This window comes from Crinia signifera, chromosome 9 (genome assembly GCF_055691185.1).
Source record: "Crinia signifera chromosome 9, ASM5569118v1, whole genome shotgun sequence".
NCBI classification, from domain to species: Eukaryota; Metazoa; Chordata; class Amphibia; order Anura; family Myobatrachidae; genus Crinia; species Crinia signifera.
The window spans coordinates 167,417,153-167,489,241 of record NC_139225.1 but is presented as its reverse complement, the minus strand read 5'-3'; the positions used below and the strand labels follow the sequence as shown (position 1 = coordinate 167,489,241).

At 47.4% G+C, this 72,089-nt stretch overlaps 2 protein-coding genes across 2 annotated transcripts; one reads left to right on the top strand and one right to left on the bottom strand.

Moving 5' to 3' along the window:
• The first annotated feature begins 19,336 nt into the window (after positions 1-19,336).
• POLR1G (RNA polymerase I subunit G) lies at positions 19,337-22,498 on the top strand. The gene is made up of 3 exons (XM_083160420.1): positions 19,337-19,553; positions 20,315-20,441; positions 22,041-22,498. The coding sequence occupies exons 1-3, from the start codon at positions 19,541-19,543 to the stop codon at positions 22,447-22,449; spliced, it is 549 nt and encodes a 182-aa protein (XP_083016546.1). The 5' UTR covers positions 19,337-19,540; the 3' UTR covers positions 22,450-22,498.
• On the bottom strand, positions 20,512-46,621 carry LOC146036421 (uncharacterized). Its single transcript, XM_083160419.1, has 4 exons — positions 46,515-46,621; positions 33,168-33,310; positions 23,840-23,979; positions 20,512-23,665 (listed from the first exon to the last, which is right to left on the bottom strand). The coding sequence occupies exons 2-4, from the start codon at positions 33,292-33,294 to the stop codon at positions 23,078-23,080; spliced, it is 855 nt and encodes a 284-aa protein (XP_083016545.1). The 5' UTR covers positions 33,295-33,310; positions 46,515-46,621; the 3' UTR covers positions 20,512-23,077.
• Between the last annotated feature and the right edge of the window lie 25,468 nt (positions 46,622-72,089).

Genomic DNA, 72,089 nt, shown 5'->3' with positions numbered 1-72,089 from the left:
GGACCGTAGGTGAAATCTCCTGGATGTTTATTTCTGGGTAGGATCTTTACAACGACCTTGTCTCCAACCCTAAATGGGTGAGTGGGTATCTGTGGATGAGAAGGATTCTTAAAGATAACATTTTGTTCAACTTCATTAAGTTTCTGTATTAGGGATCTGACATACTCTTCTCTTATTATTTCTAAGTCTCCTTCTGTGGTAACTAAAGGGTTCTTTGCCCAGGGAGTGGGGAAAGGTCTGCCCATCAGTACTTCAAAGGGGGAGTAACCTAGAGTCTTTTGTGGAGTCATTCTCTGTGGGTGATATGGAATGTGAAACTTCCATTCTATTTGCAGTGCTTTGACTAGTTCTGCTGTGACTTTGGCTGTGAAGGCTGAACCTTTATCGCTATTGATTTGGAGCGGGCATCCTCAGCGCGGAATGATCTCTCGCGTGAGTATGCGGGCTACTGTTTTTGCATCTTCTGATTTAGTGGGATAAGCTTCCTGCATTATTGATATGTGTAAAATCTATTTGAAGATGTGTGAATGGTGTGGTTGGGTATTCTAGATGTTGGTGTCTTGCTTTATTTGGGTTGTTTGGGTTGTTTCTAAGACACGCTATACATCTACTGATGTACTGTTTTACAAGTTCTTTGGCATTAGTAATGTAGAAATCATTGGAGAGGAGTAAAGTAGTTGTTACTATACTATGGTGTCCTACTCCGTGGTAATGTACTATGAACAATGATGCACTGGTTTGGGGTATACATGGTTTCCCCTCTTTGCAGATTAATCCAGTCCGTGGATTCTTCTGCAGTATTGGATATGTTCAATCTGATAGATCTGAATTAGAGGCAGCAGCCTGTAATTCTGTCAGTAGGTATGTATCATCTAGCGAAGGAGGCGAGATGACAGCAAGAGTGAGGTTATATGTTGCTGTAGTGGCAGCACGTTTAGCAGCGGTATCAGCGAGAGCGTTGCCTTTGCTGATGTCATCCTTTCCTCCAGTGTGTGCTTTACAATGAAGGATGGCAATTTGAGATGGTAATGTAATTGCGTGTAAGAGATCTGTGATGAGTTGCGCATGTGATATGCCTTTCCCATCAGCGCCAGTGAAGCCTCGGCGTTGCCTGAACAACTCCATAAGCGTATTTGGAGTCTGTGTAAATTGTGACAGGTTTGTTTTTTGTAAATGTGACAAGCTCGAGTGAGTGCAATGAGTTCTGCAGCTTGTGCTGACTGTAAGGGGACTGTCTTTGCTTCAAGGGTGGTGTTTGGAAGTTTAACCACTGCATATCCTGCCTGGTACGTGTTGTCATTGGGACGGCTGCAGGAGCCGTCAACAAATATTATGTCGGCATCGGGGATAGGCACAGTCGACATGTCTTGTCTGGGTGAAGTTTCTGAGTCAATTGTCAGAGTACAGTCATGTTGAGGCGGCGCCTCGTCGTCAGGTCCTTTAAGACCTAAAAGTGCGTTTAGTACAGGGACAGGTCCTTCTGAGTTTGTTGCGTATTTTACAGTGAGAGAAGGATTCCCTAGTAGGAGTACTTCATAGCCGCTGAGTCTTTGGGCAGACATGTGTTGTGTGTGTAGACCTTTGAGGATGGAGAGGACATTATGTGTGGTATGTAACACAGTAGGATGTCCTAATGTAAGTGATGTGGACATCTCAACAACCATTGCACAGGCAGCCAGTGCTCGAAGACAAGCTGGCATTCCTTGCACAGTGACAGGCATTACTTTTGAAAAAAAAATGCGACAGGGCGCATTTTGCCTCCGTGAAGTTGGGTCAGTACACCCGCCATAGTTGTACATGTGTCCCTTGCAAACAAGTGAAATGATAACATATAGTCCGGGAGACCAAGCGCGGGACTCTGTACTAACATTTCTTTCAATTTTTTTAAATGCAGAATACATTTCATCTGACCATTGTATAACCTTGGGTTTGTCTTTGAGTGTGCATTGTCTCAAGATATTATCATAGTAGGAACAATCAGAAATCCACTGTCTGCAGTAACTTACCATACCCAAGAAAGACAACATATCCTTCTGGGTAGTTGGGGTGACCAGGCCCAATACAGACTGTATGCGTTGTGGACTGATTTTCCTTTCTCCCTCAGAGAGTACAAAACCCAGGTAATTGACATGCGTTTTATACCATTGCAATTTTGCTCTTGACACTTTGTGTCCACATTAACAATGAAATTCCATTTAACCGGCTGGCCTCCTCGGTGACACTACAGAGAAGCAGATCATCTGCATACTGTAGCAGGACAGAACTATGGGGGGGGTGCCATGGAGCCAATGTGGCTTGGAGGACTATGCTATAGACCACGGGAGAGTCAATATAGCCTTGGGGTAAACGACACCACATTAATTGTTTACCTTTAAATGAAAAAGCAAAGAGTAATTGGGTCTCTGTGTCAATAGGAATACTTGAAAAACGCATTTTTTTAAGTCTATGACACTAAAGAAAGCTGCGTTTGCAGGGATGGCTGAGATAAGTGAATTGATGTCAGGTACTATGGGTGCAATAGGAACAGTCTTTTGCAGTTCACCATCATAGTTAAGGGAACATAGAACACTGGTAGTGGCCCCACTGTCCACCAGGAAGGACAGTCCCTCATCATCTACATATAATGTGATGAGGGGAGAATCTTCCCAGTGAGTAGTGAACTGTACAAAAGATGGGATACCCTCCTCCGGGCCCCGTCAATGGGTAGGGTCGGTCCAGTCAACTCTGAAAAGTACGCTTTCTTGAGGTGGTGTAGGACCCTGTCGGGAAAGCCCTAGTTGGGGTCTTGGCGTGCAAGGTTGTTGTGGTTTCCGAGAAGGGAAAGGGCAATCTCTAGCCCAGTGTGTGTTCTGGCCACAGTTGAAACAAGTAGTCTGTTTATGAACTGCGCCAGTGTTGTTGTAATCCCTGGTGTATGGTGGTGCACGAAAGGTTTGGTTCTGTGGAGGCCTTAAAGGTCTCCTGTTACTTTGTGGGGGTCCCCTATTTTGTCTATTGGGCGGACCCTTATTACTGTTCTGGAAGTTGTGAGTAGAGGAAACTGCAGTTTTCCTCATGTCAAAACAACCAGCTGATTCTTTCTCATACAAATGATCACTGAATTGTGGGCATGTCTCGTTAGGTAGGGGAGGTGGATATGTTACAGTCTTTTTACTTTGTTTTGAATCCATGTTTATGTACAGTTCTATTATGATTCCGTGTGAATGTTTTCCACTTTTTGATTTGTTGTTGATGACTATAATCTTCACTAAGATCTATGAAGTTTAGAATCTGGCTACTTTCTGGTAATTGTTTTATTTGTTCAATAGATTTTGGGCAAATAATGGGATAGGTGAAAAGATTGATTGGTAGATCTGTCACGAAGAAAGGATAGAGTTGATCAATATATTTACTGGTGATTTCTGTGCGTAAGTGACAACCTACTATGAGGACTGCCTCACACACAGTGCCATTAGAGAATGTTTTAATTGTGGATTTAAATCTTATCCTTTGTTTGTTGACAGATACCAATATTGGATAATATTCTGGATTCTTATACCACAATATTAAACTACTTTGGCAACTATTGCAATTTCCTATCGGTGGACATTCATAATCTGACATGTAATATGAGAGCGTGAAAAGATTCAAAGTGTATTAGATCAGGGGCACCGTCACAGAGAGGCAGGTAAAACCTGTTGCAGCAGACTGTGAGGGTTAGTCTTTATCCAAACACTTATAGAATCATGTATTCACTTTAGACATCTCATAAATTGTTATTTATATATGGTTTGTTAGTGGAACCACAGACTGTCTACGTGACAGTGGATAGAGTCCAGTGGTTATAATGTGAAAACTGTATATGAAGCCTCACGTTGCGTTACTCCGTAGGGGAGAACATAAGTCCGCAAGTCTGTTGGCATACAGTAATCAATGAGACAATAGAGTTATTGTGCGTGAACTTACCAACCGCACGGTTTACAAAGAAATACAGATATCACAAGTGTGTATACTTACCAATCACACAAGGATATTGAAATAAGAAAAACTTATACTTCAAACTAAACATAGTAAAGAAATTTGGCCAATGAAATAGTGGGTGTTCAAAATGAGGTTCTATTTGGATAAAGACCCGTGGTCTCTTCGTACACCAAGTACGGTATCTGATCCTAGATCAGTGTGTACACAAAACAAAGATAGAAGATTTTAACTTCTATGAACTGACATCCGATATCCCCCAGGGATAGAGTCATAGGTTCAGGATCGAGTTTGTCCGTAACCTCACAGCGGTCTCAGATTAGACTTTTGGAGTCTGCTGACAACCGTGTAGGAATGAACTTCGGATCCCGGACGAGCCCCCAGCTCTGTTGGGAAATCGATCATGCGCCGATGTATCGATTTCCTTATCTATTAATTACCTTATTTGACCTCAGTGTGAAGACCCCTTAGAGCTCCGTGAGAGTGTAACCTTATATGATATGACCAGTAACGATGACCACAGATACAAGGTTTAGCTCTGATTTAATGATGACAAAACGACATATTTATACACAACATACGGTGCTGGTTCAATTACATGATTGGTTAATATTTGGTGCAGAGGTAGGGGAATAACAGCATAGAGGTGGGGTGGCTTATACGTCGCCTTACAGGGGAGTGTAGCATTCGTAAGTTATGAGAAATCACAGAATGTACTATTCCTGACGAAAGTTACAAAGTACGGGCTAGCAAGCGAGAACTGGAAACAAGCCAGAACATAACTTTCTTGAGATAAGCAGGAACAGAGACTATAACACAGAGAAACAAGATGGCTGATTAACCCTTCAAAGAGAAACAAGATGGCTGATTAACCCTTCAATTCCTGTGTACTGTTACACCTGTGCATATAGCTGGTGTCTCTGTATTACATCCTGTGTAGTGTTACACCTGTGCATATAGCTGATGTCTCTGTATTACATCCTGTGTAGTGTTACACCTGTGCATATAGCTAGTGTCTCTGTATTCTATCCTGTGTAGTGTTACACCGGTGCATATAGCTGGTGTCTCTGTATTACATCCTGTGTAGTGTTACACCTGTGCATATAACTGATGTCTCTGTATTACATCCTGTGTAGTGTTACACCTGTGCATATAGCTAGTGTCTCTGTATTCCATCCTGTGTAGTGTTATACCTGTGCATATAGCTGGTGTCTCTGTATTACATCCTGTGCATATAGCTAGTGTCTCTGTATTCCATCCTGTGTAGTGTTACACCGGTGCATATAGCTGGTGTCTCTGTATTACATCCTGTGTAGTGTTACACCTGTGCATATAGCTGGTGTCTCTGTATTACATCCTGTGTAGTGTTACACCTGTGCATATAGCTGGTGTCTCTGTATTACATCCTGTATAATGTTACACCTGTACATATAGCTGGTGTCTCTGTATTCCATCCTGTGTAGTGTTACACCTGTGCATATAGCTGGTGTCTCTGTATTACATCCTGTGTAGTGTTACACCTGTGCATATAGCTGGTGTCTCTGTATTACATCCTGTGTAGTGTTACACCTGTGCATATAGCTGGTGTCTCTGTATTACATCCTGTGTAGTGTTACACCTGTGCATATAGCTGGTGTCTCTGTATTCCATCCTGTGTAGTGTTAAGCTGGGTATACACGGATAGATTTGAAGCCCGATGTGGGCGTTCCCGATCGATGGGAACGACCAATCGTTCAAATCGTTCCGTGCATCGTTAACGATGCGCGTACCCGTGAATCGTTAACGATGGTCTATGATCTTTCCTGCATGCAGGAAGATCATAGACAAATCTTTTGTCAAGTGTATCCAATCGTTCCGTGTGTACCCACCTTTACACCTGTGCATATAGCTAGTGTCTCTGTATTACACCTGTGCATATAGCTGGTGTCTCTGTATTACACCTGTGCATATAGCTGGTGTCTCTGTATTACATCCAGTGCATATCATTACATGGTGTCCGCTCCATTCCGTGCAGTATTGCAGCAGTTGGTACACTATCTGATAATCCTGGATTATTACGGCTATCAGTGTGGGAGTTGGTAGAGTTCTGGTTACCCAGCAGGAGCTATATTTTCACAAAGGAGAGGGGGGGAAAGGGGAAGGGAAAGAAAATTCTCGCACAGACTACAATTATTACTGCAATAAATTAGAACCAATGTATAGATTCATTATCATACATAAATGTATAGTTCATAGATTGGTGGTGCTCCCAAGAGTCATGGTATATGGTACAGAAAAACAAAAGGGAAAAGATGACTCTCTTTTTGGGGCACTCTTAGTTATTTTGATATCATTTATTAATAGATGTATTTAGAACATAGTATGTTGACAGCTTAATTACAAATGGGTACAATAATATTACCCATTCAGCACTTGACCACGTGAAAAAATATGTGAATGTATCAGCAGGGATATTTGATGTTACTCAGATTGCGGGTTAACACAACCCTATGAGGCATTCATCATCCCCAGCTGAATTTAATGTGCAAGTGATGCAAATTAAATAATAGTAAAAAATGAAAAGTTTTTTTATATATTTTTCTAATGCAATTAAAAACTTGACGAAATCTTAATCATGCTTATGCTTTTACTGACAGGATACCTCCATTCATAATCCTCTCAAATTGAGGCATTCATATGGTCATTTATAGGGATACCCTTAAGATCGAGATGAGGTAAGGATAGAGATAAATATAGCTCACCGATAGATTTCCCTTGGTGGGCCTTTTAGGCTCAGCCGTGTGTCCCAAGGACAGTAAACGGAACTGAGAGGTTTACCTCCAAATGGTGGGGTCTCTATCGAATGAGTGAAGGAAGGTATGGGGATCTGCTGTTGCTGACAGAACTCAGTGGCACCCCTGTTGGAAAACCCAGTGTAGGGGTACTTAATCTGGGACCGGCAGCAATGAGAGTCCCCTAATTTGACAAGAGAAAAAAGGACAGTAATACTGTGCTAAATTTAATGCAAGTTTTTCATGAATTCATAAAGCTTTATCTCTTTAAAACTCATTTACCGATTATCCTCTACAAAGGCTAATTGTCCAAATGATCTCTAGTTGAGATATACAGATTTTATCATTGTCATGTTTGTGATAAATAGATTGCTTTCAGACAGTATCGGCGGTAAGTCCCTAATATTTCCAAAGTGAGCTGACAAGATTTCTCTTCCAACCATACAATCACTCAGTGTGTATGCTAGATGTTTAGCAAATAAATTATGCACACATTCACAATCAGTATCTGGTGGAAATACACCCCACAATACACAGGTGACTGATCCTTTTCGGAAATAGAATTGCTAATACAATGCCACTCAAAAAATATATCAATTAGAGCAGCCTTCTTGCATATGGATTAGATGTCAGCAGCTACCCTTAGAATCGAGATGAAGTAAGGATAGAGATACATACAGCTCACCGATAGATTTCCCTTGGTAGGCCTTTTTAAGCTCAGCCGTGTGTCCCAAGGACAGTGGACGGAGCTGAGAAGTTTGCCTCCAAATAGTGCGGTCTCTATCGGATGAGTGAAGGAAGGTATGGGGATCTGCTGTTGCTGACAGAACTCAGTGGCACCCCTATTGGTAAAACCAGTGCAGGGGTACTTAATCTGGGACCGGCAGCAATGAGAGTCCCCTAATTTGACAAGAGAAAAGAGGACAGTAATACTGTGCTATATTTCATACACGTTTTTCATAAATTCATAAACCTTAATCTCTATAAAGCTACAAAGGCTAATTATCCAAATAATCTCTAATTGAGATATGCAGATTTTAGCATTATCATAATTGTGATAAATGGATTGCTTTCAGACAATATCAGCAGCATATCCCTAATGTTTCCAAAGTGAGCTTGACAAAATATTTTCTCTTCCAACCATTCAGTCTCCTCAAAAAATCGCTCAGTGTGTATGCTAGATGTTTGAAAAATAAATTATGCACACATAAGGTTCACAATCAGTATCTGGTGGGAGTCCACCCCACAATACACAAATAACTGATCCTTTAGGAAATAAGGTTGCTAATACAATGCCACTCAGAAATATATCAATTAGAGCAGCCTTCTTACATATAGGCTAGATATCAGCAGCTCAAAGTTTGTCTGGAACAGCCAGACACAGATACACTGTGACTGAAAACAAAGTTTGTAAGTTAAATAGAAACATTTAACACAATCTGCACATAAGAAGATACACTTAGCCTTTTTATGACTCGATCTATGTATGAGGTCCCGTCAGAGTTTAAGCATATGCGTGATGGACGCGCGTTTCGCCTTGAATACCGAGGCTTGTTCACCCACGTGGTATTGTTGCCGCTGGGCTCTGTATTTATAGCGCTACATTGGCGCTTCCTACATAATGCGGGAGATCGCGTTACTCCTGATTGGGTAGTGTTCCTCTGAATACCCCACGTGGGGCCGCTCACTAATTCCCTACTCCCTGACCGTGTATGTATAGTTGAGACACGTTGTAACGTTCTCTAATTCTAAACTTCCCTTGCGTCCCCGCGTGTCTAAGCGTCCTACACTGAAGACGTTGCTTAGTAACCTCCCAGTCACAGGTGATTTGTGATTCTTATACCTCTACCTGTTTAAAGAGATAGTGTATTCTCATGTGCAGGCTGACATTTATTTTCATTAAAGGAACTGTAACAATGTGTTTACTGTGATATACTTTGACTTTTTTTACATATAATAAGGTTATGTGGCCATACAGTTATACAATAATTATATCTCTCAAAGCTATATGCGTTATTCCTCAAAAATCAATGATTCTATTCAAGGTGTTTTTATTAGAATATATGTAGATAGTGCAATTGAAGTATAAAAACTATGTGCGTTATTCCTCAAAAATCAATGATTCTATTCAGAGAAGTTTTTATTAGGATTATAAGTAGTACAATTGAAATATAAGAATAGATAGTATTTAGAATAGCGATAATGGAAAAAATGAGAAAAATGAGAAAAATTTAAAGGTGTATAAAATAAAAATTATAAATTAAAAGATATATAAATATGTGTTTATATAATGACAAGAGTATACTAACACCTGTATATTGAATGAATATGGAAATTCTGGTATGATAAGGAAATAGTGTATTAATTTTGTGTGAATTTGGTCGCTGAAATATCAATATGTAAGTGATATGAGTGAATAGAGGAAAGCTGTGAATTTCACCGTTAATTGTAAAATAAAAGAAATATGTATCAAAAGTGACATACTTGTAAGTGACTTGCTTTTAGCAAGGGTGAATATTTGTGGATTAATTCATCTACGTGGGGTTGTTATACCCCTGTTGTGTAATGCTATGAATGTTGAATAAATTGAAATGAAAAAGTTTGTGTATAAGATTGTGATAAAAGTTAAGAAAACAAAAAAACGTGAAAAATAAGTGAATTAGATAAAATAGATTAAAAAGGGGGGGGGGGGGGGGAGTGGATATATGATATTTATATTTATATGTATCTGTATATGTAGAATTTTAAACAGGAGGAAATGTTCTCCTATGACCATTATTACTTCTTAATTCCAATAGTTTTGTACATTATGGTAACCTATAACCCTATCTATTATAGCCTCCGTATATTCCTTACATGTAAATGGCACATAAATGGGGAAGGTATTGGTATATTGGCTACAACCATTATCCTGGGTTGCTTTGCATAATTCTTCACCTTGATTGTAATTTACTGGGATAGATATCGATTGTACCCATTGGGAGACATAAAGGGGTGGGCGGCCAAATAGGGAAATAGGGAGAGAGGGAAATGATGACAGGGAATACCTGAGATATAGAAAAAAAGAAAAAAAGAAGAGACAAATCTGAGATTTGTAAGGAGGATCTTGGAATTTGTGTGTTTGTTGAGATACTTGGTAGTCTAATATTCTTATAATCCAGACTTTTCGGATAATAGTGGAACCAGCAACAACGAAGGAAACTATAGAAGAGACCCATATAAAGACCAAGCCTCAACACCATCCTCTTCAAATCCTCCTTTTTTAGAAGGGGCCTATGGCGACAGGGCACGATATCGACAACCAGGAAGACGAGGAGGAGCCGGAAAAAACCGCGAAAAAATGGATTGGAATTATCAGCGAACATCGAAGTACCCCTCCAGGGACAAGAAACATTAAAGACCTTTAAAATTATAAACCTCACAGATAGGGAACTAACACAACATCAAATAAATGTCCTGGAGAAGGGTTTATCTTTTTCACCATCCAATTCCTTCAGTCGATTCCAGTGGGAGAAAGATCTCAAATTATTCGGGAGAAAAGTCCTCCTGAAAAAGTTCTTTATGAACAAAGATGACTTACCAACACTGAATACCTCCATATCACAAGAAAATACTAATATAGGACCTAGTCCTTTTGATGCTCAGGACCTAGAAGCCATTAACATTTTGGAGGAACTTGACCAGGAATCAGAGAATAATACAAGTGTAATGACTGGTACTATAGGAAGACCTCTCTGTCATAAGAAATCCAACTTCTTCCCCCCGGACCACAACTGCCCCCAAGTCAGAATATTTCAAGAACTAGTCTCCAGAGACTTGGATCTATTACAAGTAGCAACTAAGAAGAAGAAGATGTATGGATGCCACAACCTTCTGAAGGAAGAACAAAATGCTCTTAGAGAGATCAGAGAGTGGGACGGAACACAAATAAAACCATCAGATAAGGGTGGGAATGTTGTTCTATGGCCGACAACAATGTATTTGAAGGAAGCCAATAGACAGTTAGAAGATGTCAGGTGTTATAAACGACTGTTATTTAATCCAACAGAGAATTACAATATAACTCTGAACAGAATTCTTGAAAAAGCTCTAAGAACAGGAGTTATTATTAAACAAGAATATGAATATCTAAAAATTGAACATCCTAAAACGCCGACCTTTTACCTTCTGCCGAAGGTCCACAAGAACCTGTTGGAACCACCCGGACGACCAATTGTCTCCGGGATAGGTGGAATATCAGAACATCCGAGTATTTTTGTGGACCTACACTTACGGCATCATGTCTTGGGACTTCCCTCTTACATACAGGACACCTCTGACGTGCTCCGCAAGCTCAACGATATCAAGCTAGAGGAACACCACATACTAGCTACGCTAGATGTGGAGTCCTTATATACTAGCATAGAGCACAAACTCGGTCTAAGAGCTGTAGAATACTTCCTACAAATGGAAGGACATACAGAATTCCATTCCTTCATAATTGAACTCCTGGATTTCATTTTGTCCCGAAACTATTTTACATTCGGGGACAAATATTATTTGCAGACAAGGGGTACTGCAATGGGGGCGGCATGTGCCCCCACGTATGCCAACATTTTCTTAGGGTGGTGGGAGAAGGAGTCAGTCTTTAATGATGAAAACAGTCTATATACAGACCATGTTATAGCATGGTGGAGGTATATAGACGATGTCCTGCTAATTTGGGAAGGGGACCAAGAACAACTATTACTTTTTATTGACAAACTTAATCGCAATGATTTGAACATCAAGCTTACCCACCACATTAGCAAGGAATCGGTACCCTTTCTGGATTTGAAGATATATAAACATCAAGATGGTGATCTTCATACACAACTGTACAGAAAGGAGACCGCAACTAACTCCATTCTCCATCAAACAAGTGCCCACTTTCCGCCTACCGTACAAAACCTCCCTAAGGGAGAGTTCCTTAGGTTGAGGAGAAATTGTTCGGATAAGAAAATATTTGAGACACAGGCACAGGAGTTAACAGTAAGATTGATGGAAAGAGGCTACAGCAAAAGATCGATTAAACGAGCCCGAAAAGAAGTAACTGGTATTAGGAGAGAAACACTGATCTTCAGTAAGAAGAAGAAGGAAAACGCAATCGAGAAAATTCGATTTGTGGGCAAATATTGTAACGAGTGGAGACAAATACAATCAATAATTCAAAAACATTGGCCGGTCCTTCTTCTTGATGAAGACTTGAATAAACTTCTAGATCCCAAAGTCGCAATGAGCTGGCGACGATCACCAAATTTAAGGGATCAATTAGTACACAGTCATTTCCTTGCAAAACCACTCAAAACTGAGAAAATGGTAGGATCCTTTGCCTGTGGAAACTGTAAGGCCTGTCAATTTATGTGTAAAAAAGACCAAATACAAGACAGGTATGGCAATAACATAAAAATCCGGAATTTTATCAACTGTAACTCAACAGGAGTCGTATACTGCATTGAATGCCAATGCAATAAGAGATATGTTGGGATGACCACCAGGGCCCTTAAACAGAGAGTTCTCGAACATGTGGGTACAGTAAGAAATGCAACATCAGACCTCGCCAAATTTAAAAAGTTAACATCAGTGGCTCGCCACTTCCATCGTGTACATAACAACTCATTCACAGGCACAAAGGTGTTTGGCCTGGAAAAGGTGAAGTTGGGCGTCAGAGGCGGTGACCTACAGAGAACCCTGTTACAGAGAGAAAGCGAATGGACATTCAGACTGAACGCATTGACCCCACATGGCCTAAATGAATACATAAATTATCAGGTGTTCATTTGAGGCCAGTATTACAAAGTTGAGGTATCATTTTCTGGATTATAAGAATATTAGACTACCAAGTATCTCAACAAACACACAAATTCCAAGATCCTCCTTACAAATCTCAGATTTGTCTCTTCTTTTTTTCTTTTTTTCTATATCTCAGGTATTCCCTGTCATCATTTCCCTCTCTCCCTATTTCCCTATTTGGCCGCCCACCCCTTTATGTCTCCCAATGGGTACAATCGATATCTATCCCAGTAAATTACAATCAAGGTGAAGAATTATGCAAAGCAACCCAGGATAATGGTTGTAGCCAATATACCAATACCTTCCCCATTTATGTGCCATTTACATGTAAGGAATATACGGAGGCTATAATAGATAGGGTTATAGGTTACCATAATGTACAAAACTATTGGAATTAAGAAGTAATAATGGTCATAGGAGAACATTTCCTCCTGTTTAAAATTCTACATATAAATATAAATATCATATATCCACTCCCCCCCCCCCCCTTTTTAATCTATTTTATCTAATTCACTTATTTTTCACGTTTTTTTGTTTTCTTAACTTTTATCACAATCTTATACACAAACTTTTTCATTTCAATTTATTCAACATTCATAGCATTACACAACAGGGGTATAACAACCCCACGTAGATGAATTAATCCACAAATATTCACCCTTGCTAAAAGCAAGTCACTTACAAGTATGTCACTTTTGATACATATTTCTTTTATTTTACAATTAACGGTGAAATTCACAGCTTTCCTCTATTCACTCATATCACTTACATATTGATATTTCAGCGACCAAATTCACACAAAATTAATACACTATTTCCTTATCATTCCAGAATTTCCATATTCATTCAATATACATATACAGGTGTTAGTATACTCTTGTCATTATATAAACACATATTTATATATCTTTTAATTTATAATTTTTATTTTATACACCTTTCAATTTTTCTCATTTTTCTCATTTTTTCCATTATCGCTATTCTAAATACTATCTATTCTTATATTTCAATTGTACTACTTATAATCCTAATAAAAACTTCTCTGAATAGAATCATTGATTTTTGAGGAATAACGCACATAGTTTTTATACTTCAATTGCACTATCTACATATATTCTAATAAAAACACCTTGAATAGAATCATTGATTTTTGAGGAATAACGCATATAGCTTTGAGAGATATAATTATTGTATAACTGTATGGCCACATAACCTTATTATATGTAAAAAAAGTCAAAGTATATCACAGTAAACACATTGTTACAGTTCCTTTAATGAAAATAAATGTCAGCCTGCACATGAGAATACACTATCTCTTTAAACAGGTAGAGGTATAAGAATCACAAATCACCTGTGACTGGGAGGTTACTAAGCAACGTCTTCAGTGTAGGACGCTTAGACACGCGGGGACGCAAGGGAAGTTTAGAATTAGAGAACGTTACAACGTGTCTCAACTATACATACACGGTCAGGGAGTAGGGAATTAGTGAGCGGCCCCACGTGGGGTATTCAGAGGAACACTACCCAATCAGGAGTAACGCGATCTCCCGCATTATGTAGGAAGCGCCAATGTAGCGCTATAAATACAGAGCCCAGCGGCAACAATACCACGTGGGTGAACAAGCCTCGGTATTCAAGGCGAAACGCGCGTCCATCACGCATATGCTTAAACTCTGACGGGACCTCATACATAGATCGAGTCATAAAAAGGCTAAGTGTATCTTCTTATGTGCAGATTGTGTTAAATGTTTCTATTTAACTTACAAACTTTGTTTTCAGTCACAGTGTATCTGTGTCTGGCTGTTCCAGACAAACTTTGAGCTGCTGATATCTAGCCTATATGTAAGAAGGCTGCTCTAATTGATATATTTCTGAGTGGCATTGTATTAGCAACCTTATTTCCTAAAGGATCAGTTATTTGTGTATTGTGGGGTGGACTCCCACCAGATACTGATTGTGAACCTTATGTGTGCATAATTTATTTTTCAAACATCTAGCATACACACTGAGCGATTTTTTGAGGAGACTGAATGGTTGGAAGAGAAAATATTTTGTCAAGCTCACTTTGGAAACATTAGGGATATGCTGCTGATATTGTCTGAAAGCAATCCATTTATCACAATTATGATAATGCTAAAATCTGCATATCTCAATTAGAGATTATTTGGATAATTAGCCTTTGTAGCTTTAAAGAGATTAAGGTTTATGAATTTATGAAAAACGTGTATGAAATATAGCACAGTATTACTGTCCTCTTTTCTCTTGTCAAATTAGGGGACTCTCATTGCTGCCGGTCCCAGATTAAGTACCCCTGCACTGGTTTTACCAATAGGGGTGCCACTGAGTTCTGTCAGCAACAGCAGATCCCCATACCTTCCTTCACTCATCCGATAGAGACCGCACTATTTGGAGGCAAACTTCTCAGCTCCGTCCACTGTCCTTGGGACACACGGCTGAGCTTAAAAAGGCCTACCAAGGGAAATCTATCGGTGAGCTGTATGTATCTCTATCCTTACTTCATCTCGATTCTAAGGGTAGCTGCTGACATCTAATCCATATGCAAGAAGGCTGCTCTAATTGATATATTTTTTGAGTGGCATTGTATTAGCAATTCTATTTCCGAAAAGGATCAGTCACCTGTGTATTGTGGGGTGTATTTCCACCAGATACTGATTGTGAATGTGTGCATAATTTATTTGCTAAACATCTAGCATACACACTGAGTGATTGTATGGTTGGAAGAGAAATCTTGTCAGCTCACTTTGGAAATATTAGGGACTTACCGCCGATACTGTCTGAAAGCAATCTATTTATCACAAACATGACAATGATAAAATCTGTATATCTCAACTAGAGATCATTTGGACAATTAGCCTTTGTAGAGGATAATCGGTAAATGAGTTTTAAAGAGATAAAGCTTTATGAATTCATGAAAAACTTGCATTAAATTTAGCACAGTATTACTGTCCTTTTTTCTCTTGTCAAATTAGGGGACTCTCATTGCTGCTGGTCCCAGATTAAGTACCCCTACACTGGGTTTTCCAACAGGGGTGCCACTGAGTTCTGTCAGCAACAGCAGATCCCCATACCTTCCTTCACTCATTCGATAGAGACCCCACCATTTGGAGGTAAACCTCTCAGTTCCGTTTACTGTCCTTGGGACACACAGCTGAGCCTAAAAGGCCCACCAAGGGAAATCTATCGGTGAGCTATATTTATCTCTATCCTTACCTCATCTCGATCTTAAGGGTATCCCTATAAATGACCATATGAATGCCTCAATTTGAGAGGATTATGAATGGAGGTATCCTGTCAGTAAAAGCATAAGCATGATTAAGATTTCGTCAAGTTTTTAATTGCATTAGAAAAATATATAAAAAAACTTTTCATTTTTTACTATTATTTAATTTGCATCACTTGCACATTAAATTCAGCTGGGGATGATGAATGCCTCTATAGGGTTGTGTTAACCCGCAATCTGAGTAACATCAAATATCCCTGCTGATACATTCACATATTTTTTCACGTGGTCAAGTGCTGAACGGGTAATATTATTGTACCCATTTGTAATTAAGCTGTCAACATACTATGTTCTAAATACATCTATTAATAAATGATATCAAAATAACTAAGAGTGCCCCAAAAAGAGAGTCATCTTTTCCCTTTTGTTTTTCTCTACCCAGCAGGAGCGCCATCTTTCTGTCCTGTACATTCCCTTGCCCAGTCTCCAGTAACCACTTTGTCCCCTAGTGAGTCCTGGCGGCACCCCAGTGCATAGTGGACCTGGTCACCCAGGGAAAAGTGGCTGTTATAGATGAAGGCTTAGAAAGTAGGAGGTTAGAGGACTGCTGAGCAAGCATAATTATAACATTCAACAGCGCCACCTATTACCCAGGGTTGCCGACTTAAACATTCTCCTCTCTGGGAGAAGCCCGGAGAGGAGAGTTTCAGCAGCCGCTCAGGGGGCGGGGCTTATGAGTGACATCACTAAGCCCCGCCCCATATTGGTAAAAGCAGCTAATTCAGGGATCTCCATGGAGGGGGCGGGGCTAAAATGACGCGATTGTGCTGTTTTAGCTCCGCCCCCTCCTCTGAGACTCGAGGATTGCGGCATTTTAATGCCGCGATCCGGGGGTCAGCGGGGGTCCCCCCTGAATCCGGGAGGGTTGCCCACCCTTCCGGGGGCCGGGAGGGGGTACCCGATTTTCGGGAGACTCCCGGAAATTCCGGGAGGGTCGGCAACCCTGCTATTACCACCTGAGGGTGTTCCTAATAATAACATTCTCAAAGGTATTTACTAAATTTCCATCATTTATTGTGTCCCACCTAAAGTCCTGTAAAGACAATGTCCCCAATGGGAGACCAATGTGCCTCAGTCTCATTGTCCCCCTGCTGCTCACAGGCTAAGGAGAGTTTAACAGTCTCAGGACCTGGTATCCTGAGATGGCAGGTCTAATGTATGATTGCCAACACCTGTGGGGAGCTAGGTAACTGATAAGAAAGGTGTCACCACAGGTGCTGCCAATCCTACATTACCAGGGAAGCCCAGGAGCAGAGCATTGTGTCCTCCTGGAGAGGGGCATGCTGGGAGGTATGGATAATGTATGATTGCAAGCACCTGTGGGGAGCTAGGTAACTGATAAGGAAGGTGTCACCACAGGTGATGGCAATCCTACATTACCAGGGAAGTCCAGGGACAGAGCATTGTGTCCTCCTGGGGAGGGGCATGCTGGGAGGTATGGATAATGTAGGATTGCCAGCACCTGTGGGGAGCTAGGTAACTGATAAGAAAGGTGTCACCACAGGTGCTAGCAATCATACATTACCAGGGAAGCCCAGGAGCAGAGCATTGTGTCCTCCTGGAAAGGGGCATGCTGGGAGGTATGGATACTGTAGGATTGCCAGCACCTGTGGGGAGCTAGGTAACTGATAAGAAAGGTGTCACCACAGGTGCTGGCAATCATACATTACCAGGGAAGCCCAGGAGCAGAGCATTGTGTCCTCCTGGAGAGGGGCATGCTGGGAGGTATGGATACTGTAGGATTGCCAGCACCTGTGGGGAGCTAGGTAACTGATAAGAAAGGTGTCCCCACAGGTGCCGGCAATCATACATTACCAGGGAAGCCCAGGAGCAGAGCATTGTGTCCTCCTGGAGAGGGGCATGCTGGGAGGTATGGATACTGTAGGATTGCCAGCACCTGTGGGGAGCTAGGTAACTGATAAGAAGGGTGTCACCACATGTGCTAGCAATCATACATTACCAGGGAAGCCCAGGAGCAGAGCATTGTGTCCTCCCGGAGAGGGGCATGCTGGGAGGTATGAATATTGTATGATTGCCAGCACCTGTGGGGAGCTAGGTAACTGATAAGAAAGGTGTCACCACAGGTGCTGGCAATCATACATTACCAGGGAAGCCCAGGAGCAGAGCATTGTGTCCTCCCGGAGAGGGGCATGCTGGGAGGTATGAATATTGTATGATTGCCAGCACCTGTGGGGAGCTAGGTAACTGATAAGAAAGGTGTCACCACAGGTGCTGGCAATCATACATTACCAGGGAAGTCCAGCCCGGAACAGAGCCATACCTCCCAACAGTCCCGATTTTAGCGGGACAGTCCCGATTTATTAGGACCTGTCCCACCCATGGGCGGCAGTGTCTGAAGGGTTAATCAGCCATCTTGTTTCTCTGTCTTATAGTTTCTGTTCCTGCTTATCTCAAGAAGTTATGTTCTGGCTTGTTTCCAGTACTCGCTTGCTATCATGTACTTTGTAACTTTCCTCAGAAACTGTACATCCTGTGATTTCTCATAACTAACGAATACTACACACTCCCCTATAAGGCGACGTATAAGCCACCCCACCTAGATGCTGTTATTTCCCTACCTCTGCACCAAATATTAACCAATCATATAATTGAACCAGCGCCGTATGTTATGTATAAATATGTTGCTTTTGTCATTATTAAATTAGAGTTAAACCTTGTATCTGTGGTCCTCGTTACTGGTCATATCATATAAGGTTACACTCTCACGGAGCTCTAAGGGGTCTTCACACTGAGGTCAAATAAGGTAATGAATATATAAGGAAATCGATACATCGGCACATGATCGATTTGCCTTCAGTGTCCCATACCTCCCAACTTTTGTATCTCCGGAGGCGGGACGATGGGGGGCGTGGCCTATACCCGCGACTCTTCCGCGAGGCCACGCCCCCATTTTGCCGCTATGGGGGCATGACCCAGAGGCTCTGTGAGCCTCTAGCCATGCCCCCAGCCCCCTGGCTGCGGGAATAGACGCTGTGCGCGTGCGCACAGCGTTTATTCCCCGCTGCTTAGCAGCTGACAGGGGGGACTCCCAACAGCCCCCCCACACCGCGGGACACTGCCGCCCGCGGGTGGGACATCGGGACAGCCCCTGACAATCGGGACTGTCCCGATAAAATCGGGACTGTTGGGAGGTATGGTGTCCCGCGGTGTGGGGGGGGCTGTTGGGAGACCCCCCCTGTCAGCTGCTAAGCAGCGGGGAATAAACGCTGCATACCTCCCAACTGTCACGATGACAGCGGGACAGTCCCGATTTTCGGGTCTTGTCCTGCTGTCCCACCCGCGGCAGGCATTGTCCCGCTGCGGGGGGTGGCAGTTGGGAGACCCCCCCCATCTAGTAGAATAGACGCTGTGCGCATGCGCACAGCGTCTATTCTCGTATGAAAATGAGGTCGCGGCTAATTAGCATAAGCCGCAACCTCATTTCCATACGCCCCGCCCCCTATTTCTACAGGTCAGAAGTTGGGAGGCCACGCCCCCCGAAAATTTCGGCGCGCCTGCGGAACTGGTGAAGTTGGGAGGTAGCAGAGCATTTTCTCCCAGAGGGAGAGGAAACGGGAACTTAGGCTGTGTCTGGCTTTCACAAAATGGCCGCCACCTGCGCTGAGGACACTTGTTACTGACAAAGCTTTTCCATCGCTCCTCTAGTTACGCACGCACCGGAAGTGACGCAGAGACCGAGATGGCACGTGCGGGTAAGATGGCGGCGCCCGGGCTTCATGTGTGGAATTTGCGATTACAGTCACATTGTGTGTTTGTATTGTCCTGTTGTGTTATAATGTCCTATGTATGTATAATATATAGTGTGCTAGCCCTCCCTCTTCTATGTATGTGATCTATGTTGCATGGCTCTGTTAGCGTGTATTGTGTATGTGTGATGTATACACAGTGTGGCCCTCTGGGGCCCGTCTGCTCCCCTGTGGGTTACAACAGAATGATCCTCTTCATATCCCAGAGTGGTAGACGTTAGATCTGGTGCCACATGGTAACTAACAGTGGTTCATAGATCACAGTACGGCTCAGTGATGCCATTGCACCCAGTCAGAGAGTCGCCACACTCCTAATCCCCCCTGATGGGAGTAACGCACGATTCCGATTGGTGGGGGATCTCCACAGATTCACTGCACTTTACAAGTGGCGTCAGTCATTATATGACAGCGGATGGGCACCAGCAGACTCCATAACACAAGTCTCACCAACAGCGCTAAAGCAATACTTCTCACACTGTGGTCACTGGGTATACCTGCTCCCTGTAGTTTCCACGTGACGATATGAACTGCCCCTGTGTGGGGAAGGCGAGGGACATGTATCACCCCCTTTTTGTGTGTGTGGGCAGGTTTTTCCTCTCCCATGGCTGCCTGGTAATGAGGGCAGGGTGACCCCCTCTTGTATTCTGGGTGGGTGTTTCCTCCCCATGGGCGAAGTATGGTTATTTGCATGGTTCGTCTTTCCCCAGGTGAGAAGCGCAGCTTTCAGTGCCCTTCCAGCTTTGAAGCAGTGGCTGAATGTCAGGGGTCTGTGACGTCGGATACGAACACAGAAGTCTGGCTCATTAAGGCACCGTCAGACTTTACCCCGGAGAGGTAAGTGAAGCAGCATACATCACTATTGGCATCTGTTCCCCGGACATTACGGCGCGGGGGGGGGGGGGGGTCTTCAGCACCTCCAGCACCTCCAGCATATCCAGCATATCCAGCTACTATATATTATCGGTCTTGTTTAGGTCATGTTTGTGATACTAGAGGGCAGTGAGTTCACCTTCTCTGCTTTCCTTACATCAGATCTAACTTGCTGGCCTATAGGTCACCCTATTATTCCTAGATTAGTGTCTGTGTCTCTGAAATCAGAGCTTAGAACAAATAAACAATTGGAAATATAAAAAAAGGAATCATAGATTAAATGAAAGTGTAATGTAGACGTCTCCTTTGTACAGACAAGTGTAGTGTTAGTCGCCCCTCCCCTGCGTCAACGTGTAGTGTTACCATCCCCCCCACCCGTGTGTACGTGTAGTGTTAGCGATCCTTGTGTACATGTAGTGTTACTACCACTCCCATGCGTTCTGTGTGTGTGTGTTAGCGCCACTCCCGCGTGTGTGTGCGCGTATTAGCACCACTCCCGCGTGTGTGTGTGCGCGTGTTACGCCACTCCCGTGCGTTCTGTGTGTGCGTGTTAGCGCCACTTCCGTGTGTGCATGTTGGCACTACTCCCGTGTGCACGTGTAACAGTCCCCATCCGCGCGTACGTGTAGTGTTAGCCCCCCATGTGTACGTGTAGTGTTACCACCACTCCCATGCGTTCTGTGTGTGTGTGTTAGCGCCACTCCCGCGTGTGTGTGTGCGCGTATTAGCACCACTCCCGGGTGTGTGTGCGCGTGTTACGCCACTCCCGTGTGTTCTGTGTGTGTGTGTTAGGGCCACTTCCGTGTGTGCGTGCATGTTGGCACTACTCCCGTGTGCGCGTGTAACAGTCCCCCCCCCCCCGCGCGTACGTGTAGTGTTACCATGCCATCCCTCAGAGTGATGGTCCTCTGTATTCTGTACAACCAGCTCTGGGCTCCTAAGGCCACAGCAGGGGACACCCTGGATGGGGTTACCTTGCCTGAGCATTTCCATCCCCACGTTAGGTCAGGTAATTAGTTGATTGGAGGCATTTGGTCCCATTCCCCCCTTTACCACTAGTGATGATATTGATTCCCATTCTTAGGAAATGATTAGACTAAACCTAATTCATAATAATAAATAAATATGAGTCCACCCTACAATATGGAGGCCAGCACTGTGACACTAAATAACTATTGGTTTACATGTGTTTCAGTTAATGCTGACAGATATAAATAGGCTGTGATGTCATAGAGACAGGAAGTCTGCTGTGCGTAGGAAAACTCCGTTACCCATAACTGCACATCTGCATGCTCATAGAGAAGGGGACTGGCAGCTTTTGCATGAAGCATATACTGGGCAGCTTTGTCTTTACACAGTTTAGAATGCAGCTAATACATGACCCCCACACCCCATTCTCTCTGCTGCCCCCCCCCCCCCTGCGGTGTGCACATGGCCCCTACTCCTGATGTGCCTCAGGCCCTGTGTGTATTGCATGCTGCCACTTCCCAGGGATATTGGGGGTCTGCGATGTGTCCATTGGCTACTGATCAGTATATAGTTGTGTAATGTATGTTTTACCAGCTTCAGCTCTCATCGTCTCCCGCTGTCTGGGTACAAGATGCAGAAGATGAAAGTTAACGGCATGAAGAAATATTACCACGTTATGTCTTCCCCCTGCAACAACAGCCCATTCCGCACCTTGCTATGCCCTCCAGAGCCCTCTGCAGGTAGCCTGGTATGTGCCCCACCGTTCCAGGGTATAATAACCCTGGCAGAGGCTCATGGGGACCACACAGCCCTAAACAGTATTCCAGATATCCCCCCCCTACTCATTCCTCAGGGACTAAAGCAGCGATATTCCCCATTCGGAGCTGTTGCCCCACAAGTCACCCAGGACATTGTAGGGCTCTCTCAGTGGTCCGGTAGTACCAAGAAGAAAAAGAAAGCCAGAAAACGCAAGCAGGAGGAAGCGCTACATATGGACCTGTAACATGGGGCTAAGTGCAAATAAAGGACCGTAAATAGAAATGCTGTTACGAGATGAGTGTCCACTGTGTCATTATTGTGCGGCATAGATTTATACCCAACTGCAATACCCAGAGTGTCCACTGTGTGTCGTCATTGTGCTGCACATATAACACCGAACTGCAATACCCACTCTGGGTCGTCATTGTGCTGCACAGATAACACCGAACTACAATACCCAGTGTCCACTGTGTGTCATTATTGAGCTGCACAAATAACACTGAACTGCAATACCCACAGTGTCCACTGTGTGTCGTCATTGTGCTGCATAGAGACCTGGGTGTGCTTAATGATCAGTAAACAGACAAGTGTTTGCCAAATCCAGGTCGTGTTGTGGTATGGTATAAATAGATTGCACTAATGTCTACAGCAGTGAGTCAGCAATAACTGGGCAGGAATGGACGGTTTCCCGCTGTGTTCTTCTGACTTCTAGAGAGAAAAATATTTTGTTGTAAGCAAAAATTACTTAGAAAATTTTGTCTTTTTTTTGTGAAACATTTCATATATAAAAATTGTGTTGGGGCCCAGCCCACAGCGCTGCCACAGAGAGAGGTTACATTCAATGCTGTCAGAGGTGATGTCACCACGCGCCCTCATACGCTGCATTCTTCCCCATCTTCTCCATCTTCGGACGTTCCAGCCTCTGGTGACATCACAGATTTCACTGATGTCATCTCTTCCTCTTTCTGTGTGTCTTCATCCTCTGGTGATGGTATTATCTCCTCTAACGATAGCGTGGTGCCACTAGCCGAGGTCTCACTGTCATCCGATGAGGTCCCTGAGCTGGACGATGATCCATCGCTGTCGGGTAAGGGGGGCCGTTTCCGGTAACTTCCACTCATTTCCATTGCTCTCTGAAGTCGCTCCCATGCCCCCTCCTCACCGTTTAGAGCTCGTTGGTATAACATAGTGTGTGCTCTCAGCTCACGAATAGATCGCTGTGTCTCCCGTGTCCGGCGCAGCAGCGCTAGAGAGCGCAGTGACACCTCCAGGAGCGCAGCAGTAGCCTGTTTGCATGACAGAGGAGCGGGACTTACAGCAGCTGAACTTGGGGGAGATGTGTGTGGAGGGACAATACGGGGAGCGATCTTTGGGTAAGAGCGCAGGATTGGAAGGTAGGAGTCGGAGGATGGCCGTTTGCGATGGCGACACAGCGGTGTCTGTAGGAGAATGATCCGGGGCTACAAAAAAAGAGAATTAAGATTTTATAATCCATAGTTTTGAAATGGGATCTGATGGGTCTCATTATAATGCACCAGCAATAGTCTAACAGTAGGGCGTGTCGGAGTGTGCCACCTCTGTACACCCCCTGTAGTGACCTCACATTGCCTGACTACCGCTGTATTATCGCTCACCTGCTTCAGGACCACATTCTGCAGGAAGTAAATCGGGGTGTATGGCGCTTGTGCCAGTGCCGTGGTCTCGGTGTCTTCTGGGGCACTGGACGTTGTTGGAAGCGGCGTCTCCTCAGAACTGATGCTCTCTGAGCTGCTTCCTGTAACAGAACAGGACAGAGGGGGGGGTTGGGGTACGTTGTACTGTACTTGGTGTATTGGGCAGTCTGCAGCGCAAAGGCCACTATTCACTTCTTATGCAGAAAATACTCATCCCAATGTAACCACTGCTAACCTGGCTAGCCTATCCTCATAGCCCAATGTAACCACTGCTAACCTAGCTAGCCTTTTCTCATAGCCCAATGTAACCACCGCTAACCTAGCTAGCCTTTCCTCATAGCCCAATGTAACCACTGCTAACCTAGCTAGCCTATCCTCATAGCCCAATGTAACCACTGCTAACCTAGCTAGCCTTTTCTCATAGCCCAATGTAACCACCGCTAACCTGGCTAGCCTTTTCTCATAGCCCAATGTAACCACTGCTAACCTGGCTAGCCTATCCTCATAGCCCAATGTAGCCACCCCTAACCTGGCTAGCCTTTTCTCATAGCCCAATGTAACCACTGCTAACCTGGCTAGCCTTTCCTCATAGCCCAATGTAGCCATACCTAACCTGGCTAGCCTATCCTCATAGCCCAATGTAACCATACCTAACCTGGCTAGCCTTTCCCCATAACCCAATGTAACCACACCTAACCTGGCTAGCTTTTCCTCATAGCCCAATGTAACCACACCTAACCTGGTTAGCTTTTCCTCATAGCCCAATGTAACCACACCTAACCTGGCTAGCCTTTCCTCATAGCCCAATGTAACCATCCCTAACCTGGCTAGCCGTTCCTCATAGCCCAATGTAACCATCCCTAACCTGGATAGCCTTTCCTCATAGCCCAATGTAGCCATACCTAACCTGGCTAGCCTTTCCTCATAGCCCAATGTAACCATCACTAACCTGGCTAGTCTTTCCTCATATCCCAATGTAACCACCCCTAACCTGGCTAGCCTTTCCTCATATCCCAATGTAACCATCCCTAACCTGGCTAGCCTTTCCCCATAGCCCAATGTAACCACCCCTAACCTAGCTAGCCTTTCCTCATAGCCCAATGTAACCATCCCTAACCTGGCTAGCCTTTCCCCATAGCCCAATGTAACCCCACATAACCTGGCTAGCCTTTCCTCATATCCCAATGTAACCATCCCTAACCTGGCTAGCCATTCCTCATATCCCAATGTAACCACATCTAACCTGGATAGCCATTCCTCATATCCCAATGTAACCACATCTAACCTGGCTAGCCTTTCCTCATAGCCCAATGTAACCATCCCTAACCTGGCTAGCCATTCCTCATATCCCAATGTAACCACATCTAACCTGGATAGCCATTCCTCATATCCCAATGTAACCACATCTAACCTGGCTAGCCTTTCCTCATAGCCCAATGTAAACCTCCCTAACCTGGCTAGCCTTTCCACATATCCCAATGTAACCACCCCTAACCTGGCTAGCCTATCCTCATAGCCCAATGTAACCACCCCTAACCTGGCTAGCCTTTCCCCATAGCCCACTGTAACCACACCTAACCTGGATAGCCTTTCCTCATAGCCCAATGTAACCATCCCTAACCTGGCTAGTCTTTCCTCATATCCCAATGTAACCACCCCTAACCTGGCTAGCCTTTCCTCATAGCCCAATGTAACCATCCCTAACCTGGCTAGCCTTTCCTCATAGCCCAATGTAACCATCCCTAACCTGGCTAGCCTTTCCCCATAGCCCAATGTAACCCCACATAACCTGGCTAGCCTTTCCTCATATCCCAATGTAACCATCCCTAACCTGGCTAGCCTTTCCTCATAGCCCAATGTAACCATCCCTAACCTGGCTAGCCTTTCCTCATAGCCCAATGTAACTGTACCTAACCTGGCTAGCCTTTCCTCATAGCCCAATGTAACCCCACATAACCTGGCTAGCCTTTCCTCATAGCCCAATGTAACCCCACATAACCTGGCTAGCCTTCCCCCATAGCCCAATGTAACCCCACATAACCTGGCTAGCCTTTCCTCATAGCCCAATGTAACCACCCCTAACCTAGCTAGCCTTTCCCCATAGCCCAATGTAGCCACCCCTAACCTGGCTAGCCTTTCCCCATAGCCCACTGTAACCACCCCTAACCTGGCTAGCCTTTCCTCATAGCCCACTGTAACCACCCCTAACCTGGCTAGCCTTTCCTCATAGCCTAATGTAACCATACCTAACCTGGCTAGCCTTTCCTCATAGCCTAATGTAACCATACCTAACCTGGCTAGTCTTTCCTCATAGCTTTCTTCCCTTCCTCTACTTCATCTTCAGTCTCCTTGACAATTTTGACACCTACTTCTGAACTGATGCTGATTTTAGTTCTACCAGCTATACCCCTATTTATACTGTATCTTTCAACACACCCTGTATGTTACCTTGTAATTTTTTTTTTTTTTTTTGTTTGCTATGTACGGCGCTGCGGACACTTTGCGGCGCCTTATAAATAAACGTACTACTACTACTACTAGCCCAATGTAACCATCCCTAACCTGGCTAGCCTTTCCTCATAGCCCAATGTAACCATACCTAACCTGGCTAGTCTTTCCTCATAGCCCAATGTAACCATCCCTAACCTGGCTAGTCTTTCCTCATATCCCAATGTAACCACCCCTAACCTGGCTAGCCTTTCCTCATATCCCAATGTAACCATCCCTAACCTGGCTAGTCTTTCCTCATAGCCCAATGTAACCATCCCTAACCTGGCTAGTCTTTCCTCATATCCCAATGTAACCACCCCTAACCTGGCTAGCCTTTCCTCATATCCCAATGTAACCATCCCTAACCTGGCTAGCCTTTCCTCATAGCCCAATGTAACCATCCCTAACCTGGCTAGCCTTTCCTCATAGCCCAATGTAACTGTACCCTAACCTGGCTAGCCTTTCCTCATAGCCCAATGTAACTGTACCTAACCTGGCTAGCCTTTCCTCATAGCCCAATGTAACCACACCTAACCTGGCTAGCCATTCCTCATAGCACAATGTAACCACACCTAACCTGGCTAGCCTTTCCTCATACCCCAATGTAACCACCCCTAACCTGGCTAGCCTTTCCTCATAGCCCAATGTAACCCCACATAACCTGGCTAGCCTTTCCCCATAGCCCAATGTAACCCCACCTAACCTGGCTAGCCTTTCCTCATAGCCCAATGTAACCACCCCTAACCTAGCTAGCCTTTCCCCATAGCCCAATGTAGCCACCCCTAACCTGGCTAGCCTTTCCCCATAGCCCACTGTAACCACCCCTAACCTGGCTAGCCTTTCCTCATAGCCCAATGTAACCACACCTAACCTGGCTAGCCTTTCCTCATATCCCAATGTAACCACCCCTAACCTGGCTAGCCATTCCTCATATCCCAATGTAACCACATCTAACCTAGCTAGCCTATCCTCATAGCCCAATGTAACCATCCCTAACCTGGCTAGCCTTTCCCCATAGCCCAATGTAACCCCACATAACCTGGCTAGCCTTTCCTCATATCCCAATGTAACCATCCCTAACCTGGCTAGCCTTTCCTCATAGCCCAATGTAACCATCCCTAACCTGGCTAGCCTTTCCTCATAGCCCAATGTAACTGTACCTAACCTGGCTAGCCTTTCCTCATAGCCCAATGTAACCCCACATAACCTGGCTAGCCTTTCCTCATAGCCCAATGTAACCCCACATAACCTGGCTAGCCTTCCCCCATAGCCCAATGTAACCCCACATAACCTGGCTAGCCTTTCCTCATATCCCAATGTAACCACCCCTAACCTGGCTAGCCTTTCCCCATAGCCCACTGTAACCACACCTAACCTGGCTAGCCTTTCCTCATAGCCCAATGTAACCATCCCTAACCTGGCTAGCCTTTCCTCATAGCCTAATGTAACCATACCTAACCTGGCTAGTCTTTCCTCATAGCTTTCTTCCCTTCCTCTACTTCATCTTCAGTCTCCTTGACAATTTTGACACCTACTTCTGAACTGATGCTGATTTTAGTTCTACCAGCTATACCCCTATTTATACTGTATCTTTCAACACACCCTGTATGTTACCTTGTAATTTGTTTTTTTTTTGTTTGCTATGTACGGCGCTGCGGACACTTTGCGGCGCCTTATAAATAAACGTACTACTACTACTACTAGCCCAATGTAACCATCCCTAACCTGGCTAGCCTTTCCTCATAGCCCAATGTAACCATACCTAACCTGGCTAGTCTTTCCTCATAGCCCAATGTAACCATCCCTAACCTGGCTAGCCTTTCCTCATATCCCAATGTAACCATCCCTAACCTGGCTAGCCTTTCCTCATAGCCCAATGTAACCATCCCTAACCTGGCTAGCCTTTCCCCATAGCCCAATGTATCCCCACATAACCTGGCTAGCCTTTCCTCATATCAAAATGTAACCATCCCTAACCTGGCTAGCCTTTCCTCATAGCCCAATGTAACCATCCCTAACCTGGCTAGCCTTTCCTCATAGCCCAATGTAACTGTACCCTAACCTGGCTAGCCTTTCCTCATAGCCCAATGTAACTGTACCTAACCTGGCTAGCCTTTCCTCATAGCCCAATGTAACCACACCTAACCTGGCTAGCCATTCCTCATAGCACAATGTAACCACACCTAACCTGGCTAGCCTTTCCTCATACCCCAATGTAACCACCCCTAACCTGGCTAGCCTTTCCTCATAGCCCAATGTAACCCCACATAACCTGGCTAGCCTTTCCTCATAGCCCAATGTAACCCCACCTAACCTGGCTAGCCTTTCCTCATAGCCCAATGTAACCACCCCTAACCTAGCTAGCCTTTCCCCATAGCCCAATGTAGCCACCCCTAACCTGGCTAGCCTTTCCCCATAGCCCACTGTAACCACCCCTAACCTGGCTAGCCTTTCCTCATAGCCCAATGTAACCACACCTAACCTGGCTAGCCTTTCCTCATATCCCAATGTAACCACCCCTAACCTGGCTAGCCATTCCTCATATCCCAATGTAACCACATCTAACCTAGCTAGCCTATCCTCATAGCCCAATGTAGCCACCCCTAACCTGGCTAGCCTTTCCCCATAGCCCACTGTAACCACACCTAACCTGGATAGCCTTTCCTCATAGCCCAATGTAACCATCCCTAACCTGGCTAGCCTTTCCTCATAGCCCAATGTAACCATCCCTAACCTGGGTAGCCTTTCCTCATAGCCCAATGTAATCATACCTAACCTGGCTAGTCTTTCCGCATAGCCCAATGTAACCATCCCTAACCTGGCTAGCCTTTCCTCATAGCCCAATGTAACCATCCCTAACCTGGCTAGCCTTTCCCCATAGCCCAATGTAACCCCACATAACCTGGCTAGCCTTTCCTCATAGCCCAATGTAACCATCCCTAACCTGGCTAGCCTTTCCTCATAGCCCAATGTAACCATCCCTAACCTGGCTAGCCTTTCCTCATAGCCCAATGTAACTGTACCTAACCTGGCTAGCCTTTCCTCATAGCCCAATGTAACTGTACCTAACCTGGCTAGCCTTTCCTCATAGCCCAATGTAACCCCACATAACCTGGCTAGCCTTTCCTCATAGCCCAATGTAACCCCACATAACCTGGCTAGCCTTTCCCCATAGCCCAATGTAACCCCACATAACCTGGCTAGCCTTTCCTCATAGCCCAATGTAACCACCCCTAACCTAGCTAGCCTTTCCCCATAGCCCAATGTAGCCACCCCTAACCTGGCTAGCCTTTCCCCATAGCCCACTGTAACCACACCTAACCTGGCTAGTCTTTCCCCATAGCCCAATGTAACCCCACATAACCTGGCTAGCCTTTCCTCATAGCCCAATGTAACCACCCCTAACCTAGCTAGCCTTTCCCCATAGCCCAATGTAGCCACCCCTAACCTGGCTAGCCTTTCCCCATAGCCCAATGTAGCCACCCCTAACCTGGCTAGCCTTTCCCCATAGCCCAATGTAGCCACCCCTAATCTGGCTAGCCTTTCCTCATAGCCCAATGTAACCATACCTAACCTGGCTAGCCATTCCTCATAGCCCAATGTAACCATCCCTAACCTGGCTAGCCTTTCCTCATAGCCCAATGTAACCATCCCTAACCTGGCTAGTCTTTCCTCATATCCCAATGTAACCACCCCTAACCTGGCTAGCCTTTCCTCATAGCCCAATGTAACCATCCCTAACCTGGCCAGCCTTTCCTCATAGCCCAATGTAACCATCCCTAACCTGGCTAGCCTTTCCTCATAGCCCAATGTAACCATCCCTAACCTGGCTAGCCTTTCCCCATAGCCCAATGTAACCCCACATAACCTGGCTAGCCTTTCCTCATATCCCAATGTAACCATCCCTAACCTGGCTAGCCTTTCCTCATAGCCCAATGTAACCATCCCTAACCTGGCTAGCCTTTCCTTATAGCCCAATGTAACTGTAGCTAACCTGGCTAGCCTTTCCTCATATCCCAATGTAACCATCCCTAACCTGGCTAGCCTTTCCTCATAGCCCAATGTAACCATCCCTAACCTGGCTAGCCTTTCCTCATAGCCCAATGTAACCATCCCTAACCTGGCTAGCCTTTCCTCATAGCCCAATGTAACCATCCCTAACCTGGCTAGCCATTCCTCATAGCACAATGTAACCACACCTTACCTGGCTAGCCTTTCCTCATACCCCAATGTAACCACCCCTAACCTGGCTAGCCTTTCCTCATAGCCCAATGTAACCCCACATAACCTGGCTAGCCTTTCCCCATAGCCCAATGTAACCCCACATAACCTGGCTAGCCTTTCCTCATAGCCCAATGTAACCACCCCTAACCTAGCTAGCCTTTCCCCATAGCCCAATGTAGCCACCCCTAACCTGGCTAGCCTTTCCCCATAGCCCACTGTAACCACCCCTAACCTGGCTAGCATTTCCCCATAACCCACTGTAACCACCCCTAACCTGGCTAGCCTATCCTCATAGTCCAATGTAACCACACCTAACCTGGCTAGCCTTTCCTCATAGCCCAATGTAACCACCCCTAACCTGGCTAGCCTTTCCTCATAGCCCACTGTAACCACCCCTAACCTGGCTAGCCTTTCCTCATAGCCCACTGTAACCATGGGTGATGATGGGGATGGTAGTGTAGATGTTTATAGTGGAGGATTAGACATAGGAGATGATGAGGGTGGTAGTGGAGAATTAGACATAGGAGATAATGGGGTGGTATTGTAGCTGTTAGTAGTGGAGTATTAGGAAATGATGGGGGTGGTAGTGCAGATTTTAGTAGTGGAGGATTAGATATGGGGGGTGGTAGTGTACTGAGGTGCTTGCGATTATGGCGGTAGCTTTCCAGACTACCTAGCAGGTGTAATCATTACTCACTGATGCATAGTAAAAGATCCACAGGTAGAGCACAGAATCACAAGTGAAGTCATTTGCTCCATCTTTGGATCTTTTATTATGTGTCCAGTAAGTAATGAATGCATCACTTGATGATTTGGGTTGGCCTCCCCTGCCCCTACAGTATGCCGTATACTATTTATTTTCCTACATGAATATTGTTGCTTCAATGTATGTGTGTGGTGCGTTATTCTGACAGGGCCCTAACATGATGCTTGGTAGTATACTGGGAGCAGCTGTGGGGAATGGCAGGGGGGTATACTGTGTATCAGGGGCAGCTGTGGGGAATGGTACGGGGGTATACTGTGTATCAGGGGCAGCTGTGGGGAATGGTACGGGGGTATACTGTGTATCAGGGGCAGCTGTGGGGAATGGTATGGGGTATACTGTGTTTTAGGGGCAGTTGTGGGGAATGGTATGGGGTATACTGTGTATCAGGGGCAGCTGTGGGGAATGGTATGGGGTATACTGTGTATCAGGGGCAGCTGTGGGGAATGGTATGGGGTATACTGTGTATCAGGGGCAGCTGTGGGGAATGGTATGGGGTATACTGTGTACCAGGGGCAGCTGTGGGGAATATTATGGGGTATACTGTGTATCAGGGGCAGCTGTGGGGAATATTATGGGGTATACTGTGTATCAGGGGCAGCTGTGGGGAATGGTACGGGGTATACTGTGTATCAGGGGCAGCTGTGGGGAATGGTATGGGGTATACTGTGTATCAGGGGCAGCTGTGGGGAATGGTATGGGGTATACTGTGTACCAGGGGCAGCTGTGGGGAATATTATGGGGTATACTGTGTATCAGGGGCAGCAGTGGGGAATATTATGGGGTATACTGTGTATCAGGGGCAGCTGTGGGGAATGGTACGGGGTATACTGTGTATCAGGGGCAGCTGTGGGGAATGGTACGGGGTATACTGTGTATCAGGGGCAGCTGTGGGGAATGGTACGGGGGTATACTGTGTACCAGGGGCAGCTGTGGGGAATGGTACGGGGGTATACTGTGTATCAGGGGCAGCTGTGGGGAATGGTACGGGGGTATACTGTGTACCAGGGGCAGCTGTGGGGAATGGTACGGGGGTATACTGTGTACCAGGGGCAGCTGTGGGGAATGGTACGGGGGTATACTGTGTATCAGGGGCAGCTGTGGGGAATGGTACGGGGGTATACTGTGTATCAGGGGCAGCTGTGGGGAATGGTACGGGGGTATACTGTGTATCAGGGGCAGCTGTGGGGAATGGTACGGGGTATACTGTGTATCAGGGGCAGCTGTGGGGAATGGTACGGGGTATACTGTGTATCAGGGGCAGCTGTGGGGAATGGTACGGGGTATACTGTGTATCACGGGCAGCTGTGGGGAATGGTACGGGGGTATACTGTGTATCAGGGGCAGCTGTGGGGAATGGTACGGGGTATACTGTGTATCAGGGGCAGCTGTGGGGAATGGTACGGGGTATACTGTGTATCAGGGGCAGCTGTGGGGAATGGTACGGGGTATACTGTGTTTAAGGGGCAGCTGTGGGGAATGGTACGGGGGTATACTGTGTTTAAGGGGCAGCTGTGGGGAATGGTACGGGGGTATACTGTGTTTAAGGGGCAGCTGAGGTGAATGGTACGGGGTATACTGTGTACCAGGGGCAGCTGTGGTGAATGGTACGGGGTATACTGTGTACCAGGGGCAGCTGTGGGGAATATTACGGGGTATACTGTGTATCAGGGGCAGCTGTGGGGAATGGTACGGGGGTATACTGTGTATCAGGGGCAGCTGTGGGGCATGGTACGGGGGTATACTGTGTACCAGGGGCAGCTGTGGGGAATGGTACGGGGATATACTGTGTACCAGGGGCAGCTGTGGTACCTGAGTAGCCAGAATCCTTCTCACTCCGCGTCTGTGTCACGCTGGGCTCCGTCTCATTCCCGCAGTCTTTGTGCCTCCCTTCCTCCACTGGACTGGTGGCCCCCACCTCAGGCAGAGGAGATTTCATGTTGGCAGCTGGGAATCTAAAGAAAAACAGCGCCAATGAAAGGAATCGATGGAACACAGAAACTGCATTCAGACGTAGCCGCGCACAGTGGTTAACCTAACTCATCCTAACCCCCCCCCCCCCCCGCTCTATGCTCCTCACTCACTGTCTGTCTGTCCCTCCCCTATAGAGTGTAAGCTCTCATCCTAACCCCCCCCCCCCGCTCTATGCTCCTCACTCACTGTCTCCTCTGTGTCACCCCTGTCTGTCTGTCCCTCCCCTATAGAGTGTAAGCTCTCATCCTAACCCACCGCTCTATGCTCCTCACTCACTGTCTCCTCTGTGTCACCCCTGTCTGTCTGTCTGTCCCTCCCCTATAGAGTGTAAGCTCTCATCCTAACCCACCGCTCTATGCTCCTCACTCACTGTCTCCTCTGTGTCACCCCTGTCTGTCTGTCCCTCCCCTATAGTGTAAGCTCTCATCCTAACCCACCGCTCTATGCTCCTCGCTCACTGCCTCCTCTGTGTCACCCCTGTCTGTCTGTCCCTCCCCTATAGAATGTAAGCTCTCATCCTAACCCACCGCTCTATGCTCCTCACTCACTGTCTCCTCTGTGTCACCCCTGTCTGTCTGTCCCTCCCCTATATAGTGTAAGCTCTCATCCTAACCCACCGCTCTATGCTCCTCGCTCACTGTCTCCTCTGTGTCACCCCTGTCTGTCCCTCCTCTATAGAGTGCAAGCTCTCATCCTAACCCACCGCTCTATACTCCTCGCTCACTGTCTCCTCTGTGTTACCCCTGTCTGTCCCTCCCCTATAGAGTGTAAGCTCTCATCCTAACCCACCGCTCTATGCTCCTCGCTCACTGTCTCCTCTGTGTCACCCCTGTCTGTCTGTCCCTCCCCTATAGAGTGTAAGCTCTCATCCTAACCCACCGCTCTATGCTCCTCGCTCACTGTCTCCTCTGTGTCACCCCTGTCTGTCTGTCCCTCCCCTATAGAGTGTAAGCTCTCATCCTAACCCACCGCTCTATGCTCCTCGCTCACTGTCTCCTCTGTGTCACCCCTGTCTGTCCCTCCCCTATAGAGTGTAAGCTCTCATCCTAACCCACCGCTCTATGCTCCTCGCTCACTGTCTCCTCTGTGTCACCCCTGTCTGTCTGTCCCTCCCCTATAGTGTAAGCTCTCATCCTAACCCACCGCTCTATGCTCCTCGCTCACTGTCTCCTCTGTGTCACCCCTGTCTGTCCCTCCCCTATAGAGTGTAAGCTGTCATCCTAACCCACCGCTCTATGCTCCTCGCTCACTGCCTCCTCTGTGTCACCCCTGTCTGTCTGTCCCTTCCCTATAGAGTGTAAGCTCTCATCCTAACCCACCGCTCTATGCTCCTCGCTCACGGTCTCCTCTGTGTCACCCCTGTCTGTCCCTCCCCTATAGAGTGTAAGCTGTCATCCTAACCCACCGCTCTATGCTCCTCGCTCACTGCCTCCTCTGTGTCACCCCTGTCTGTCTGTCCCTCCCCTATAGAGTGTAAGCTCTCATCCTAACCCCCCCCCCCATCTATGCTCCTCGCTCACTGTCTCCTCTGTGTCACCCCTGTCTGTCCCTCCCCTATAGTGTAAGCTCTCATCCTAACCCACCGCTCTATGCTCCTCGCTCACTGTCTCCTCTGTGTCACCCCTGTCTGTCTGTTCCTCCCCTATAGAGTGTAAGCTCTCATCCTAACCCACCGCTCTATGCTCCTCGCTCACTGTCTCCTCTGTGTCACCCCTGTCTGTCCCTCCCCTATAGAGTGTAAGCTGTCATCCTAACCCACCGCTCTATGCTCCTCGCTCACTGTCTCCTCTGTGTCACCCCTGTCTGTCCCTCCCCTATAGAGTGTAAGCTGTCATCCTAACCCACCGCTCTATGCTCCTCGCTCACTGTCTCCTCTGTGTCACCCCTGTCTGTCTGTCCCTCCCCTATAGTGTAAGCTCTCATCCTAACCCACCGCTCTATGCTCCTCGCTCACTGTCTCCTCTGTGTCACCCCTGTCTGTCCCTCCCCTATAGAGTGTAAGCTCTCATCCTAACCCACCGCTCTATGCTCCTCACTCACTGTCTCCTCTGTGTCACCCCTGTCTGTCTGTCCCTCCCCTATAGAGTGTAAGCTCTCATCCTAACCCACCGCTCTATGCTCCTCGCTCACAGTCTCCTCTGTGTCACCCCTGTCTGTCCCTAACCTATAGAGTGCAAGCTCTCATCCTAACCCGCCGCTCTATGCTCCTCGCTCACTGTCTCCTCTGTGTCACCCCTGTCTGTCCCTCCCCTATAGAGTGTAAGCTCTCATCCTAACCCACCGCTTTATGCTCCTCACTCACTGTCTCCTCTGTGTCACCCCTGTCTGTCTGTCCCCTATAGAGTGTAAGCTCTCATCCTAACCCACCGCTCTATGCTCCTCGCTCACTGCCTCCTCTGTGTCACCCCTGTCTGTCTGTCCCTCCCCTATACAGTGTAAGCTCTCATCCTAACCCACCGCTCTATGCTCCTCGCTCACTGTCTCCTCTGTGTCACCCCTGTCTGTCCCTCCCCTATACAGTGTAAGCTCTCATCCTAACCCACCGCTCTATGCTCCTCGCTCACTGTCCCCTCTGTGTCACCCCTGTCTGTCCCTCCCCTATAGAGTGTAAGCTCTCATCCTAACCCACCGCTCTATGCTCCTCACTCACTGTCTCCTCTGTGTCACCCCTGTCTGTCTGTCCCTTCCCCTATAGAGTGTAAGCTCTCATCCTAACCCACCGCTCTATGCTCCTCACTCACTGTCTCCTCTGTGTCACCCCTGTCTGTCTGTCCCTTCCCCTATAGAGTGTAAGCTCTCATCCTAACCCACCGCTCTATGCTCCTCGCTCACTGTCTCCTCTGTGTCACCCCTGTCTGTCTGTCCCTCCCCTATAGAGTGTAAGCTCTCACCCTAACCCACCGCTCTATGCTCCTCGCTCACTGTCTCCTGTGACACTCCTGTCTGTCCCTCCCCTATAGAGTGTAAGCTCTCATCCTAAGCCACCGCTCTATGCTCCTCGCTCACTGTCTCCTCTGTGTCACCCCTGTCTGTCCCCTATAGAGTGTAAGCTCTCATCCTAACCCACCGCTCTATGCTCCTCGCTCACTGTCTCCTCTGTGTAATCCCTGTCTGTCTGTCCCTCCCCTATAGAGTGTGAACTCTCATCCTAACCCACCGCTCTATGCTCCTCGCTCACTGTCTCCTCTGTGTCACCCCTGTCTGTCCCTCCCCTATAGAGTGTAAGCTCTCATCCTAACCCACCGCTCTATGCTCCTCGCTCACTGTCTCCTCTGTGTCACCCCTGTCTGTCTGTCCCTCCCCTATAGAGTGTAAGCTCTCATCCTAACCCACCGCTCTATGCTCCTCGCTCACTGCCTCCTCTGTGTCACCCCTGTCTGTCTGTCCCTCCCCTATAGAGTGTAAGCTCTCATCCTAACCCACCGCTCTATGCTCCTCGCTCACTGTCTCCTCTGTGTCACCCCTGTCTGTCTGTCCCTCCCCTATAGAGTGTAAGCTGTCACCCTAACCCACCGCTCTATGCTCCTCGCTCACTGTCTCCTCTGTGTCACCCCTGTCTGTCTGTCCCTCCCCTATAGAGTGTAAGCTCTCACCCTAACCCACCGCTCTATGCTCCTCGCTCACTGTCTCCTCTGTGTCACCCCTGTCTGTCTGTCCCTCCCCTATAGAGTGTAAGCTCTCATCCTAACCCACCGCTCTATGCTCCTCGCTCACTGTCTCCTCTGTGTCACCCCTGTCTGTCTGTCCCTCCCCTATAGAGTGTAAGCTGTCACCCTAACCCACCGCTCTATGCTCCTCGCTCACTGTCTCCTCTGTGTCACCCCTGTCTGTCTGTCCCTCCCCTATAGAGTGTAAGCTCTCATCCTAACCCACCGCTCTATGCTCCTCGCTCACTGTCTCCTCTGTGTCACCCCTGTCTGTCTGTCCCTCCCCTATAGAGTGTAAGCTCTCATCCTAACCCACCGCTCTATGCTCCTCGCTCACTGTCTTGGTGTGTTGATAAAATACAGCGTAAATAGGGTATAGCTGGTAGAACTAAAATCAGCATCAGTTCTGAAGTAGGTGTGGAAATTGTCGAGGAGACTGAAGATGAAGTAGAAGAAGGGCAGAACAGGGCAGGAGCACTGGTCAGGTAAAGAGGTAGGGTGAGTACTTGAGGAAGGAGGGCCCTAATCATAAGAGTTACAGACTGAAAGGAGGAGGGTGGACAAACGAAAAACAATAGGATAAGTAGGAATGGATAGGAACAAATGGAGTGGTAGGGTAGGTAGGATAGGAGGAGCGAAAGAGGTTAGGAGGAGGGATAGGTTAGTCGGAAGAAGTGGGTTTTGAGGGAGCGCTTGAAGGAGGTAAGGGAATCAGAAAGCCTGATGGGTGGCGGGAGGTTGTTCCAGTGCAGGGGGGCAGTGCGAGAGAAGTCTTGGACACGGGAGTGGGAGGAGGTGATTAGGTGAGTGGTCAGTCGGCGGTCAGCGATGGAGCGAAGAGGACGGGAGGGAGTGTGGATAGAGATCAGTGAAGAGAGGTAAGGAGCGGTGGAGGAGGAGAGAGCCTTGTAGGTGGTGGTGAGGAGTTTAAAGAGAACTCGGAAAGGAATGGGGAGCCAGTGAAGAGATAGACAGAGGGGGAGGTGGAGGTAGAGCGGCGGGAGAGGAAGATGAGCCTAGCAGCAGCGATAAGAATGGATTGGAGAGGTGCGAGGCGGGTGAGAGGTAGCCCAGAGAGAAGGATGTTGCAGTAGTCAAGGCGGGAGATGACAAGAGAGTGAATAAGAATTTTGGTCGCGTCAGTGCAGAGGAATGGTCTGATGCGTGAGATGATGCGTAGGTGAAAGCGGCAAGACTGTGAGAGAGCACGAATGTGGCCCTGCGCCGCGCTCCCCTGCCTGCGGCCCTGCGCTGCGCTCCCCTGCCTGCGCTGTGCTCCCCTGCCTGTGGCCCTGCGCCGCGCTCCCCTGCCCGCGGCCCTGCGCCGCGCTCCCCTGCCCGCGGCCCTGCGCCGCGCTCCCCTGCCCGCGGCCCTGCGCCATGCTCCCCTGCCCGCGGCCCTGCCCTGCGCTCCCCTGCCCTGCGCTCCCCTGCCCGCGGCCCTGCCCTGCTGCCTCCTGTACACACGTAGAGACACAACGCTCCCTCCCACCAGCGTCATATCTGTACCTGTGTAACACTGTATGTGCCGGCTGCGTTACATGTAGTTACATGGGTACAGATATGACGCTGTATGTGCCGGCTACGTTACAGCGTCATATCTGTACCTATGTAACGCAGCCGGCACATACAGCGTCATATCTGTACCCATGTAACTACATGTAACGCAGCCGGCACATACAGTGTTACACAGTATGTATGTGCTGGCTGTGTTACATGTAGTTACATAGGTACAGATATGACGCTGTATGTGCCGGCTGTGTTACATGTAGTTACATAGGTAAAGATATGACGCTGTTTGTGCCGGCTGTGTTACATGTAGTTACATAGGTGCAGATATGACGCTGTATGTGCCGGCTGTGTTACATGTAGTTACACAGGTACAGATATGACACTGTATGTGCCGGCTGTGTTACATGTAGTTACATAGGTACAGATATGACGCTGTATGTGCCGGCTGTGTTACATGTAGTTACATAGGTAAAGATATGACGCTGTTTGTGCCGGCTGTGTTACATGTAGTTACATAGGTGCAGATATGACGCTGTATGTGCCGGCTGTGTTACATGTAGTTACACAGGTACAGATATGACGCTGTATGTGCCGGCTGTGTTACATGTAGTTACATAGGTACAGATATGACGCTGTATGTGCCGGCTGTGTTACATGTAGTTACATAGGTAAAGATATGACGCTGTTTGTGCCGGCTGTGTTACATGTAGTTACATAGGTGCAGATATGACGCTGTATGTGCCGGCTGTGTTACATGTAGTTACACAGGTACAGATATGACGCTGTATGTGCCGGCTGTGTTACATGTAGTTACATATGTACAGATATGATGCTGTATGTGCCGGGTGCGTTACATGTAGTTACACAGGTACAGATATGACGCTGTATGTGCCGACTGTGTTACATAGGTACAGATATGACGCTGTATGTGCCGGCTGTGTTACATGTAGTTACAGTGTTGCATAGGTACAGATATGACGCTGTATGTGCCGGCTGTGTTACATGTAGTTACAGTGTTACATAGGTACAGATATGACGCTGTATGTGCCGACTGTGTTACATAGGTACAGATATGACGCTGTATGCGCCGGCTGCGTTACATGTAGTTACATAGGTGCAGATATGATGCTGTATGTGCCGGCTGCGTTACATGTAGTTACATAGGTACAGATATGATGCTGTATGTGCCGGCTGCGTTACATGTAGTTACATAGGTACAGATATGACGCTGTATGTGCCGGCTGCGTTACATGTAGTTACATAGGTACAGATATGATGCTGTATGTGCCTGCTGTGTTACATGTAGTTACAGTGTTACATATGTACAGATATGACGCTGTATGTGCCGGCTGCGTTACATGTAGTTAGTGTCACACAGGTGCAGCTATGACGATGTATGACATAATAGTAACAGCAGTGGAATGTGATAGGCGCTGCGCCCCCTGTCTGTTGCTCTGTGCTGCGCTCCCCTGTCTGTTGCTCTGTGCTGCGCTCCCCTGTCTGTTGCGCTGTGCTGCGCTCCCCTGTCTGTTGCGCTGTGCTGCGCTCCCCTGTCTGTTGCGCTGTGCTGCGCTCCCCTGTCTGTTGCGCTGTGCTGCGCTCCCCTGTCTGTTGCGCTGTGCTGCGCTCCCCTGTCTGTTGCGCTGTGCTGCGCTCCCCTGTCTGTTGCGCTGTGCTGCGCTCCCCTGTCTGTGGCGCTGTGCTGCGCTCCCCTGTCTGTGGCCCTGTGCTGCGCTCCCCTGTCTGTGGCCCTGTGCTGCGCTCCCCTGTCTGTGGCCCTGTGCTGTGCTTCCTCCTCCTCCTCTGTCGGTGCAGTCACCGCCCCGGTATGTACAGTACAGAGTGTATCTGTCCCGGGGGCAGTGAGTAACATACTGTACTGAGTGCACGCCTCCTGTACACAGAACACACGTGGAGACATAATGCTCCGTCCCACCTGTGCAGCGCTCCCCTGTCTGTCGCGCTGTCCTGTGCTTCCTCCTCCTCTGTCAGTGCAGTCACCACCCCGGTATGTACAGTACAGAGTGTATCTGTCCCGGGGGCAGTGAGTAACATACTGTACTGAGTGCACGCCTCCTGTACACAGAACACACGTGGAGACACAATGCTCCCTCCCACCTGTGCTGCGCTCCCCTGTCTGTGGTGCTGTACTGTGCTTCCTCCTCCTCCTCCTCTGTCAGTGCAGTTACCACACCGGTATGTACAGTACAGAGTGTATCTGTCCCGGGGGCAGTGAGTAACATACTGTACTGAGTGCACGCCTCCTGTACACAGAACACACGTGGAGACACAATGCTCCCTCCCACCTGTGCTGCGCCCCCCCTGTCTGTTGCACTGTGCTGCGCCCCCCCTGTCTGTGGCCCTGTGCTGTGCTTCCTCCTCCTCTGTCAGTGCAGTTACCACACCGGTATGTACAGTACAGAGTGTATCTGTCCCGGGGGCAGTGAGTAACATACTGTACTGAGTGCACGCCTCCTGTACACAGAACACACGTGGAGACACAATGCTCCCTCCCACCTGTGCTGCGCTCCCCTGTCTGTGGTGCTGTACTGTGCTTCCTCCTCCTCCTCCTCTGTCAGTGCAGTTACCACACCGGTATGTACAGTACAGAGTGTATCTGTCCCGGGGGCAGTGAGTAACATACTGTACTGAGTGCACGCCTCCTGTACACAGAACACACGTGGAGACACAATGCTCCCTCCCACCTGTGCTGCCTCCTGTACCAGCTATGTGTGTGTCATGCTGTATAGCAGAATAGTTGCATGCACATGTGCAGATGGCTGTATGTTGTATGTGCATACACACATGTATGTGTTACGTGTGTTTACAGTGTTACATAGGTAGAGATATGATGCTGTATGTGCCGGCTGCGTTACATCTAGTGACAGTGTCACACAGGTACAGATATGACGACGTATGACATAATAGTAACAGCAGTGGAATGTGATAGGTTTAGTGCCCCCTGTCTGTTGAACTGTGCTGCGCCCCCCCTGTCTGTTGCACTGTGCTGCGCCCCCCCCTGTCTGTTGCACTGTGCTGCGCCCCCCCTGTCTGTTGCACTGTGCTGCGCCCCCCTGTCTGTTGCACTGTGCTGCGCCCCCCCCTGTCTGTTGCACTGTGCTGCGCCCCCCCCTGTCTGTTGCACTGTGCTGCGCCCCCCCTGTCTGTTGCACTGTGCTGCGCCCCCCTGTCTGTTGCACTGTGCTGCGCCCCCCCTGTCTGTTGCACTGTGCTGCGCCCCCCCTGTCTGTTGAACTGTGCTGCGCCCCCCCTGTCTGTTGCACTGTGCTGCGCCCCCCTGTCTGTTGCACTGTGCTGCGCCCCCCCTGTCTGTTGCACTGTGCTGCGCCCCCCCTGTCTGTTGCACTGTGCTGTGCCCCCCCTGTCTGTTGCACTGTGCTGCGCCCCCCCTGTCTGTTGCACTGTGCTGCGCCCCCCTGTCTGTTGCACTGTGCTGCGCCCCCCTGTCTGTTGCACTGTGCTGCGCCCCCCCTGTCTGTTGCACTGTGCTGCGCCCCCCCTGTCTGTTGCACTGTGCTGTGCGTCCCCCCTGTCTGTTGCACTGTGCTGTGCGTCCCCTGTCTGTTGCACTGTGCTGCGCGTCCCCTGTCTGTTGCACTGTGCTGCGCCCCCCCTGTCTGTTGCACTGTGCTGCGCCCCCCCTGTCTGTTACACTGTGCTGCGCCCCCCCTGTCTGTTGCACTGTGCTGCGCCCCCCTGTCTGTTGCACTGTGCTGCGCCCCCCTGTCTGTTGCACTGTGCTGCGCCCCCCCTGTCTGTCGCACTGTGCTGCGCCCCCCCTGTCTGTCGCACTGTGCTGCGCCCCCCCTGTCTGTCGCACTGTGCTGCGCCCCCCCGTCTGTCGCACTGTGCTGCGCCCCCCCCGTCTGTCGCACTGTGCTGCGCCCCCCTGTCTGTCGCACTGTGCTGCGCCCCCCTGTCTGTCGCACTGTGCTGCGCCCCCTGTCTGTCGCACTGTGCTGCGCCCCCCTGTCTGTCGCACTGTGCTGCGCCCCCCTGTCTGTCGCACTGTGCTGCGCCCCCTGTCTGTCGCACTGTGCTGCGCCCCCCTGTCTGTCGCACTGTGCTGCGCCCCCCTGTCTGTCGCACTGTGCTGCGCCCCCCTGTCTGTCGCACTGTGCTGCGCCCCCCTGTCTGTCGCACTGTGCTGCGCCCCCCTGTCTGTCGCACTGTCCTGTGCTTCCTCCTCCTCTGTCAGTGCAGTCACCGCCCCGGTATGTACAGTACAGAGTGTATCTGTCCCGGGGGCAGTGAGTAACATACTGTACTGAGTGCACGCCTCCTGTACACAGAACACACGTGGAGACACAACACTCCCTCCCACCTGTGCTGCGCTCCCCTGTCTGTGGTGCTGTACTGTGCTTCCTCCTCCTCCTCCTCCTCCTCCTCTGTCAGTGCAGTCACCGCCCCGTTATGTACAGTACAGAGTGTATCTGTCCCGGGGGCAGTGAGTAACATACTGTACTGAGTGCACGCCTCCTGTACACAGAACACACGTGGAGACACAATGCTCCCTCCCACCTGTGCTGCCTCCTGTACCGGCTATGTGTGTGTCATGCTGTATGGCAGAATAGTTGCATGCACATGTGCAGATGGCTATATGTTGTATGTGCATACACACATGTATGTGTTACGTGTGTTAACAGTGTTACATAGGTAGAGATATGATGCTGTATGTGCAGGCTGTGTTACATGTAGTTACAGTGTTACATAGGTAAAGATATGATGCTGTATGTGCGGGCTGTGTTACATGTAGTTACAGTGTTACACATAGGTACAGATATGATGCTGTATGTGCCGGCTGTGTTACATGTAGTTACAGTGTTACACAGGTACAGATATGACGCTGTATGTGCCGGCTGCGTTACATGTAGTTACATAGGTACAGATATGACGCTGTATGTGCCGGCTGCGTTACATGTAGTTACATAGGTACAGATATGACGCTGTATGTGCCGGCCGCGTTACATGTAGTTACATAGGTACAGATATGACGCTGTATGTGCCAGCTGTGTTACATGTAGTTACATAGGTACAGATATGATGCTGTATGTGCCGGCTGTGTTACATGTAGTTACATAGGTACAGATATGACGCTGTATGTTCCGGCTGCGTTACATGTAGTTACATAGGTACAGATATGACGCTGTATGTGCCGGCTGTGTGTTACATGTAGTTACATAGGTACAGATATGACGCTGTATGTGCCGGCTGCGTTACATAGGTACAGATATGACGCTGTATGTGCCGGCTGTGTGTTACATGTAGTTACATAGGTACAGATATGATGCTGTATGTGCCAGCTGCGTTACATGTAGTTACATAGGTACAGATATGACGCTGTATGTGCCGGCTGTGTGTTACATGTAGTTACATAGGTACAGATATGACGCTGTATGTGCCGGCTGCGTTACATAGGTACAGATATGACGCTGTATGTGCCGTCTGTGTGTTACATGTAGTTACATAGGTACAGATATGATGCTGTATGTGCCAGCTGCGTTACATGTAGTTACATAGGTACAGATATGACGCTGTATGTGCCGGCTGTGTTACATGTAGTTACAGTGTAGTTACATAGGTACAGATATGACGCTGTATGTGCCGGCTGTGTTACATGTAGTTACATAGGTACAGATATGACGCTGTATGTGCCGGCTGCGTTACATGTAATTACATAGGTACAGATATGACGCTGTATGTGCCGGCTGCGTTACATGTAGTTACAGTTTTACATAGGTACAGATATGACGCTGTATGTGCCGGCTGCGTTACATGTAGTTACAGTGTTAAATAGGTACAGATATGACGCTGTATGTGCCGGCTGCGTTACATGTAGTTAGTGTTACATAGGTACAGATATGACGCTGTATGTGCCGACTGTGTTACATGTAGTTACAGTGTTACATAGGTACAGATATGACGCTGTTTGTGCCGGCTGTGTTACATGTAGTTACAGTGTTACATAGGTACAGATATGATGCTGTATGTGCCGGCTGCGTTACATGTAGTTACATAGGTACAGATATGACGCTGTATGTGCCGGCTGCGTTACATGTAATTACATAGGTACAGATATGACACTGTATGTGCCGGCTGTGTTACATGTAGTTACAGTGTTACATAGGTACAGATATGACGCTGTATGTGCCGGCTGCGTTACATGTAGTTACATAGGTACAGATATGACGCTGTATGTGCCGGCTGCGTTACATGTAGTTACAGTGTTACATAGGTACAGATATGATGCTGTATATGCCGGCTGCGTTACATGTAGTTACATAGGTACAGATATGACGCTGTATGTTCCGGCTGTGTTACATACAGTTACATAGGTACAGATATGATGCTGTATGTACCGGCTGTGTTATATGTAGTTACATAGGTACAGATATGACGCTGTATGTGCCGGCTGCGTTACATGTAGTTACATAGGTACAGATATGACGCTGTATGTGCCGTTACATGTAGTTACATAGGTACAGATATGACGCTGTATGTGCCGGCTGTGTTACATGTAGTTACATAGGTACAGATATGACGCTGTATGTTCCGGCTGTATTACATAAAGTTACATAGGTACAGATATGACGCTGTATGTGCCGGCTGCGTTACATGTAGTTACATAGGTACAGATATGACGCTGTATGTGCCGGCTGTGTTACATAGGTACAGATATGACGCTGTATGTTCCGGCTGTATTACATACAGTTACATAGGTACAGATATGACGCTGTATGTGCCGGCTGCGTTACATGTAGTTACATAGGTGCAGATATGACGCTGTATGTGCCGGCTGCGTTACATGTAGTTACATAGGTACAGATATGACGCTGTATGTGCTGGCTGCGTTACATGTAGTTACATAGGTACAGATATGATGCTGTATGTGCCGGCTGCGTTACATATAGTTACATAGGTACAGATATGATGCTGTATGTGCCGGCTGTGTTACATGTAGTTACATAGGTACAGATATGACGCTGTATGTGCCGGCTGCGTTACATGTAGTTACATAGGTACAGATATGACGCTGTATGTTCCGGCTGTGTTACATACAGTTACATAGGTACAGATATGACGCTGTATGTGCCGGCTGTGTTACATGTAGTTACATAGGTACAGATATGATGCTGTATGTGCCGGCTGCGTTACATACAGTTACATAGGTACAGATATGATGCTGTATGTGCCGGCTGCGTTACATGTAGTTACATAGGTACAGATATGACGCTGTATGTGCCGGCTGCGTTACATGTAGTTACATAGGTACAGATATGACGCTGTATGTGCCGGCTGCGTTACATACAGTTACATAGGTACAGATATGATGCTGTAACTACATGTAACGCAGTCGGTACATACAGCGTCATATCTGTAGCTATGTATGTGCCGGCTGCGTTACATGTAGTTACATAGGTACAGATATGACGCTGTATGTGCCGGCTGTGTTACATGTAGTTACATAGGTACAGATATGACGCTGTATGTGCCGGCTGCGTTACATACAGTTACATAGGTACAGATATGATGCTGTAACACTGTAACTACATGTAACGCAGTCGGTACATACAGCGTCATATCTGTAGCTATGTATGTGCCGGCTGCGTTACATGTAGTTACATAGGTACAGATATGACGCTGTATGTGCCGGCTGTGTTACATGTAGTTACATAGGTACAGATATGACGCTGTATGTGCCGGCTGCGTTACATGTAGTTACATAGGTACAGATATGACGCTGTATGTGCCGGCCGCGTTACATGTAGTTACATAGGTACAGATATGACGCTGTATGTGCCGGCTGTGTTACATAGGTACAGATATGATGCTGTAACACTGTAACTACATGTAACGCAGCCGGTACATACAGCATCATATCTGTAGCTATGTATGTGCCGGCTGCGTTACATGTAGTTACAGTGTTCCTATGTGTAATGTGCATGGCACTGGGTAATGTTGGTTGAGCTGCCCCGTGCCCCCTGTCTGTTAGCTGATGTCTCACCTGGCGTCCAGCTCTCTCTTCTGTCTTGTGCTGTCTGCCTGCTCTCCCTGTGCATCCCGCACACACCTCCAGTCTGTGGCCCCTCCTCAGTTCCCGCCCACAGGCCCTCCCCTCTGTCCTTGTGCATCCCGCACACACCTCCAGGCTGTGGCCCCTCCCCTCTGTATTGGAGGAGATTATTATTTTCCCTGTCTCGCTGCATTACATAATAGTTTTATTCACATGGATGGTATTACGTTTATAATAACTGACGCTGCGCTGTACTGTACTGTGGTATAATACGCTGCAATATACTGACGCTGCCCTGTACTGTACTGTGGTATAATACCCTGCAATATACTGACGCTGCCATATACTGTACTGTGGTATAATACGCTGCAATATACTGACGCTGCCCTGTACTGTACTGTGGTATAATACCCTGCAATATACTGACGCTGCGCTATACTGTACTGTGGTATAATACGCTGCAATATACTGACGCTGCCCTGTACTGTACTGTGGTATAATACCCTGCAATATACTGACGCTGCGCTATACTGTACTGTGGTATAATACGCTGCAATATACTGACGCTGCCCTGTACTGTACTGTGGTATAATACCCTGCAATATACTGACGCTGCGCTATACTGTACTGTGGTATAATACGCTGCAATATACTGACGCTGCTCTATACTGTACTGTGGTGTAATACCCTGCAATATACTGACGCTGCCCTATACTGTACTGTGGTATAATACGCTGCAATATACTGACGCTGCGCTATACTGTACTGTGGTATAATACGCTGCAATATACTGACGCTGCTCTATACTGTACTGTGGTGTAATACGCTGCAATATACTGACGCTGCTCTATACTGTACTGTGGTATAATACGCTGCAATATACTGACGCTGCCATATACTGTACTGTGGTATAATACGCTGCAATATACTGACGCTGCCATATACTGTACTGTGGTATAATACGCTGCGATATACTGACGCTGCTCTATACTGTACTGTGGTATAATACGCTGCAATATACTGACGCTGCGCTACACTGTACTGTGGTATAATACATTGCAATATACTGACGCTGCGCTATACTGTACTGTGGTATAATACGCTGCAATATACTGACGCTGCCCTATACTGTACTGTGGTGTAATACGCTGCGATATACTGACGCTGCCCTATACTGTACTGTGGTATAATACGCTGCAATATACTGACGCTGCCCTATACTGTACTGTGGTATAATACCCTGCAATATACTGACGCTGCGCTATACTGTACTGTGGTATAATACTCTGCAATATACTGACGCTGCTCTATACTGTACTGTGGTGTAATACTCTGCAATATACTGACGCTGCTCTATACTGTACTGTGGTATAATACGCTGCAATATACTGACGCTGCTCTATACTGTACTATGGTATAATACCCTGCAATATACTGACGCTGCCCTATACTGTACTGTGGTATAATACGCTGCAATATACCGACGCTGCCATATACTGTACTGTGGTATAATATGCTGCAATATACTGACGCTGCCATATACTGTACTATGGTATAATACGCTGCAATATACTGACGCTGCCCTGTACTGTACTGTGGTATAATACGCTGCAATATACTGACGCTGCCCTATACTGTACTGTGGTGTAATACGCTGCAATATACTGACGCTGCCCTGTACTGTACTGTGGTATAATACGCTGCAATATACTGACGCTGCCCTATACTGTACTGTGGTATAATACGCTGCAATATACTGACGCTGCTCTATACTGTACTGTGGTGTAATACCCTGCAATATACTGACGCTGCTCTATACTGTACTGTGGTATAATACGCTGCAATATACTGACGCTGCGCTATACTGTACTGTGGTATAATACGCTGCAATATACTGACGCTGCCCTGTACTGTACTGTGGTATAATACCCTGCAATATACTGACGCTGCGCTATACTGTACTGTGGTATAATACGCTGCAATATACTGACGCTGCTCTATACTGTACTGTGGTGTAATACCCTGCAATATACTGACGCTGCCCTATACTGTACTGTGGTATAATACGCTGCAATATACTGACGCTGCCCTATACTGTACTGTGGTATAATACGCTGCAATATACTGACGCTGCGCTATACTGTACTGTGGTATAATACGCTGCAATATACTGACACTGCTCTATACTGTACTGTGGTATAATACACTGCAATATACTGACGCTGCTCTATACTGTACTGTGGTGTAATACCCTGCAATATACTGACGCTGCCCTGTACTGTACTGTGGCATAATACGCTGCAATATACTGATGCTGCGCTGTACTGTACTATGGTATAATACGCTGCGATATACTGACGCTGCTCTATACTGTACTGTGGTATAATACCCTGCGATATACTGACGCTGCGCTGTACTGTACTGTGGTGTAATACGCTGCGATATACTGACGCTGCTCTATACTGTACTGTGGTGTAATACGCTGCAATATACTGACGCTGCTCTATACTGTACTGTGGTGTAATACGCTGCAATATACTGACGCTGCCCTACTGTATACTGTACTGTGGTATAATACGCTGCAATATACTGACGCTGCCATATACTGTACTGTGGTATAATACGCTGCGATATACTGACGCTGCGCTATACTGTACTGTGGTATAATACGCTGCAATATACTGACGCTGCCCTATACTGTACTGTAGTATAATACGCTGCAATATACTGACCAAGATCTCTCTACAGTGGTGGCTCAATTCGTCCAATCTATTGGCAGGTCAGTTTTTCCAGGACTGGATTCTGTTAACCACGGAAGCCAGTCTGAGAGGTTGGGGAGCTGTTATGCAGGGAGTCCATCTCCAGGGTCAGTGGTCTCCTCTGGAATCCAGGTTGCACATAAACAAACTGGAGTTAAGGGCAGTTTACGATGCTGTTACAGGCGGCCCCAATGCTACAGGGCAAGGCAGTGTAAGTCCAATCGGACAACGCAACCACGGTTGCTTATATCAACCGTCAAGGCGGGACGAAGAGCATGCCTTGCATGAGAGAAACAACCAAGATCTCCTGCGCAGAGCACCATGTCAAAGCCCTGTCGGCAATCTTCATTCCGGGAGTCGACAACTGGGAGGCGGATTTCCTGAGTCGTCACGACTCAAGTGTTCAACGCCATCACGGATCTTTGGGGGCTCCCTCAGATCGACCTTATGGACTCGCGGTTGAATCACAATGTGGACAGGTACTGTGCACGGACCCAGGGATCCCTGGGGCAGTAGCTGTGGATGCCCTGACTTGGTCCTGGGATTTCCAGCTGGTGTACCTGTTTCCACCACTTCCATTGCTGGCACGGGTGCTGAAACGGATTTGGCATAAAAAAACAGAAGCCATCCTGGTGGCTCCAGACTGTCCTCGAAGAGCCTGATATGGGGACATTCAGGCCATGCTAGTGGAAGACCCGTGGTGTCTACCTCTAAGAAAAGACCTACTACTCCAGGGGCCGTTCGTCTATCAGGACTTGCAGGGGCTACGTTTAACGGCCTGGAGGTTGAGCGGCAGATCTTAGGCCTTAAGGGCCTACATCCCTCGGTCATTGCCACCATGTCAAAAGCAAGAAAGCCAGTTACTACTTCTCACTATCATGTGATATGGCGGAAATACGTGGCCTGGTGTGAAAAGAATACCTTACCACCAGCAGTGTTTCATCTGAACAATCTGTTAAGATTTCAGATTTCTTCAGGTTGGCTTGGAGCTGGGACTTCGAATGGTTTCCTTGAAGGTCCAGATCTCGGGTCTGTCAGTGTTTTTTTCAAAAGAAATTGGCGGCCTTGCCGGAGGTTCAAACCTTTTTTCAAGGGGTCCTGCGGATTCAGCCCCCTTTTGTACCGCCTACTGCGCCTTTGGACTTGGACATGGTTCTAACATTTCTGAAGTCCTCTTGGTTTGTTCCGTTGGAAGAATCTGAGTTGAAACACCTTACTTGTAAGACTGTTGTCCTGCTGGCCCTCGCTTCGGCCAGGAGGGTGTCCGAGTTGGGTGCGTTGTCGTGTAAGAGCCCTTACCTGGTGTTCCACGAGGATCGGGCAGAACTCAGGACAAGGCCGCACTTCCTACCAAATGTTGTGTCGGCGTTCCACCTCAACCAACCGATTGTGGTTCCTTCCAGCGTGGCACATCCGGATATACCATCTTCCTTGGATATGGTTCACACTCTAAGGGGGGGTGTATGTTAAGCGCACAGCCAGAATCTGTAAGACGGATAGTCTCTTTGGGCTTTATGATGCGCAGAAGAAGGGCTCTCCTGCTTCTACGCAAACCATCGACGTTGGATTCGATGCATGTATGCAAAGGCTGGTTTGTCTCTTTCGCCATCGTTGAAGGCTCATTCCACCAGATCCGTAGGGACTTCTTGGGCAGCTGCCCGGGGAGTCTCGGCCCTGCAACTTGGTCAGGTCATCACACCTTTGTGAGATTTTACAGATTTGACACTCTGGCCAGGGAGGATTCCCAGTTCGGATAAGCGGTTCTACAGCAGACTCCGCACGTTCCCGCCCGTTCTGGTAGCTTTGGGACCTCCCCATAGTATTCAACCCAGTATCCCATTGGACGGTAGAGAAAATAGGATTTTGGGTACCTACCGGTAAATCCTTTTCTTGTAGTCCATATGGGATACTGGGAGCCCGCCTCTGTGCGGCAATTCTGCATTAAGACACTGTTCCTTACAATGTTAGGGCTTGTTGTCATATATGACTTTATTCTACAGTTTGGTGACTTCAGAAGTTGTTATGATTCACCTTGTTTATTATTTTGTTTTTTTGGTTATGCTGTGAGAGTCTCACCACGTTATATTGTTCACATACCTGCTCACATAGCTCTCCTTCGGCTCATTTTTTCATTAACTGGCTAGTGGAGGGAGATAGAGGGGAGGAGCCAGTGCACCCACACTGAAAGTTTTTAATGTGCCTGTCTCTCCTGCGGAGGATCTCTATCCCCATAGTATTCCACCCAGTATCCCATATGGACTACGAGAAAAGGATTTACCGGTAGGTACCCAAAATCCTATTATTCCGGCACTGTATATTGCCCAGTGCCGCAATATACTTTGACATAAGTCAAATCTGCATTTGCAGAAATTAGGACAAAATGCCCTCACAACAGTCAGATCAGTGTGATGCTCCTTGAGCCAGTCCTGATTACAGAAATACAGGGGGGGAAAGCTGTGGTACCCCTGCATTTCTATAACAAGCACCAGGCTCATGGCCCTGTCCTGTTTCCCAAAATACGGGGGACAAAACGAGTAGAGGCCTCACGTGTTTTAGCAACCAGCACCAAGCTCAAACAGGCAGCAGGGTAATGCCACAGCCGGGGTACACTTTATTTTTATACAAGGTTCGCTGGCCAAAGCATTATCCTGTGGCTGGTAAGCCTGGGCCGAGACCCTGGGGGTCCCCCCCCCCCCCCCCCTTCAAGGCACCCCTGGCCAGGGCTGAAGCCCATGGCTGTCCCCAGTGCCTCTAGGTCAGTGATTTTCAACCTTTTTACCTTACGGCACACTAAATAAGACTTTAAAATTGCCAAGGCACACCATGGGATCCCCACAGGGCAAAACACATTGGCCACCACAGGAAAAAAACAAACCTATTGGCCCGCACATTTAAAAAAATCACACTGGTCCCCACAGGTAACAAAAATAAAATACATAGGCCCTTTATATTAAAAGAAGAGACCAGTAAATAACAGTTGAACTGGTGGTGGCTGTAAACGGGTTTGGGCATCTCTAGATCTGGGGGCACACTTGGGAACAGCTCAAGGCACAGTAGTGTACCACGGCACAGTGGTTGAAAAACACTGCTCTAGGCGGTGGGCACTTGGCTGATGCCATAAATGTGAAAAAAAAGACTAAACATTGGGTTTTGTTTGTTGTGGAACTACAAGTCCCAGCAGACCTGCCCTGCATGCAGGGACTTGGAGAACCACAAGTCCCAGCATGTGGGGCATTAATGGGCTTGCTGGGTATTGTAGTTCTACAATAAAACAAATGTCCAAATAAAATTCACCCACACCTATAAAAATAAACTTTAATACATACTGCAATCCCCCATCCATACTTACCTATCGGGTCCACCGTAGACCTGTCCTCTTCTCCAGTAAAATCCATAGGATACATGGGAAAGAAAATGATTCCCTGGTGCTGGTTGCCAAACTACAGGGGACCACCCTACTCAGTTTGTCCCCCTTGTTTTTGGGATCCAGGACTAGCCCATGAGCCTGGTGCTGATTATAGAAATACAGGTGGACACCAGCTTATTTCTGCAACCAATGAGCGCAATGACGTAGGTCATTCCTGGGTGGTGGGCTGTACACCCGTTTAAGTATTTATTTATAGTACACAGGGCAGTATCGCATGGATCTGATTGGACTAAAAACTTTCACACACCCATTAATAAGAATTGCACATTCCCATTACTAAAAACATGCCAGGAATTGCAAAGGATTTCAGGATTTGGCTAAAAATGTACACACATTACACGTGCAGTATTCCGATAAAACAGGGTCAACAAATACACAATTTTCAGTACTGCTGTCTGACATCAAGATATTGTACTAAATGCGTGAAGTGACTTATGCGCTAAATCACAGCAATATCTGATTAACGCTAGATACACACGTGGGGCCAATCTATTGGATAGTGTGTACCCTCGAATTAAAAAGGGTGCAATCATCAGCACTGCTGCTTTAACATCATAGAATTTACTCATGCGCAAAATGTCCATTAGCAGTGATTGTTTGGCAACGAATATAGTTACTCTGACAGAGTGACTTCATATCTGTACATACTTATTGTGTAGTTGGCAACAAATTGGATGGTGTGTGTACATTCCAACAAAGTTAGGTGCAATCATTAGCACCATTACCTGGCATCACACTACGATATCTGAGAAGCCTATGTGTCAATCTGCAGGAATTGTATTGACACGACCTTTCACTGTACATGGGGCCAAGAAATTGGACAATATGCACCTCCGAATAAACTAAGGTGCAATTATTAGCATCGCTCTGACACGCCATTATTTGCATTTATAGTTGTAGATAACTACGGGACAATTCTGCAATAATACTTGAATAAATGCTAAATTTAGCGATTTTGATTGAAACCAATTTTTATTGAATATAATTGGTTCTGAAGGTGGACCTCACAATTTACGGTGGCAATTCAGGTACACTCATCCGTTGATCAACAATGCCTAATTTATAATGAGAATGGCTCCATGCTACATGTGAATATGGTAGAACTGTATGGTGCACACAGACGAAAGCAGATATTAGCTCATCAAATAAGGACACGATCAGTGGTTCTAGTGGTTGTGAGCAGTGACCACATCTGCTCTCTCAGCTGTGGACACATTGTATCACAGTATCTTTTCAGTTTTCCACGCAACACTGTTTCAATTGTTAGCAACCTATTTGCAAAACATTAATATTGGGAAAACACATGCTAGTGGCTATCCATATTGATATCTATATAAGAACAGAATAATCAATATTTGAATTACTTTATTCTCTCTTGACTTTGCACATAATACTTGTTTGTCCATACTTCGCTGGCTTGCAGCAATTTTAGATCAATTTAAATAAAAGGTATATTTTCATTTCTATTTTTGTCGGTGGATACTCTCAAACAGAAACAATACAGTATACATCAGTTGAACGAGTGCCCCGAATTGGGAATTCTTTTCTTCTTTCGTTAAGCATTACTAAAATCACGCCAGGAATTGCAAAGGATTTCAGGATTTGGCTAAAAATGTACACGCAATTACACGTGCAGTATTCCGATAAAACAGGGTCAAATACCAAATGTGCTGCTTATCCGAGCAGCCGACACTGTATAGAAGGGTTTTGCCAGCCCTTCAACAATGGAAATGTAAAACACCATAATACGGGAAGCGGTCATCTGTCAGAATGAACTTAGGTCTACAGTCATTAGGTCGACCCCACTAGGTCGACATGGGCCAAGGTCGACATGACTTAAGGTCGAATTTGCATAAAGGTCGACATGAGGAATGTCGACTGGTCATAAGGTCGACATGGGTTTTTCACTGTTTTTTGAGCCGACGTGCCGACAGGCGGTATTTCATGCCCTACCATCCACTAGGGCGTGGTGGGAGAATAAAATAGTGTGCCGAGCGCAGCGAGGCACCGTGCCCGAAGCATTGCGAGCGTCCGATTCTCATTGCCAACTGTGTCCATGTCGACTGTGTCGACATTCGGATCAAAAAACTGTGAAAAACCCATGTCGACCTTATGACCAGTCGACCTTCCTCATGTCGACCTTTATGCAAATTTGACCTTAAGTCATGTCGACCTTAAGTCAGGTCGACCTTCCTGCCAGTCGACCTAGTGGGGTCGACCTAATGACTGTAGACCTAAGTTCATTCTGACAGATGTCCCGATTCCCATAATACAATGTCACAGGAACTCAACAATTATTAATATTACTATAACTTAATTATGTAGGAATCGGCAAGTGGAACACATGGTGACCCGCAAAACGCACTAGCACCATAGCTCCGGTATGTCACTTCCTGGCAGATGGAACGCACGGTGACACATCCTAGTTCCTGCGGAAGTCTTCCGCACTTCTGGCTCCGGTCACGGACATTACCGGAAGTGCTGTGAAATGCGGCAGTTCTGCACGAATCCTTCTGGTGCTATAGAAATCCTCGCTGCTAACGGGGACACCAAGCTTCTGATGAAGGACTCATTGGTAAGTATTCAATGCCGGGGCGAGCGGGTTAAACTGCGAGGATCACAGAAAACCAGTGATCCTCGCAGTTTAACCCCCGCGCCGGCCGCTCGCACTATGCAACGTTCCGGGGGAATCCTCGCAGTCACAGAACGGCGAGGATTCCCCTAAACTGCGAGAGCCGCGGCTAGTGCAAATTAAATCGCTGTAATTAGCCTCGATTCTCGCAGTTTTTGGAGGCACATTCGCAAATTCCCCCTCGCTCAAAAAACGGAGCGACGGGGAATTTGCGAATGAGGGGGGTCAGTTGAATACTGACAGGGTGAGCGGTGACTGCGAGCAAAAAGTCCTGCTCGCAGTCACCGCTCGCCCATGGCATTGAATATATGCCATTGAGCTGGTGTGGCCTTGGCAGGAGGAGAACGCTGATTGATACCTTTTTGAAGTTCAGGAACTGTTTAAGGGATCCCCAGGAGTGTTGTGGTGATGCCCAATTGCTGAGGTTACCCCCGGCTGGTGATATGTATGAATCGTGTATCCCTTTTGTTGGAAGGTTGGTTGTTGTTTTTATTCAGAGAAGTATACGTTCGGGCAATTGATTCGATTTATTTGGTGCAGTGGCATAACAAAAAATGTGCCCCCCCCCCCCCCCGCTGGGGAAATTACGGCGAATGAGATTCAGCCAATCAGCGTGCGGCCAGTGTTTTCAAAGTCAGAAGGGCTTCCCGTGCCGCCCGGCGAATAGAGCGTTATTTCCAGGTCACTGCAGGGACCCCGCCAACGTAATACTCAGCACCGCAGGGACCTCTCCATGACCGCAGGTACCCCTGCGCCGTACGAATCCCCCTGCCCGCTCCCCGCTGCACCCACAAGGAGGAGGGAGCAACAATGGCGCCCGTAGACCTCCCCCCGGCGCCTCATCGCCGTCGCTATAGTTACGCCACTGATTTGGTAGCTTCATAACAGAACGAACCTTACATCTTTGTGAATAAAGAGACTTTGTGACTGGATATCACACGTCTTAGTGTAAGTGTAATTGGAACTGTAAAGCCCATTCTTGAGCGCCTGTGACATTGTATTATCGTGTTTTATCTCTCGTATATTTAGCCAGATCTGTCACTCATCCCCTGTGTATATAACGCTCCCGCCCAGCGGGATACACAAACCCGCCCCCCCAGGGAAAAGTGTTCTGTGTATAATGTTCTACACACCCCACCCCATTGACATCACCTCCCCCCGCCCAGCCAGGGCTACAGTACACGCCCACCATCCACCATTACTCCACAGCCACCATCCACCATTACTCCTGCCCCCCCCCTCTGCCAGCAAACTCCCCCCCTCCCGCGATTCACGTTGGCCCCCCTGCAACCCCTCCCGCAATTTGCGATTAGCGGCACTCCCGCGATTCATGGCGCCCCCTCCCGTGATTCGTGATGTGGTATAGCTGCGGCGTCCTTTATTCATTTGCTATGGGACTGTAAGGTCGTGAATCTTTTCTGGGGTAGCGTTGGTAGCATTCTAGAACAGATTGGGATTCCAAAAGCTGCTTTGAATAAACTCAATATGATTCTGGGGGTATGTAAAGAAGTAGGAATAACGAGAGATATGAAACAGCTGTTTAAAAACCTGACCTCACTTGCCAAAGTTATAATCGCCCGCCAATGGTTGTCTTCTAGAGGCCCGGTAGTGGCCGAATAGATAAATTTGGTAAATTCCACCAATAGGCATGAGAAATATGTACATGCATCCAGAGGGGTGTGTCCAAAGTATTATAGGATATGGATTAACTGAAATCTGGCCCTTTCTGCCACGCTGCAGGTTCCCCCACTGCCAAAAGTGACCCCACGGTCCTCTGCACCAGCGCCACAACTTTTATCAATGTCTTGCCCATATACCACTATTATACAGCCTCCTGCTCTCATGCACCCTCCCAGTGGGAGGAGATGCTCACCCACTGCCGGGCGCTGCATACTGTCCCCCACCCTCCTCCAGTTCTAGGGATGCCCATCGACCATCAATGATTTCAAATAATCAATGATTTATGGCCGATGTTGAATACTTTTGCCATCGATGAAGAAGGACCAGATGGTTTCCCGACATCAATGGCAAAGGAGAACCGATCAAGTTTCAAATTTTTTAAGGTGCCGGGACACGGAGCATAGCTCCACCCCCCCCCCCCCCCACACACCCAGAAGTCCCGCCACAGAGTTCTGATTGACCCATGGCCTTTTAATGTTACTACTATTGATGGCAGGGTGCAAAATCGCCATCAGTGCCAACCATCGATGGCATCTGCACCAATGCCCATCCCTACTCTGCAACAGCCAAAAACCTTTACTACCCCTCATGCCCACACACCTCTATCACTGCCCTGCCTCCTGTTCTCCTGCCTCGTAACTTCCGCCAGTGGGGATCCGCTCACCCTGTGTTGCCTACATTCCCCTATCATGCTTTACCACCCAGCCTCCTGCTCTCATGCACCCTAACTCCCACCCAGTAGGAAGAGACACTGACTCAGGGGCACCGTCCTGTGCTGCCATGCTGGACCCTCACCCACTGGCAGAAGCTGCACAGTGTCCCCAACCCTCCTCTTTAGTCCCCCGTATGCCCACACACCGTTATCACTACCAGCTTCCTGCTCTCCTGAACCGTAACTTCCACCACTGGGGAGTCGCTGACGCTGTGTTGCCCACATGCCCCTATCATGCCTCATAGCCCAGCCTCCTGCTCTCGTGCACCCTAACTGCCACCCAGTAGGAGGAGACACTGACTCAGGGCCACCGTCCTGTGCTGCCACGCTGGACCCTCACCCACTGGCAGAAGCTGCACAGTATCTCCCACCCTCCTCTTTAGTCCCCCTTATGCCCACACACCCCTATCACTACCCAGCCCCCTGTTTTCCTGTGTCGTGACCTCCGCCAGTGGGGAGCCGCTGACTCAGAAACACCCTACTATACTATTGCACACACACACACCTAAACAACACGCACACACGCCCCCGCCACACACCCACAAATGTCACTGTACCCTCCACACTATCAATGTACATCTTACTCTGTAACCGCTTTTTAATTACACAAAACAATACACACCCCCTTCCACATCATATGCTCTCTATGTAACACATTTCACCTATAACTGAAGTTGCAATACAGGCATCTTTCATACAATTCTAACCATATTTCTCACAATACAAACGTTCACAAATTAAGGGGGCGCAGGCCCTTAAGCCGGTGTGAAGGGCGCGATGAATCACCTAGTGTGCAATATTCAGCCAAAAATCACACACATGACGGGAATTAATTTTTTGGGCTTTCTAAATTTGGTAAATGTTCTTTATAGTATCGGAATAAAGTGAATTCCATTTATTATTGTTGTTTATTTCTATGTCACCACAAGGTTTCCTCGGCACCTAACAATACATAAATGAGCAAATTACAGTACAAGCAATTTAGGGGGTTATTCCACACCACTTGCTAAGCAGCAGTCGTTTGCTGCTTAGCGAGTAGCTTAACGATACCCGGCTGAACACCGCCAATCCGCACGCCCGCATCCCCACGCCCGCATGCGGCTGAAGGAGAGAGTAATCATTCGATGGTCTCTCCTTGGGAAATAAAAGTCGGTCTAAACTGAAGAGGGCAGGGACCAGGCCATCTGTATGGGGCCACAGCTCAGATTACACCCGCAGGTGTCCTGTGGCCAGGGCAGGGACCAGGCTGTCTGTATGGGGCCACAGCTCAGATTACACCCACGCGTGTCCTGTGGCCAGGGCAGGGACCAGGCTGTCTGTATTGGGCCACAGCTCAGATTACACCCGCAGGTGTCCTGTGGCCAGTGCAGGGACCAGGCTGTCTGTATCGGGCCACAGCTCAGATTACACCCGCAGGTGTCCTGTGGCCAGGGCAGGGACCAGGCTGTCTGTATGGGGCCACAGCTCAGATTACACCCACGCGGGTGTCCTGTGGCCAGGGCAGGGACCAGGCTGTCTGTATGGGGCCACAGCTCAGATTACACACGCAGGTGACCTGTGGCCAGGGCAGGGACCAGGCTGTCTGTATCGGGCCACAGCATAGATTACACCTGCGGGTGTCCTGTGGCCAGGGCAGGGACCAGGCTGTCTGTATGGGGCCACAGCTCAGATTACACCCGCGCGTGTCCTGTGGCCAGGGCAGGGACCAGGCTGTCTGTATGGGGCCACAGCTCAGATTACACACGCGGGTGTCCTGTGGCCAGGGCAGGGACCAGGTTGTCTCAGTCTCTACAAACAAATTTGGATGGTGAATGGGCAGTTTCTGCGCACTCCCGCTGTGTGTGCCACTGTATCCATCATCTCTTTATGTATCTCTCTGTATCCATCTCTTTATGTATCTCTCTGTATCCATCATCTCTTTATGTATCTCTCTGTATCCATCATCTCTTTATGTATCTCTGTATCTATCCATCCTCTCTCTATGTATCGCTCTGTATCCATCATCCCTTTATGTATCTCTCTGTATCCATCATCTCTTTATGTATCTCTCTGTATCCATCATCCCTTTATGTATCTCTCTGTATCCATCATCTCTTTATGTATCTCTCTGTATCTATCCATCATCTCTTTATGTATCTCTCTGTATCCATCATCCCTTTATGTATCTCTCTGTATCCATCATCTCTTTATGTATCTCTCTGTATCTATCCATCATCTCTTTATGTATCTCTCTGTATCCATCATCCCTTTATGTATCTCTCTGTATCCATCATCTCTTTATGTATCTCTCTGTATCTATCCATCATCTCTTTATGTATCTCTCTGTATCTATCCATCATCTCTTTATGTATCTCTCCGTATCTATCCATCATCTCTTTATGTATCGCTCTGTATCCATCATCTCTTTATGTATCTCTCTGTATCTATCCATCATCTCTTTATGTATCTCTCTGTATCTATCCATCATCTCTTTATGTATCTCTCTGTATCTATCCATCATCTCTTTATGTATCTCTGTATCTATCCATCCTCTCTCTATCTATCCATCATCTCTTTATGTATCTCTCTGTATCTATCCATCATCTCTTTATGTATCTCTCCGTATCTATCCATCATCTCTTTATGTATCTATCCATCATCTCTTTTTGTATCTATCCATCATCTCTTTATGTATCTATCCATCATCTCTTTATGTATCTATCCATCATCTCTTTATGTATCTATCCATCATCTCTTTATGTATCTATCCATCATCTCTTTATGTATCTCTGTATCTATCCATCATCTCTTTATGTATCTCTCTGTATCTATCCATCATCTCTTTATGTATCTATCCATCATCTCTTTATGTATCTCTCCGTATCTATCCATCATCTCTTTATGTATCTCTCCGTATCTATCCATCATCTCTTTATGTATCTCTCCGTATCTATCCATCATCTCTTTATGTATCTATCTATCCATCATCTCTTTATGTATCTCTATGTATCTATCCATCATCTCTTTATGTATCGCTCTGTATCCATCCATCTCTTTATGTATCTCTCTGTATCCATCATCTCTTTATGTATCTCTCTGTATCTATCCATCCATCTCTTTATGTATCTCTCTGTATCCATCATCTCTTTATGTATCTCTATGTATCTCTCTGTATCCATCATCTGTTTATGTATCTCTCTGTATCATCATCTCTTTATGTATCTCTCTGTATCTATCTATCATCATCCCTTTATGTATCTCTCTGTATCTATCCATCATCCCTTTATGTATCTCTCTGTATCTATCTATCTATCATCCCTTTATGTATCTCTCTGTATCTATCTATCATCATCCCTTTATGTATCTCTCTGTATCTATCTATCATCATCCCTTTATGTATCTCTCTGTATCTATCTATCATCATCCCTTTATGTATCTCTCTGTATCTATCTATCATCATCCCTTTATGTATCTCTCTGTATCTATCTATCATCATCCCTTTATGTATCTCTCTGTATCTATCTATCATCATCCCTTTATGTATCTCTCTGTATCTATCCATCATCCCTTTATGTATCTCTCTGTATCTGTATCCATCATTGTGGCGGAAGGTGACCACACCAGCGGTCCATGATGTATTTTTCTCCCACCGGTGTCTGCATGTCAGCAAGAGGATTGCAGTATGCCGGAGATAACCGGATATTATCACTTCCCACGCGCTGCCTGTATATATATCTGAGCTATACACCCGGTATGCAGCGGACATAACCGGATATTATCACTTCCCACGCGCTGCCTGTATATATATCTGAGCTATACACCCGGTATGCAGCGGACATAACCGGATATTATCACATCCCACGCGCTGCCTGTATATATATCTGAGCTATACACCCGGTATGCAGCGGACATAACCGGATATTATCACGTCCCACGCGCTGCCTGTATATATATCTGAGCTATACACCCGGTATGCAGCGGACATAACCGGATATTATCACTTCCCACGCGCTGCCTGTATATATATCTGAGCTATACACCCGGTATGCAGCCGACATAACCGGATATTATCACTTCCCACGCGCTGCCTGTATATATATCTGAGCTATACACCCGGTATACAGCGGAGATAACCGGATATTATCACGTCCCACGCGCTGCCTGTATATATATCTGAGCTATACACCCGGTATGCAGCCGACATAACCGGATATTATCACTTCCCACGCGCTGCCTGTATATATATCTGAGCTATACACCCGGTACACAGCGGACATAACCGGATATTATCACTTCCCACGCGCTGCCTGTATATATATCTGAGCTATACACCCGGTACGCAGCGGACATAACCGGATATTATCACTTCCCACGCGCTGCCTGTATATATATCTGAGCTATACACCCGGTATGCAGCGGACATAACCGGATATTATCACGTCCCACGCGCTGCCTGTATATATATCTGAGCTATACACCCGGTATGCAGCGGACATAACCGGATATTATCACTTCCCACGCGCTGCCTGTATATATATCTGAGCTATACACCCGGTATGCAGCGGACATAACCGGATATTATCACTTCCCACGCGCTGCCTGTATATATATCTGAGCTATACACCCGGTATGCAGCGGACATAACCGGATATTATCACTTCCCACGCGCTGCCTGTATATATATCTGAGCTATACACCCGGTATACAGCGGACATAACCGGATATTATCACTTCCCACGCGCTGCCTGTATATATATCTGAGCTATACACCCGGTATACAGCGGACATAACCGGATATTATCACGTCCCACGCGCTGCCTGTATATATATCTGAGCTATACACCCGGTATGCAGCGGACATAACCGGATATTATCACGTCCCACGCGCTGCCTGTATATATATCTGAGCTATACACCCGGTATGCAGCGGACATAACCGGATATTATCACGTCCCACGCGCTGCCTGTATATATATCTGAGCTATACACCCGGTATGCAGCGGAGATAACCGGATATTATCACTTCCCACGCGCTGCCTGTATATATATCTGAGCTATACACCCGGTATGCAGCGGACATAACCGGATATTATCACTTCCCACGCGCTGCCTGTATATATATCTGAGCTATACACCCGGTATGCAGCCGACATAACCGGATATTATCACTTCCCACACGCTGCCTGTATATATATCTGAGCTATACACCCGGTATGCAGCGGAGATAACCGGATATTATCACTTCCCACACGCTGCCTGTATATATATCTGAGCTATACACCCGGTATGCAGCGGACATAACCGGATATTATCACGTCCCACGCGCTGCCTGTATATATATCTGAGCTATACACCCGGTATGCAGCGGACATAACCGGATATTATCACGTCCCACGCGCTGCCTGTATATATATCTGAGCTATACACCCGGTATGCAGCGGACATAACCGGATATTATCACTTCCCACGCGCTGCCTGTATATATATCTGAGCTATACACCCGGTATGCAGCGGAGATAACCGGATATTATCACTTCCCACGCGCTGCCTGTATATATATCTGAGCTATACACCCGGTATGCAGCCGACATAACCGGATATTATCACGTCCCACGCGCTGCCTGTATATATATCTGAGCTATACACCCGGTATGCAGCCGACATAACCGGATATTATCACTTCCCACGCGCTGCCTGTATATATATCTGAGCTATACACCCGGTATACAGCGGACATAACCGGATATTATCACGTCCCACGCGCTGCCTGTATATATATCTGAGCTATACACCCGGTATGCAGCGGACATAACCGGATATTATCACTTCCCACGCGCTGCCTGTATATATATCTGAGCTATACACCCGGTATGCAGCGGAGATAACCGGATATTATCACTTCCCACGCGCTGCCTGTATATATATCTGAGCTATACACCCGGTATGCAGCGGACATAACCGGATATTATCACTTCCCACGCGCTGCCTGTATATATATCTGAGCTATACACCCGGTATGCAGCCGACATAACCGGATATTATCACTTCCCACGCGCTGCCTGTATATATATCTGAGCTATACACCCGGTATGCAGCGGACATAACCGGATATTATCACGTCCCACGCGCTGCCTGTATATATATCTGAGCTATACACCCGGTATGCAGCGGACATAACCGGATATTATCACTTCCCACGCGCTGCCTGTATATAATCTGAGCTATACACCCGGTATGCAGCCGACATAACCGGATATTATCACTTCCCACGCGCTGCCTGTATATAATCTGAGCTATACACCCGGTATGCAGCGGACATAACCGGATATTATCACTTCCCACGCGCTGCCTGTATATATATCTGAGCTATACACCCGGTATACAGCGGACATAACCGGATATTATCACTTCCCACGCGCTGCCTGTATATATATATCTGAGCTATACACCCGGTATGCAGCGGACATAACCGGATATTATCACTTCCCACGCGCTGCCTGTATATATATCTGAGCTATACACCCGGTATGCAGCCGACATAACCGGATATTATCACGTCCCACGCGCTGCCTGTATATATATCTGAGCTATACACCCGGTATGCAGCGGACATAACCGGATATTATCACTTCCCACGCGCTGCCTGTATATATATCTGAGCTATACACCCGGTATGCAGCGGACATAACCGGATATTATCACGTCCCACGCGCTGCCTGTATATATATCTGAGCTATACACCCGGTATGCAGCGGACATAACCGGATATTATCACTTCCCACGCGCTGCCTGTATATATATCTGAGCTATACACCCGGTATGCAGCGGACATAACCGGATATTATCACTTCCCACGCGCTGCCTGTATATATATCTGAGCTATACACCCGGTATGCAGCGGAGATAACCGGATATTATCACTTCCCACGCGCTGCCTGTATATATATCTGAGCTATACACCCGGTATGCAGCGGACATAAACGGATATTATCACTTCCCACGCGCTGCCTGTATATATATCTGAGCTATACACCCGGTATGCAGCGGACATAACCGGATATTATCACTTCCCACGCGCTGCCTGTATATATATCTGAGCTATACACCCGGTATGCAGCGGACATAACCGGATATTATCACTTCCCACGCGCTGCCTGTATATATATCTGAGCTATACACCCGGTATGCAGCCGACATAACCGGATATTATCACTTCCCACGCGCTGCCTGTATATATATCTGAGCTATACACCCGGTATGCAGCGGACATAACCGGATATTATCACTTCCCACGCGCTGCCTGTATATATATCTGAGCTATACACCCGGTATGCAGCGGACATAACCGGATATTATCACTTCCCACGCGCTGCCTGTATATATATCTGAGCTATACACCCGGTATGCAGCGGAGATAACCGGATATTATCACTTCCCACGCGCTGCCTGTATATATATCTGAGCTATACACCCGGTATGCAGCCGACATAACCGGATATTATCACTTCCCAGGCGCTGCCTGTATATATATCTGAGCTATACACCCGGTATGCAGCGGACATAACCGGATATTATCACTTCCCACGCGCTGCCTGTATATATATCTGAGCTATACACCCGGTATGCAGCGGACATAACCGGATATTATCACTTCCCAGGCGCTGCTTGTATATATATCTGAGCTATACACCCGGTATGCAGCGGACATAACCGGATATTATCACTTCCCACGCGCTGCCTGTATATATATCTGAGCTATACACCCGGTATGCAGCGGACATAACCGGATATTATCACTTCCCACGCGCTGCCTGTATATATATCTGAGCTATACACCCGGTATGCAGCGGACATAACCGGATATTATCACGTCCCACGCGCTGCCTGTATATATATCTGAGCTATACACCCGGTATGCAGCCGACATAACCGGATATTATCACTTCCCACGCGCTGCCTGTATATATATCTGAGCTATACACCCGGTATGCAGCCGACATAACCGGATATTATCACGTCCCAGGCGCTGCCTGTATATATATCTGAGCTATACACCCGGTATGCAGCGGACATAACCGGATATTATCACTTCCCACGCGCTGCCTGTATATATATCTGAGCTATACACCCGGTATGCAGCGGACATAACCGGATATTATCACTTCCCACGCGCTGCCTGTATATATATCGGAGCTATACACCCGGTATGCAGCGGACATAACCGGATATTATCACTTCCCACGCGCTGCCTGTATATATATCGGAGCTATACACCCGGTATGCAGCGGACATAACCGGATATTATCACTTCCCACGCGCTGCCTGTATATATATCTGAGCTATACACCCGGTATGCAGCGGACATAACCGGATATTATCACTTCCCACGCGCTGCCTGTATATATATCGGAGCTATACACCCGGTATGCAGCGGACATAACCGGATATTATCACTTCCCACGCGCTGCCTGTATATATATCGGAGCTATACACCCGGTATGCAGCGGACATAACCGGATATTATCACTTCCCACGCGCTGCCTGTATATATATCTGAGCTATACACTCGGTATGCAGCGGACATAACCGGATATTATCACGTCCCAGGCGCTGCCTGTATATATATCTGAGCTATACACCCGGTATGCAGCGGACATAACCGGATATTATCACTTCCCACGCGCTGCCTGTATATATATCTGAGCTATACACCCGGTATGCAGCGGACATAACCGGATATTATCACTTCCCACGCGCTGCCTGTATATATATCTGAGCTATACACCCGGTATGCAGCGGACATAACCGGATATTATCACTTCCCACGCGCTGCCTGTATATATATCTGAGCTATACACCCGGTATGCAGCGGACATAACCGGATATTATCACTTCCCACGCGCTGCCTGTATATATATCTGAGCTATACACCCGGTATACAGCCGACATAACCGGATATTATCACGTCCCAGGCGCTGCCTGTATATATATCTGAGCTATACACCCGGTATGCAGCGGACATAACCGGATATTATCACGTCCCACGCGCTGCCTGTATATATATCTGAGCTATACACCCGGTATGCAGCGGACATAACCGGATATTATCACTTCCCACGCGCTGCCTGTATATATATCTGAGCTATACACCCGGTATGCAGCGGACATAACCGGATATTATCACTTCCCACGCGCTGCCTGTATATATATCGGAGCTATACACCCGGTATGCAGCGGACATAACCGGATATTATCACTTCCCACGCGCTGCCTGTATATATATCGGAGCTATACACCCGGTATGCAGCGGACATAACCGGATATTATCACTTCCCACGCGCTGCCTGTATATATATCGGAGCTATACACCCGGTATGCAGCGGACATAACCGGATATTATCACTTCCCACGCGCTGCCTGTATATATATCGGAGCTATACACCCGGTATGCAGCGGACATAACCGGATATTATCACTTCCCACGCGCTGCCTGTATATATATCGGAGCTATACACCCGGTATGCAGCGGACATAACCGGATATTATCACGTCCCACGCGCTGCCTGTATATATATCTGAGCTATACACCCGGTATGCAGCGGACATAACCGGATATTATCACGTCCCACGCGCTGCCTGTATATATATCTGAGCTATACACCCGGTATGCAGCGGACATAACCGGATATTATCACTTCCCACGCGCTGCCTGTATATATATCTGAGCTATACACCCGGTATGCAGCGGACATAACCGGATATTATCACTTCCCACGCGCTGCCTGTATATATATCTGAGCTATACACCCGGTATGCAGCGGACATAACCGGATATTATCACGTCCCACGCGCTGCCTGTATATATATCGGAGCTATACACCCGGTATGCAGCGGACATAACCGGATATTATCACTTCCCACGCGCTGCCTGTATATATATCTGAGCTATACACCCGGTATGCAGCGGACATAACCGGATATTATCACGTCCCACGCGCTGCCTGTATATAATCTGAGCTATACACCCGGTATGCAGCGGACATAACCGGATATTATCACTTCCCACGCGCTGCCTGTATATATATCTGAGCTATACACCCGGTATGCAGCGGAGATAACCGGATATTATCACTTCCCACGCGCTGCCTGTATATATATCTGAGCTATACACCCGGTATGCAGCGGAGATAACCGGATATTATCACTTCCCACGCGCTGCCTGTATATATATCTGAGCTATACACCCGGTATGCAGCGGACATAACCGGATATTATCACTTCCCACGCGCTGCCTGTATATATATCTGAGCTATACACCCGGTATGCAGCGGACATAACCGGATATTATCACTTCCCACGCGCTGCCTGTATATATATCTGAGCTATACACCCGGTATGCAGCGGACATAACCGGATATTATCACTTCCCACGCGCTGCCTGTATATATATCTGAGCTATACACCCGGTATGCAGCGGAGATAACCGGATATTATCACTTCCCACGCGCTGCCTGTATATATATCTGAGCTATACACCCGGTATGCAGCGGACATAACCGGATATTATCACTTCCCACGCGCTGCCTGTATATATATCTGAGCTATACACCCGGTATGCAGCGGACATAACCGGATATTATCACTTCCCACGCGTTGCCTGTATATATATCTGAGCTATACACCCGGTATGCAGCGGACATAACCGGATATTATCACTTCCCACGCGCTGCCTGTATATATATCTGAGCTATACACCCGGTATGCAGCGGACATAACCGGATATTATCACTTCCCACGCGCTGCCTGTATATATATCTGAGCTATACACCCGGTATGCAGCGGACATAACCGGATATTATCACTTCCCACGCGTTGCCTGTATATATATCTGAGCTATACACCCGGTATGCAGCGGACATAACCGGATATTATCACTTCCCACGCGCTGCCTGTATATATATCTGAGCTATACACCCGGTATGCAGCGGACATAACCGGATATTATCACTTCCCACGCGCTGCCTGTATATATATCTGAGCTATACACCCGGTATGCAGCGGACATAACCGGATATTATCACTTCCCGCGCGCTGCCTGTATATATATCTGAGCTATACACCCGGTATGCAGCGGACATAACCGGATATTATCACTTCCCACGCGTTGCCTGTATATATATCTGAGCTATACACCCGGTATGCAGCGGACATAACCGGACGGTATGTTGGACAACAATAGGATCTTATACTAAGTAATCCAAACGGGTTATTCCACTAGGTGGACGATGTGAGCCACTGGGGGAACAAGTCCCTCGTGTTATAGAAATGACTGTTCTCTGTGAGGTAATACATTCCCAAAGCCTTGTATATTGTATCACATACTGTCACATACACATAAGTGTGCAACAAGATAGTTGTCGTGGCACAGGAGAAACTGGAATGGAGGATCAGTAAAACTCTCTGTGCCATTCTTAGGAGGGTTCAGTGTTGCCAGGGGTAACGGTGCGGTCTCCAAATCCTGCTCTGAGTATACTGTGATGGTATCATGAAGAACCTGTGACTCTGATGTTAATTATGTCAGTCTTCCCAAATGTGTATAACGTAAATATCTGTATACCATATATACTTGAGTATAAACCTACCTTTTCAGAAAAAAAATGTTATGCTGAAAAAGCCCCCCCTCGGCTTATACTCAAGTGAGGGTCCCACTTGAGTCAATAAGTTTTCCCAGTTTTTTTGTTGTAAAATTAGATTCCTCGGCTTATATTTGGGTCGACTTCTGATCGAGTATATACGGTAAATAACTGTATATGTGCAGACAAATACCTTGGACAAAACTAGGTCCGGGTAAGAAGTGACCTAATTCACCCCAACTCTTACATTAGAATCTGTTCATTTAATGTGTGGCCTTTGTTACAGGGATCGCAGGACAAGGTCCTATGTACAGGTTAGGGAGAAGTAGAGACAACAGGCTTCCTAGATGACAAATACACATCACCATTTACATCCCTCCCCCCCCCCCAAATACCAAGGATAGATGATCCCAAACCCAGGTCTATGGATTAGTCCCCAGAGAAGAGATCTGCTCACATGAAGGTGTGACTCCCCTCACCTAGTCCTCAACAGTGGTGTCCTCCATCACCTATGCCAGGGCATTGCCCTACTACACCTATCGCCCCCACCATGTCCTTTACAACAAATCAGGTGAGGAGGGAACAGGGTAGGTGTAGTGTAAAGAAGGCTTAAACCCTGTGCTGGGCAGCTGTGCGGTATAGTGGCAAACCTCTTTAATCAGCCTGGAAGCCTGAAGCTGTGGAAAACCTCTTGTGTGGTACCTGTGCCAAAGTCAACACATCCTAAGCACTGTAGCAACTATAGGCCGGCTGTGTTGACATCTCAGCTGATGAAGTCCCTGGAGAGGTTGGTCCTTGACTATCTGCGACTCCTGGTGAGAACTTCAATGGACCCATTGCAGTTTGCTTATCAGCCTGGAAGTGGTGTGGATGACGCGGTCATATATCTGATGCAGAGATTCCTACCTCACCTGGAGAGAGCTGGGGCCATCGTGAGAATAATGTTCTCTGACTTCTCATACACCATTCAGCCCATGCTCCTGGGGGAAAGCTGGTTACCTCTGGGGTGGATCGTCACCTAATCACCTGGATTACCTTACTAACGGCCCACAGTATGTGAGGACCAGGAAGTGCCAGTCTGATACTATTATCTGTTGTACAGGTCTCTCTGTATCCATCATCTCTTGATGGATACAGAGATACATAATGTGTTTATGTATTATTGTATCTGTATCCATCATCTGTTTATGTATCTCTGTATCTGTAGCCATCATATCAACCTGTCATCTCTCCCCCCCCCCCCCCCCCACACACACACAGCATGTCGGCCAGTGTGATCAGACATCTGACGTACAATAACACTCGCACTGCCATGTTCTGGGGATTCACCACAGAGGAGGCGGCGGGGCTGGTGCAGGGTGAGAGTGAGCAGAAGACAGCTGTGATGCGTGAGTCACCTGACAGCACCATACGGAAGTGAGAGGCTGGGGAGACCTCTCACACAGAGCCTGGGAATGGTGGATAATGGTATCACCCGGGGTAAGGAAGCTGCACTACTGTACACCAGATGCCATTTCCTCCTCTGTTACATAATGTCAGGTATGTACAGTACGGGAGCACGATAGCTGCAAGGTACACTATGCTCCAGTACAATGACAACTCCCAAACATGTCCTGGGACCGTTGCCAACAGGAACACAGAGGAACATCCAAATGTACAACGTGTCTGCTGGAAAACAACCTGGTAATGTGTGCTCCTGCCAGCAGGGAATCGCCTTCATCTGCACTCACCGGCCACATTACTAGGGACACCTGCGCCTGTGTGGTGTAGCCCACGGACAGTCAGTATCTCAGCACCTTCATCTGCACTCACCGGCCACATTACTAGGGACACCTGCACCAGTGGGGCATAGCCCACGGACAGTCAGTATCTCAGCACCTTCATCTGCACTCACCGGCCACATTACTAGGGACACCTGCACCGGTGTGGTGTAGCCCACGGACAGTCAGTATCTCAGCACCTTCATCTGCGCTCACCGGCCACATTACTAGGGACACCTGCACCGGTGGGGTGTAGCCCACGGACAGTCAGTATCTCAGCACCTTCATCTGCGCTCACCGGCCACATTACTAGGGACACCTGCCCTGGTGGGGTGTAGCCCACGGACAGTCAGTATCTCAGCACCTTCATCTGCGCTCACCGGCCACATTACTAGGGACACCTGCACCGGTGTGGTGTAACCCACGGACAGTCAGTATCTCAGCACCTTCATCTGCGCTCACCGGCCACATTACTAGGGACACCTGCACCGGTGGGGTGTAGCCCACGGATAGTCAGTATCTCAGCACCTTCATCTGCGCTCACCGGCCACATTACTAGGGACACCTGCACCAGTGGGGTGTAGCCCACGGATAGTCAGTATCTCAGCACCTTCATCTGCACTCACCGGCCACATTACTAGGGACACCTGCACCAGTGGGGCATAGCCCACGGACAGTCAGTATCTCAGCACCTTCATCTGCACTCACCGGCCACATTACTAGGGACACCTGCACCGGTGTGGTGTAGCCCACGGACAGTCAGTATCTCAGCACCTTCATCTGCGCTCACCGGCCACATTACTAGGGACACCTGCACCGGTGGGGTGTAGCCCACGGACAGTCAGTATCTCAGCACCTTCATCTGCACTCACCGGCCACATTACTAGGGACACCTGCACCAGTGGGGCATAGCCCACGGACAGTCAGTATCTCAGCACCTTCATCTGCACTCACCGGCCACATTACTAGGGACACCTGCACCGG

Excerpts from the sequence above, each read along its gene's own strand:
- POLR1G (XM_083160420.1), top strand. Across the intron at positions 20,442-22,040 it reads TCAGACTTTACCCCGGAGAG|CTTCAGCTCTCATCGTCTCC; the intron begins GTAAGTGAAGCA and ends ATGTTTTACCAG.
- LOC146036421 (XM_083160419.1), bottom strand. The coding sequence starts at position 33,294 with ATGAAATCTCCTCTGCCTGAGGTGGGGGCCACCAGTCCAGTGGAGGAA. Across the intron at positions 23,980-33,167 it reads GAAGGATTCTGGCTACTCAG|GAAGCAGCTCAGAGAGCATC; the intron begins GTACCACAGCTG and ends GTTCTGTTACAG. Across the intron at positions 23,666-23,839 it reads AGAATGTGGTCCTGAAGCAG|CCCCGGATCATTCTCCTACA; the intron begins GTGAGCGATAAT and ends CTTTTTTTGTAG.